The sequence below is a fragment of the Diabrotica virgifera genome, chromosome 7 (assembly GCF_917563875.1).
Source record: "Diabrotica virgifera virgifera chromosome 7, PGI_DIABVI_V3a".
NCBI lineage: Eukaryota > Metazoa > Arthropoda > Insecta > Coleoptera > Chrysomelidae > Diabrotica > Diabrotica virgifera.
Window position 1 is genome coordinate 61,226,154 of NC_065449.1, and position 72,089 is coordinate 61,298,242.

Here is a 72,089-nt window from a genome sequence, read left to right on the forward strand (position 1 = left end):
GAAGTGGACGGACTTTCATTTTTATGGGTCGTAGAAAAAGTATTATGTTTACCCGAATTATTATTTGGTGCCAGAATGTGCAAATTTGTATTATGGCGCCTTTTACAAACGGTACATACATGTTTTGATGAACAATCTTTAGAATTATGCCTACCTAGGCAATTTACGCAGAGACCTTTTGAATTCACGAATTTTATTTTGTCATCATGCTGAATGTTTTTGAAAAAGAGACATTTGTAAATTTTATGACCTTGCTTTTTGCAGAAAATGCAATAAAAATCAGAAACTAAATTATTTGACGTATTATTTTTATCTGAATCCTCTGATGTGTTATTACTGGATGCATGATGTGAAACTTTTACGTTTTTGGCTTGCCTAGGATTTGTATTTTCCAGGCTTTCCAGAACAATGCACCTTTTTTCAAGAAATTTAAGAAGAACATCCAATTTTGGTACATCTGAATGATTTCGCTCAGTTTCAAAAAGTCTCCTTGTTGAAAAATCTAATTTGCTTTCTAGCAGGAAAACTAAAATTATATCAATGAGCTCTGTACTTGAAAATTGCAAATTTTTTAGCAATTGCATATTTTTTGTTACGGTAGTTAGAAAATTTCTGAGGGCTTGCGGTGAGCTGTTTCTCAGTGTAGGAATGTCTATAATTTCTGTTAAGTAAGAATTTATGATTGTGACCTTATTCTGATAGCGGTTCTTTAGAATATCTAAAGCAATCGAAAAATTTTCATTTGTGACTTTCAAAGAATCCACCTACTTAAGAGAATCACCCTGTAGGTAACTTTTTAAATAAAGAAACCTTTGGATGTCAGAAAGGGACTGATTTTGTATTATCAGTGTGTCGAAGAGCTCAAAAAAACTTTCGAAGTCCCCTATTTGCCCGGAATATTTGCATATGCTTATTTCCGGGAGCTTTACGGCCACTTGCTTAGCGGCAGCGACGCTCCCTGTATTGGTAATATCCAATGCTCTAATCGAACTTTGTATTTTTGACAGAACCGCAAAATAATTTTCTTCAAATATGGCACGATCACATTTTTGAGAATCGTCCAGGAATTCAATTTCATCCTGTACGTTATTGTAATCAGAGAACAGGTCTTGTAATCGAACTTCTCTTGTTTTGAATGGGAAAACATCTTTTTCCGAGTCATGGTTTGCTTCTAGCCACGTTTGAATTCTATTAACAGAATCTAGAATGGAATGCTTTTTGTTTACTAATTTATTTAAACCTTTTTTGCTCATTGTAATAACTTTAATTTGTTTATTTTTGAATGAAATTATTATTTATTTTTGAATTTTAATAAGCATGCAATATTAAACCAAAAATTCAACCCTGAATAGTTCTTTAAATAGTATTTAACTTTATTAGAGTATCATTTCGCAAGAGATCTTTGAAAATTAACTTTTTGAATTTACAATATATAGAAAAGTTTATTTTGTACGTCACCCCTGGGCTCTTGGTACTTGAATGTGGGCTGCTTTTCCTGGAATCAGCTAGTCCTTGAACACCACTTCTTGAAGTAAACTATTATCACTGTTTTGTTCACAGAATGTTTATTTGTCCGTAGAATAAATAACGCAATCACTTTGTCTCTTGGAATTATTGTCTATTCGACGAGAATATCCGAAAAACGCGACACTTTTAATGTCTTTTAGAAAGAGTTGGCATTAGCCAGAAATGTTTTTTAACAAATAATAGAATTAGATAGAAACTTGAATTGAGTGTTTTTAGGCCAGAAAAGTTCGGTCGATGGATCAAATGTGGCTCTAAGGGCCAAATTCGGCTCTTAGAAACAAAATCCGGTCTCGGAGGAACAAAATGGAGGGACGCCGGTGTTCAACATTCCTCCATGGAGAGTTTGGAGTAGTTCCAATGTCTCTTTCCAGCGTTTTGCACTTGCAGTAAGTTCAATGTGTCGCTAAGCCTTCGATAGCTAAGAGGAGAACTTTTAATGAACCGTAAGATGCTGTAATTCTGGCCTGTTGAATTGTTAATGTAAATAAAACACTTTCTATTTTGCTATGACTGTAATGAAGTTGAAAAGGGCAAGAAATAGAATTTTACATTTGAACAATTGAGTTAACAACTTATCCGTGAAAGACGCCACTACACATATATTTACACTTTGTACCGGCTTTTTGCTAATTGCGGCGTGAAGAATTCTCTTCGAAAAAGCGTAAATGAAAAGAGGTTTTTGCGTACGTTCTTAATGAGTGTTGATAGTTGACTGACGGTTGCACCCTTGCATCCCGTTAACAAAACTTTCCGTTGGGTGCTTTGGGTAAAAGAAGGCGGAGAGTAACATTCTTGGAAGATTCAGGCACTGCGTAATGGAATTATTTTATGGTTGTTACAGAGGCGGCGCGGAAATTTGTTGTTGGTGAAATAGAGTTTATTTTGGGTGGAGAATACAGTTCTCCAACACTAGTTAATCAAATATATTACATATTATTGCAGTATTTCTTTGCTTGGCGGTTAATGGGTTAACGGTATCTAGCCGGACAAATTTTGATGTATGGGAACACTGGAACAGAGGAAGTTTTAATTGTGGAACAGGTTACAGATTTCAAACGTCAGTGTACGAAAACGTCTCATGAATTTTGTCGGACAGAACTTCCAATTGATTTGTTACCCCTTCATTAAACTTTCATGCAAAAATCAGACTGCTATTTACCCACAATATAGTTCCTATCATTTGACATGTTCTACGTGTCGAAGAACACTTAAAATGCCAAACATATGCCCAAACAAATGCCCAACATATCTGTCGGATAAACATTTTTTCATATACATATTATATAAAGTTTGCTTTTAAATAAACTTAAAAACAGCCTGCTAGTTTTCACAATCATAACCTTGTTAGGACGACACGTTCAACGATTAAAATCACGTTCCACAATTAAAACTTCCCCTTTTCCAGTGTTCCCATACATCAAAATTTTTCCGACTAGACACCGTTAAGCTATTAACAAATTTTCAGCTTGCTAATGACAACTGCACGCGGAACCCAATTGACCACGTAATTGTCGATGCTAGACATGGAAGCAATATGCTGGACGTAAGAAGCCTCAGGGGAGTAGAGGCAGATATAGACCATTAGGTACTTAGACTTAGTAAGAGCAAAAATCAGGCTGAGAATATCTTCACAGAAGCCTAAATGAAACGAAGCATTGGGACAGTGGAACTACGAGAAAATCCAAAATGAGGAAGTCCTAGAAAATTACGAACAGGTAAATAAACAGCATCTAAATACAATAGACCAGAGCAATGATGTCGAAAGGATGTGGCAACAAATGGAAAATTCAATTACGGAGTCAGCAGAACTAATAATAGGGGAAAACAAGAAGAGTACAAGAAAAATGGTTTGATCGAGAATTCCAAGAGAAGCTACAAGACAGATAGAAAAAGTGAAACATTATGCTTCAAAAAGAAGAAACAAAAATTAAAGAGGCTTCAGACCTAGACAGTGGCGGCTCGTGGTAATTTAAGGAGGGTGTTCAATTAAAGAATGTAATTATATAAACGGTGAATAAGCGCCGCAGGTGAAAAATTTTTGGGGTCTCGCCCAAAGATGTTCTGTAAAATGAAACCTATCTTTGACCCGATTAGTCAGGATGTCACACACTTTTTTTGTTTTGTGCAGAATATGATACCTACTGAATGATGGCGCTTCTTTGGTGGTGAAGGTGGACGATGAAGTTACGAATATTGAAATGGCTTTGTCAAAACTGTTTAAAAATCCGTTTATTTTAACGGCATCCAAAGACCGAGATTGAAATTATAAGTTGTTTCATTCTTTGAAAACACTAAACATGGAAAACAAAACAAAGAATGTAGTTTACCACACCCGCATAACCACGAAGTTTTTCTATATTGTTCAACTTTAAAACAATGTTTAAACTTTTTATTTCTTATTGCACATTCTTTTACAAAGTTTATCTCCGGCCAAGTTAGTCCATTCTTTTTATAAGAAGTCGATTTTCAAAAATATTTGCATTTTCTTTTATAAACTTCACTGAATAAGGCTCCATCCTAAAAAACTACCAATATTGTATTTAGTAAATTCCCACAACAGAAAATGCCAAACTGTGAATCGAAACGCTTCGCTCCGGTCTCTGTGTGCAGTGCACAAATCCTCAATGTTTTAAGATAGGAGAATCGCTGGTTCACGGATTTAAGATCTCTCGTTCTTCTATACGTTTACTGTATAGTGGCTGGGTTCAATTTGAATTCTGCACTTGCCACGTGCATCTAGCGTAGCGGTGTAATTCAAATAAATTATATGATTAATGTAAACAGTTATATTTTAATGATACTATGATATTTATGAGATTTAAGAACAAATATTTTAATGATACTATAATATTTAGGAGATTTCTAAAAATCTGTATTTTAAGGAAATTTGATTGGGTGTTCACTGCACAAGTGAACCAATGGAGAAACCGCCCCTGGACCTAGATGCATATCTGTACTCAGAAAAAATGATGAATTAATAATAAACGAAGAGGAGCTGCTCCAAACATGGCAAGAATATTTCAACAATTTACTAAACATATGTACATCAAGATGGAGAGGTAAAGGAAGCATTAAGAAAATTAAAAAATAGAAAATCTCCAGGAGAGGACAGAATATCGAACGAACTCCTAAAGTATGGAGGACAAGATCTATCTAAACAACTATTAGTCCATTCTTTCACGGTTTTTGCTCTAAATTTTAAAGAACCGCTTGGATTGACATGAAATTTGGCATACGTATAGATTACATGTCAAAGAAAAAAAGTGATATTGTGCCGATGTGTGCTTTTGTCCTGAGGGTGACTTTCATCCCCTCTTGGGGGTGAAAAAATGTATGTCTAAAATAAGTCCGGAAATGGGTAAACTGACTAATTTTAAGTAACTTTTGTTCTAAAGAGCTTTTTCGCCAAGTCAACACTTTTCGAGTTATTTGCGAGTGAATATGTTCATTTTTCAACACAATAACCACATTTTTAGACGGTTTTTCGCAAATAACTCAAAAAGTAAGTATTTTGTCGAAAAAAACGTTCTTAGCAAAAATATAGCTTAAAAAAAGAAAAAAAAAATGTTGTACGCGTTAGGTCTCTGGATCTCGTAGAACCAGAGTTATAGCCAATGAAAAATAGATTCATATTCACCAAATTTCAAATAGAATATTTCGACGTGAAATATCCAAAAAATTAAGCACTTTTTGGGGAAAACCCATTATAACTTTTTTAAAGTGTTTAAAAAAAGCTGTATTTTTGTTTTTACAAAAAGTTTCTAGCATTAAATTTAAGCAAGTTACGCTCAAAATAAAGTTGGTCCCTTTTGTTTTTGCAAAATAAAATCGGGAAGACCACCCCCTAATTAGCAACTTAAATGAAATTAATCGTTACCGCTTCACAAATTATTTTACTTATGTTGTGTTTATATGATCTGTAAGTTTCATCAATTCAAAGTGCTTATTTTTGAAAAAATTTGGTTTCAAAGTAAAATTTTTAAAAATTTTAATTTTGAAAAATATCTTTTCTTTCAAAATAACTTAAAAATTGTTAGAGATACCTAAAATCTCGAAAAACAAAAAAAAAAGTCAGATTTGCTTTTCTGAATATCATGTATTTTTTTGTTTTTCTGTTAGATAAAAATTGATTAAGATTTGGTGTTTCTAAATTTGCATACATTCGTGACCAGTGACTCGTTCAACCCCTTTTAACTACAGCGCTTTCAATAATAAGGACTTTGAACCGATGAAACTTACAGATCATATAAACAATATATACAAGAGTCAAGAAACTTGTGAAGTCGTAACTGTTCATTTAAGATACTAATTAGGGGGTGATTTTCTCGATTTTTTTTACCAAAACCAAAAGGGACTAACTTTATTTTGAGCGTAACTTGTTTAATTTTAATTCTAAAAATTTTTTTTATAAAACAAAAATGAAGCTTTTGTTAAACACTTTAAATAAGTTGTAATGAGTTTTCCCCGAAATATGCTTCATTTTTGGTTATTTCACGTTAAAGTATTCCATTTGGAATTTGACTAATATGAACCTATTTTTCATTAGCTATAACTCTGCTTCTACTAGGTATAGAGACGTGATATATACACCATTTTTTAAAAATTTTTACTGGCTATATTTTTGTTAAGAATGTTTTTTCGACAAAATACTTACTATTTGAGTTATTTGCGAAAAACCGTCTAAAAGCGTGGTTATTTTGTTGAAAAATTGAACATATTCACTGCCAAATAACTCGAAAAAGTATTGACTTAGTGAAAAAACTCTATAGAACAAAAGTTACTTAAAATTAACCAGTTTATCCATTTCCTGACTTTCTTTGGACGAATATTTTTTCACCCACAAGAGGGGGTGAAAAGCACCCCCAGGGCAAAAGCACATATCGGCACAATATCACTTTTTTTCTTTGACTTGTTAGCTATGTGTATGCCAAATTTCATGTGAATCCAAGCGGTTCTTTAAAATTTAGAGATTTTGCAATATTTTACCGTTAAAGAACGGACTATATTAAAACTAATACAAAAAATAATAAAACAAAACAGAATACCACAGGAATGGAGATCAAGCATCCTAATACCTCTCTTCAAAAAAGGAGACAAATCAGACCCGGAGAATTACAGAGGGATTAACTTATTAAACACAACATTAAAATTAACAACAAAAGTGATAACAAACAAATTAAATGAAATTATGACATTAGCAGAACAACAACGTGGTTTTAGGTCGAGAAGGTCATGCACTGACGCTATATTTATAATGAGGCAAGTTCAACAGAAATCATTGGAATACAACGAACCGGCATATTTAAGTTTCGTGGACCTTAAGAAAGCATTTGACATGGTCACATTAAAGGACGTTATCAACTTGTTAAACTCGAGAGAGGTACCTCTGGGAATAATTAAAACGATAGAAAACATTTACCAGAACAACACAATAAAAGTTAAAGTGGAAGATGAACTAACTGACCCAATTGAAGCCGGCAATGGGATAAGACAGGGGGATTCCTTGAGTCCTTTATTGTTCGACATGATCATGGAAGAAATAATAAAAAAAAGTAAGAACTAAAAAAGGATACCAAATGGGAGAACAACAACTTAAAATAATCTGCTATGCGGACGATGCAATACTAATATCTCAAAGTGAAGATGATTAACAACGTATGCTGCACCAATTCAACATAATCGCCAGAAAATTTAACATGTTAATTTCCTCAAAAAAGACAAAATGCATGGTTATAACAGGAGATCCAATAAGATGTAAATTGGAGCTGGAAGGTCAGATAATAGAACAAGTGATAGAGTTTAAATATCTAGCTACTACACTATCTAGCTACGGAACGCTCGAAACAGAAGTGGAAGATCAAGTGAATAGAGCAAACTGAGCCGCAGGTTGCCTGAATGACACAATATGGAGAAATAAAATTATCGGAAAAGAAATAAAAGGCAGAATTTTCAAAACAGTCATCAGACCAATAATGACATATGCGGCAGAAACACGACCCGACACAGAGAGGACAAAAAGATTGCTCGAAATAGCGGAGATGAAAACCCTTCGAAAAATCGATGGGAAGACTCTATGGGACAGAGCTACAAGTACAGATATACGACGGAGATGCAAGGTGGATAACATTAATAACTGGGTAAGAAACAGAAGAATAGAATGGAATGACCACATAAGCCGAATGACAACAAATAGGGTAGTCAGGACAGCAAGAGACGGTTCCCCAATAGGAAGACGATCAGTGGGAAGACCACGAAAACGATGAAACGACAACTTACTAGAGGCACATTGAAAAAACAGACAGTCATGACTATACAAAAAGAAGAAGAAGAAGAAGATGTACATCAAGAGGAAGAACATAGAGAAGATATATATCTTGGGGTGGACCTACTGGAGAGGACCCACAGATAGACGAAACACTACAAGCTATTAACCAATTGAAGAACTCAAAAGCTCCAGGTTCCGACAATATACCTTAAGTACGGAATTCCTTAAGTACGGAAGAGAAACTTTACATAGACAATTACACAAGCTAATAAGATTTATATGCAACGAAGAGAAAATGCCAACAAAATCGCACGAAAGTGTAATAATCCCCATCCATAAAAATGGAGACAATACCAAGTGCTCTAATTATAAAAAACATAGGTATAAATATGAAATTAAACAATGGATTAGGAGCAAATCAACAAAATTCTGCGAAGAACTTATTAATGGACAATTCTAATAAATAAACTTAAATATGAAATAAAAAATTGTATCGAAAATAAAATTTATATCTAAATAGATTTTTATTATCAACTACAACATTCCTTGAATTGATGGACACATTTATATCACAAATTATATTAAAATTAGTATATTTTTATTTTTTCTTGGTTAATGTTAGAGTTTTTGAGTATTTTTATAAATTCCCATATAACTGTACACATTTATACATTTGTTAAATATTTTTTGTTTTTGTTTATATTTGTAAGTTATTATATTTTATTTTTAAGTCTCACGCACAAGGGGTGCTACTTTTGTATGTATATTAGTAATATAATATACAGAGTGTCCCAAAAGTAGTGGAACGGTCGAATATTTCGCGAACTAAACATCGGATCGAAAAACTGAAAAATACGTGTTCAATCATTTTCAAAAGCCTATCCAATGACATCAAACACCAATCCCCACTACACCCCCTGGAGGTGGGGTGGAGGGTAACTTTAAAATCTTAAATGGAAATCCCTAGTTTTTCTAGCAGATTTGGATTCGTTACGTAAAAGTAAACAACTTTTATTCAAGACATTTTTTCGAACTGTGGATAGATGGCGCTATAATTGAGAAAAACGATTTATCCTGATACCATAGGTAAATTATAGAAACGGTCTAATATCTCGAGAAATACACTTCCAAATGAGAAACCAAAAAAAGGTTTTTAATACTTTTCGAAAACCTATCGAATAACACTAAACATGACCCTCCAACCCACCCCCTGGAGGTGGGGTGGGGGGTAACTTTAAAATCTTAAATAGCAACCCCCACTTTTTATTACAGATTCGGATTCGTCATGAAAAATTAAGCAACATTTATTCGAAACATTTTTTAGAATTGTTGATAGATTGGAGAATTGTTTTAATTGGAAAAATATTATTTACTAGCGCCATCTATTAGCATTTTTAAAAAATGTTTCGAATAAATGTTGCTTAATTTTTCATGACGAATTCGAATCTGCAATAAAAAGTGGGGGTTGCTATTTAAGATTTTAAAGTTACCCCCATCCAACCTCCAGGGGGTGGGTTGGAGGGTCATGTTTAGTGTTTATCGATAGGTTTTCGAAAAATATTAAAAACGTGTTTTTTGGTTTCTCATTTGGAAGTGTATTTCTCGAGATATTAGACCGTTTCTATAATTTACCTATGGTATCAGGATAAATGGTTTTTCCCAATTATAGCGCCATCTATCCACAGTTCGAAAAAATGTCTTGAATAAAAGTTGCTTACTTTTACGCAACGAATCCAAATCTGCAAGAAAAACTAGGGGTTTCCATTTGAGATTTTAAAGTTACCCCCCACCCCACCTCCAGGGGGTGTAGTGGGGGTTGGTGTTTAATGTCATTGGATAGATTTTTGAAAATGATTGAACACGTATTTTTCAGTTTTTCTATCCGATGTTTAGTTCGCGAAATATGCGACCGTTCCACTACTTTTGGGACACCCTATATATACAAGGTAGCTCAACTTCAGTGAGTTATTTATGTTTATTTAGGTAATACTCATTATGCTTTTTATTTTTTTGTAAATCTTTATTGTTATTCCTAAATAAACATTATTATTATATTATTATTATATTATTATCTCCTTGCTTAATACGGCGTATAAAATCTTATCGAATATCTTATTAAATAGGCTAACACCGTTTGTAGAAAATTTCAAAGGGGAACACCAAGCCGGCTTCAGAAAAAATAGATCTACGATGGATCAAATTATTACTCTAAGGCAGCTGCTTGAAAAAGTATGGGAATACAATAGAACTATCCATAATTTCTTCATAGATTTTCGACAGCATTGAAAGGGATCAGATGTAAAATGCAATGGCAGAACTTTCAGTTCCAACAAAACTTATCCAGCTAGTTAAAATATGTGTAAATTAATGTAGAACCAGAGTGCGGATAGGTAACAAACTCTCAGAACAGTTCTAAATAAGCAGTGGCCCGAAACAAGGAGATGCGCTGTCACCTCTCGTTTTTAATATAATCTAATTTTAATATAATAAAAAATTACTACTAGCATACGCGGAAGACATTGACATTGTGGGAAACACAGCCACCAATGTGAAGAAAACTTTCAATAGATTGGGGGTAAAGAAAACTGGTTTAAGGGTAAATGAAGAGAAAACCAAATACACGTGCATCAACAGATAAAAGGGACGAGATATAATAGGGTAAAATGTTACGATAGACCCATATAACTTTGAAAGAGTGGAGAGATTTAAATATCTCGGAGCAACAATCACTACAGATAACGATATCACGAAAGAGACTAAAGGGATAATTCAGGCAGCAAAGGGGTGTATGTACGTATAGCATCCACAATACTATTAAATCTAAGAGCCTAACACGAGCATCAAAGATCAGAATATATAAAACAGTGATTAGACCGGTGTTCATGTATGGGTGTGAGAGGTGGACTCTGACCAAAGCAATTGAAAGAAAACTGAGATGTTTTGAAACAAAAAATCCTCTCAGAGAGATTAACAATTTTCAGTGTTTAATTGTACCTAATGCACATTGGTAGCATAATTTACCACCCTTTAAAATAGAGCGTAATTGTTTTTCGAGCCTTAAATCGCACAAACATTTTCGCTTAATCCACAAACATCGGTTCATGGATTATTTTAGAATTGTAGTAAACACTGGTCACAAAAAATAAACTGCAAATTCAATATTTCAGTAACCCGTCCTATAAAAGATTAAATTCTTTGAACTATTTGGTACTGTTAATCCTGATGAAAATATATTAAATTATATTAAAACAACGAGATTTAAATCTCATTCACCACAAAGAAACTAGCACTGTTTACAAGACTTTAATATTGATTTACAGAGGTATATTGTGTATGTGTATATCACCGTAAAAATATATAAATTTACTTGTATAATATAAAAGCGAGAACAACACAAAACTCAGCCAATAAGAGTATTAGAAACGCCATTTGTAATTCACGTATTACCAGAATATAAGGGAAGTAAATATCTAAGAAACTGGACAAAAGAATTCCCATTACTACCAGCAACGTGATTTTCTTTATGTTGACTTTCTTTGAAATCCTATATATTACTGCTATTGTAAATCCACTCACTTGTGAGGTATTTTTATACAGCTTTTTTAAATTACTTGAAATATGTAGTGTAAACGGTTTTTGTTTTTTACTGCGAAAATATTGCGACTCAACGTTATTATACTTTGAAAATTAATTTTTCCAATATATCAAAAACAGTTAGAAATTTTACATTGAAAATAAACATGTGCACCTAATACAATTTTTATCGTGGTTTTGTTCCCTTAAACCCCCCAAATGTTTGTGTACGTTCCAATTAAATTATTATTGTGGCACCATTGGTTAAACATAATGTATTTAAAACTCTTTTGCTTCTTAGCACTTTTTCGATAAGCAAGTTTTTATCGAGATATTTTGAACATTTGTAAAATCCACCACATATTTGTAAAGAGCTAAGTAAGATTATAGAGACCTGGTATTAAGAGTATAGGCGCAAAATTTTGCCTATCAGAATGTTCAATGTGTTTTAAATGTATAATTTTTTTTGAATCCTGAGAAAACTAATAAATATTTTTGAAAAATTTAAACGCAGAATGAAAGATTGCATTATTATCGAGGACAGAAAGTGCCTTAGAATAACCAAAAAGTTTCTTTTGAATGAGATATTTAAAATTAAAAGTCACAATAATTTTTTCTCTTCTTTACCCCTGTAACTAACTAAAATAAATAATGAATTTGATTTGAAAAAAAAATGAATACATTTAAAACACATTGACACTAAGTGACTTGCTGTTGCGTTTAGCAAATTTCAATTTCCGACTTATCATCAACTTACTTCTTATACTTTAAATGATGACGCACGGGTAAAGATTCCCGGACTCAACTGTAGATATTTAATATTATCAAAATTTATATACGTTTTTTATTTAAAATTATAATTAACAGTTATTTTTAAACAGTTTTAAAAGATAATTCCTGGTAAGTTTTGCTTCAACACATTTTGGTTGACAACATTAATTGTGTTTGTATTGTGCATGTTACCATGGAAACGGCGATTATATAATGTAAAACCGTAGGAGAACCCGTGAGACAAAATATTTCTCACTACAATAGCCGACTTTTCTCACTGCGTAAGGAACTGTTTGTTTTGAATGTATGTAAGTAGTGAGAGAAGTTGCACATTGTATAGCATCCATAGAAAAAAAATATTTATTCACAAGTAGGTATGTAATAAACATTTGGAGCCAAATAAATGTAAAATGGCAGAGGACTGACATATTTAACAAAATAAATTCAATATATTGGAAAAGAGGGGTTGATATTTACGCATACCCTGAGAAAACATTACGGTGTTATTTACGGACTCTTATTACGTTTGGGATACTTACCTAATCCAGTTCTTATCGAGATATTTTGAATATTTGTAAAATCCACCACATATTTTTACCTACCTAACAAAATGTAAATTATAGGTATACAAAAAGGTAGTATAGGTATAAAAGGTGATTGATTAGTGGGGTAAAGCTCAATAGATCCGCTGTAGTAATAGATAGCAATAAAAGTTAATAACACAAATTTTAGCCACCTTTGAGCTTCACATTACAAAATTAGTTAGAGTGTTACAGGGTGTTCGATAACACATTGGCAGACCAAAATTATGTTTTTTTAAATGGAACATTTGTTAACATGAAAGAAGAGAGGAAAAGAATATTTAAAAAAACAACGCGAATAGATGCCTTTAAAGTAAAAACAAATGAAGAGCAATTCCGAGAGGTCTTAGCGGATAAGTTCAAATATGATCCTTCACATAATCAAGATGAAATTGACGAAATTAACAAAAACATCAATAAGAACCTTCTCGAAGCCGGACTACAGGTCGCAAAGAAAACAAGTACTAAAGAAGACAAAATAAGCAACGAAACTAAACAACTAATGACGGAAAGACGACAACTACTAACGCAAAACAAACGCCATACTCAAGAATACATAGAACTTAATAAAACAATTAGAAAAGAACTAAAACGCGACTTACAAAAATGGAACGAGATCTTAATAGAGCGAGTCATTGAAAACAACAGAGGCTTAAAATGTCTAAGACCCGCATTGGGTGTTCAAAAAATCATTAAAATTAAAGACGCCAATAGTAAGGAAGAGAAGGACAAATATAAAATAACAAAAATAGTCGAAGACTTCTACAAAAGCTTGTACAGCTCGCAAAGCCAGCCTAATGAATCAACAAAGGAGAACGTCAAAAGAAAAATAAAAAACGTGGGATCAGAAGTACTACCAAATATAAAGGGATTCGAAATAGAAAGAGCTTTAAAAGAACTAAAAAATAATAAAGCTCCAGGACAGGACGGTATAATTGCCGAGCTCTTGAAAACAAGCAAGACAGTAACAATCCCTATACTAACAGAGCTATTTAATAAATGTCTCCATAATAGCAAGATCCCTAAAGACTGGAACGAAAGTCTAGTAATACTTTTACACAAAAAAGGGGACAAATGTGACCTACAGAATTATAGACCGATATCGTTGCTCAGTCAAGTATACAAACTATTCATGAGAATTATTAGCAACCGGTTGACCTACAAAATGGACAATTACCAACCAGTGGAACAGGCTAGGCTGGCTTCCGCAAAGGATATAGTACATCAGACCATCTGCTGACAATGAGAACATTGATAGAGAAGGCAAATGAATACCAACTACCCGTATTTCTTGCCTTCGTAGACTATGAAAAGGCGTTTGATAGTATCGAGATGTGGGCCATAGAACAAGCTATTAATAATTGTAGAATAGATTCGAGATATAGACAACTAATACATAATATATATGAAAATGCAACTATGATAGTACAACTAGACGAAAATACAAATCTCATCCCTATTAAGAGAGGCGTGAGACAAGGAGACGTAATATCGCCAAAGCTTTTCAACCTAGCACTAGAAGACGTCTTCAAAACGACAAATTGGTCAACCTATGGCATTAACGTTAATGGCAAGAAGCTAAATCACCTCAGATTCGCTGACGACATTGTGATTATAGCGAGCTCATTCGAGGAACTGCAAATTATGATAGAGGAACTCGCAGGCAGCTCCCAATACGTCGGTCTAAAAATGAACATGAAGAAAACAAAAATAATGACAAACACAGATGACCCCAGACGCATAACTATAAATGGCAGTGAGATGGAAAAAGTCCAGGAATATATCTACCTAGGCCAAATCCTGAAACTTGACAAAGAAAACCAAAGTGCGGAAATTAATAGGAGAGCAAGGCTAGCATGGGCAGGATTTGGAAAACTTGGTTGGATACTTAAGAACCGCAAAATACCTCAATATTTGAGGACCAAAGTGTTCAACCAGTGCATCCTTCCTATCATGACATATGGCTGTCAAACCTGGACCCTAACCAAGGCAAATATGAATAAACTAGCTACAACAGAAAGAGCTATGAAAAGAGCAATGTTAGGTATACGACTGTCAGATAAAAAGAGGAGCGACTGGGTAAGATCAAAAACAAAAGTCGAGGACATAACAACAAAAGTTGCCAAACTTAAATGGAGCTTTGCAGGCGACACTGTTAGACAAAAAGACCAACGTTGGAATGCCACGATACAACATTGGAGACCTTACCAAAGTAAACGACCGAGAGGAAGACCACAGATGAGATGGGTTGATGATATTAAAAGAGTAGCCGGAACGAATTGGAAATATGTTGCTCAGGATAGAGACCGATGGAAGGAGTTGGGAGAGGCCTATGTCCAAACGTGGACGATAGAAGGCTAAGAAGAAATGGAACACCCAATATTTTATTTTAAATTCGAAATCCTGTTAACTTCTCCATCACAAAAATATAAAGGTTTGTTATGTTATAAGGGTATTTACAAAGTTATATCCCTGCCATTTCGTTCGTTGCAATCCGTGACTGCACGCCGGGGTTTGTCCTAGCTGGACCAGAAAGTGCAGCATAATATGTGCCTCATGATGAGAGACTAATAAGTTTCGAAACCGATAGAGGTGCTTGCTGCACTCTCTGATTGAACTGGAATAATGATGCGGCTGTAGTTTCGTGTTGCAACGAAATTGAAAATGGTTATTCATTTTTGATTTACATGTTTACTCTGATTGGAGTACGAAGGCAACCATTCTCGTTCGAACATTACCGCGCTGAGCAGATGGGACGTGAATTATAAATTGTAAAATTCCCTCATCTTCCTTAGTCTTAGCATCCGTTATAGCTTGCAAATTGTAGAAGCTTCGGAGGTATTACCAGAGAAGTTTCCCATTATTTTCAGTCTGCTAGGATGTGGAACAGCATTTTTTGGTGTTGTTTTATGTGCTAAGAGATTGAAAACTTAGTTTTTTGGTAGCAGTTGCCGCTAGGGCATCCCTGCCATTTCGTTCGTTGCAATCCGTGCCTGCACGCCGGGGTTTGTCCTAGTTGGGTCAGAGAGAGCAGCATATGTGCCTCCTGATGAGAGACTAATAAGTTTCGAAACCGGTAGAGGTGCTTGCTGCACTCTCTGATTGAACTGGAATAATGATGCGGCTGTAGTTTCGTGTTGCAACGAAATTGAAAATGGTTATTAATTTTTGATAAAAGTTTTGAATTTATTTCGGTCAAATTGGATCCCCCATTTTTTTTTAAATGTTAGATTTCTAAGCAGTGACCTTAAACTACCAAAATTGACAAAAAAATTTGCGTTTTGATTGATATTTTCAGTTTGTTTCCGCCATGTTGGATACGTCATTTTGTTTTTCAAAAAAAAAAAATGTCAGATTCGTAATCAGCGATGCCAAGAATTCTTAAGTACGAAAGTAATTCCGAAGTGTATGAATAATGTATGGTTTTAAAGGTTCATGAGCACCTTTTCGGCATTTGGAACCACAGTGCGATGTGCGGTGCATGGTATGCGCAACATTCTACGGTATAACCACATTTTAAATGCCATTACACGCTTTACACGCGGGACAAAAGTACACATTTCTACAAAATAAAATGCAAGGAAAAATCCAAGGACGAACAAATCCAGGCCGTAGAAGAATGTCCTGGATGAGAAATTTGAGAGAGTGGTTTGGCTGTACCACTAACGAATTGTTCAAAACAGCAGTAAATAAAATTAGAATCGCCCTAATGATATCCAATCTCCGATAGGATAGGCACTCAAAGAAGAAAAAGACACGCTTTGAATCAGCTTTCTTGATGGTCCATGTTTCTGAAGCGTAGATGGCGATAGAAAATATTAATGCTCGAACAAGTCGTAATTATGAGTTTTTTGTAATTTCGGCATTCTTCCATATTTTTGTGAATTTGATAGTTGCCGATCTGGTTATTATGATGCGCTGACTGATCTCGTCTTCGGATCCTCCACTGTTATTGATGAAGGAGCCTGAGTAATTAAATTGTCTGTCCACTTCGTAACTTGCAATATTTCTTATCTCTGCTTGGTTGTTTATGATTCTGTCGATGATCATTACTTTGGTTTTCTGTATATTTATTTTCAAACCATATTCCGTACTCACCGTGCCTAGCATTCATAATTTGTTCCAGTTCTTCTGGTGAAGACGCCAATATATCAGTGTTATTAGCTAAATGTAGGTTTTTGATTTTTCTTCCTCCTAAAGTTGACCCACCTTGCCATTACTTAAAAATTTGACGCAAAATGTGTTCACTGTATACAGTGATGAGCTCGCTAATAACCGGCAAAATAACACAGAAGATGGAAAACACATTAAGTTGTGAGATAAAAAGAAATGAAACTAGTGAAGATGGAATATTTAGCGATAAAAACTTATAAATTTACATTCTTCTTATATTATTTTACTTATTACTGTTTCCCACATTTAGACGTATCGGACGAGTTTGGCAACTGCCACTGTGACAGCGACAGTTTTAGTTTTTTTATAATCATTTACTAACAATCAGAATTACACATTATACGCTGTGAGCTCGTACGTAGAGGGGATATTTACAAATTCGCGAGCGACAGTAGTGGCAAGTCTGTAAACGTTTACCGGAAATTTGACATAAATGTCAAAGTGATTAATTTAAAATTAAAATTAAAAACATTAATTATAAAAAATATTGGTTGATCAAGGTTGTGGTATATATTTTTACCTTAAATATACTTACGTTTTAAATACCGGATTTTAATTTTTTTTTAATGTTCTGTAATACGTAATTATAATTTAATCTAAAAATCTTAGCGCCGTCTACACGATAATTGTGAAAGCATTCGAAGTAAGAAATTCATATTTTATCAATAGAACGTCAAAATGATTAGCAAAATCTTAAAAAAATCAATTAAAATTTAGTTAATTTTTTGCGTTGTAAATGTTAAGCGATAACAATTAAATACTAAATTTAAAAATTACCGGTGAAAGTTGAATTAGTAATCCGCTAGGAGCGCCACCAGCGAAGCTCAGAGCGTATATGAGTTTATTTGATAACAAGTATAATAACTTATACGCCAGTTAATGGGAGCAAGAATAGGATATTACCTCCGAATTCTATCCTACTGCATGGATTTTAATGAAATTTTGGGCCTAGCCTCTACTTATCTCTTAATTCAAAGTCTACCCTATGCCGTTGTGTGCTTTTATCTTGGGGTGGTTCCCACCCCTTCTTAGGGATGGAAAATTTTTTGGTTAAAATTACCACGGAACTCGCTAGAGAACGTAATTCTAAGCAAAAACTGTTCTATAATTTTTTTTTGAAAACTCAATACTTTTTGAGATATTCGTGGTTGAAAATTGGCCATTTTCATTGAAACATAATACCTGTTCGAACGATGTTTTGCGAATACCTTAAAAACTAGTTACTAAATAGTTATTTTCCTAACTAGTGCGGAAAGTGATATTTTCCTGCACGAGACTGCCGTTGACCCGAACGACGCTATAGTGGTGTTCGGGCAAGCAGTCGAGTGCGGGGAAGACACTTTCCGCATGAGTTAGGAACACTATTTTTTCTAGGACAGTACGTTTGGAAAAAGCCACAAAAAATAGAGTTATATCAATTTTTACTTAGAAGTGAAAATACACAAATTAATTCTTTGACAAGGTTGTCAAAACCAAACTTTCAATATAATGGGTTACCACGACGACGATATTGGTTTCCACGACGACGATTCAAAACCATGTAATTGTCTACTGATCTGACTTTTAAATATTATGTCAAAATAATTTTATTTCAAATTATAATATTATGTCAAAATAATTTATATATAAATATAAATTTGAAATAAATTAGTAAATAATATCTAAATATTATTTTATTGCATGTATGGGAATATATTATAATGCCATATTACAAAGTATTTTACTTTCCCGCACGCCGTCCGGAATAATTTACTTTCACGCACGCCGTGCGGGAAAGTGCAACTTTCGGAAACGAAATGCGTGCATAAAAGTGGCTCTTTTAGCACGGCCGTAGAAAAAACTATATTAAACATTTTTGTACGTTATAAAAAAATAAACAGACACTTTTAGTCTAAGAGCTGGGAGCGGATTTTGTGCGTGATAAGTAATATGGAAAAACTATACGGGGATATGTTGAATTAGTTGTGGACATGACTTTCACCAACGGCCGGAAACCAGAGTTGGGGCCGAGGACAGTTATAAGGGGTCAAAGTCGCAGTTTTTATTATTTTTTTTATGACGCTCATGATCGAGATAGTTCACCAAAATTTGGGAATAAGTAGGTCATGACGTACCTAAGTAAAATCTCCAGGGGCTCAACGCTGCGTGGCCGACAAAGGGGTGGGCGTAGAGGTGAATATAAAAAATATAAGGGGTTTTTGCGACGTTCGTGATTGAGATAGTGCACCAAAATTTGGTTATAAGTAGACCATGACATAAATAATTAAAATCCTCAGAGCCGGAAACCAGAGTCGGGAAGGAAGGTAGTTATAAGGGATCAAAGTTCCGTTTTTTTTATTTTTTTTTGTGACGATCATGATCGAGATAGCGCGCCAAAATTTGGGAATAAGTAGGTCATGACGTAACTAAGTAAAATATCCAGGAGTGGAACGCTGCGTGGCCGAGAAAGGGGTGGGGCAGGGGTGAATATAAAAAAATGTAAGGGGTTTTTTGCGACGTTCGTGATTGAGATAGTGCACCAAAATTTGGGAATAAGTAGACCATGACATAGCTAAGTAACATCCCCAGAGGCGGAAACCAGTGTGGCGGACGAGGGTAGTTATAAGGGGTAAATTCGCGGTTTTTATTATTTTTTTTTGTGGCGCTCATGATGGAGATGGTGCACCAAAATTTGGGAGTAAGTAGGTTATGACGTAACTAAGTAAAATCTTCAGGGGCGGAACGCTGCTTGGGGTACAAAGGGGTGGTAGGCAGGGGTGAGTATAAAAATATATGGGGTTTTTTGCCGTCCATAATCGAGATAGTGCACCAAAATTTGGGAATAATAGATCATGACATTACTAAGTAAAATCTCCAGGGGCGGAACGCCGCGTGGGGGACAAATGTTGTACCGGGTCACAAAAAAAATAATACACACTGCGATTTTGAACCCTTAAAACTACCCTCATCCCCAACTCTGGTTTCCGGCTCTGGGGATTTTACTTAGCTAAGTCATGGTCTACTTATTCCCAAATTTTGATGCACTATCTCAATCTAGCACGTCGCAGAAAACCCCTTATATTTTTTATATTCACACCTACCCCCAACCCTTTATCGGCCACGCAGCGTTCCACCCCTGGAGATTGTACTTAGTTACCTCATGACCTACTTATTCCCAAATTTTGGTGCACTATCTCGATCATGAGCGTCACAAAAAAAAAATAATTATATCGGCGAATCTGACCCCTTATAACTACACTCATGCGCAACTCTGGTTTCCGGCTCTGAGGATTTTACTTAGTTATGTCATGGTCTACTTATTCCCAAATTTTGGTGCAGTCTCTCAATCACGAACGTCGCAAAAAAACCCCTTATATTTTTTGTATTCACCCCTGCCCACCCCTTTGTCGGCCACGCAGCGTGCCACCCATGGAGATTTTACTTAGTTATGTCATGACCTACTTATTCCCAAATTTTGGAGCACTCTCTCGATCATGAGCGTCACAAAAAAAATAATAAAAACGTCGACTTTGACCCCTTATAACTACCCTCATCCCCAACTCTGGTTTCCGGCTCTGGGGATTTTACTTAGTAATGTCATGATCTACTTATTCCCAAATTTTGGTCCACTATCTCAATCAAGAACGTCGCAAAAAACCCTTTATATTTTTTATATTCACCCCTACCCCCACCCCTTTGTCGGCCACGCAGCGTTCCGCCCCTGGAGATTTTACTTAGTTATGTCATGACCTACTTATTCCCAAATTTTGGTGCACTATCTCGATCATGAGCGTCATAAAAAAAATAATAAAATCCGTGACTTTGACCCCTTATAACTACCCTCGGCCGCAACTCTGGGTTCCGGTCGTTGGTGAAAGTCATGTACACAACTAATTCAACATATCCCCGTATAGTTTTTCCATATTACTTATCATGCACAAAATCCGCTTCTATCTCTCCGACTATTTCCTTCAAAAATCTTCTAGTTATAATACAAAAAGAGATATGGTAGGTGAAAATAGTTTGTTTTTTGGTACATTCTCCAATTGGTGTATTCCACTTGAAATAACAGAGAAACGATCGATTTTAGGTGTATAATGCTTCCAATATCTTTTGTAGTGCTTGAAAATACCTTTAAAATGAGCTATATTACAGGTCCATTACATTAAAACTAAGCGAGATATGCTGCAAACAAAATTGATAACTAATGTATTTTAAGAAAAAATGAGAAGTAATTTTAACCCCTCCATCCACCAAAATGTAAATGCATCGTTTTCCTTCCACAAGACCTTTTATTATAGTGTTATTTCTATGTTCAAAAAGTTGTACGGGCTTAAAATGAATGGTTTTTGAAAAAAAAAAGATCCAATTAAAGAGAGTATTTTTAAATTTTCTTAAAAATCTTAATTTCTGTCCATGTAACTTGAAAATGATAAGAGATACAGTAGTCCTGTCGCCAGGGGGGGTACAACGGCCTCGTTAATTCAGATGGACTTACCCAAATTTTTTTTATGTATTTTGACCCGTAGAACACGAATTTTTTGGGTAACAGTTGATCCGGATGTCGATAAGATTGTTATAGACCAAGAACTTGAGGAATCAAATAACAGCGATTTTTGGCAAAACAAAACAATATTTTGTATTTTTTGGGTCATTTTAAGCAAAAAATATTTCTACAAGTTTTTTAGTAGGATGCACAGTTTTCGAGATAAACGCGGTTGAACTTTCAAAAAATCGAAAAACTGCAATTTTTAAACCCGAATAACTTTTGATTAAAAAATAAAATAGCAATTCTGCTTAGCGCCTTTGAAAGTTCAAGTCAAATTATGTCGGTTTTGATTATTTGCATTGCTAAAAATTATAATTATAAAGCTAATTATACCTTAATGGACTTGAAATATTAAAAATAAATCTGGTGTAGTGATACAAAACAGATTTTATATATTTAAATCAACCAAATTAATTATTTCAAAACAAATTAAATAATAAAAATAAAGTATATTAATATTAGTGCTGGCGATTGTGTCAAAAATGTGTTGTGAATTTTATTTTTGGAATCCACCAATCAAGGTAACACCTTATACTAATATTAATATTTAAATCAAAATGTCGAACGGATATAATCAGTATCCATTTCCATACTCTCAATGTCCAACATCTAGCCAAATGAACCTCAGCGACCAAAACTTAACAGTTCAACAACTAGGATATTTTCCACAACAAATGCAAATGGGACCGCATCCTGCATCACAAATTCAGCAAAATTTCGCTCCAAGCCAGCCAAACCAGCCAATGCAGTTATATCAACCTCAATATTCAGTCCAAAGTACATTACCACAATATCAACCCCCATCCACATCCAAAGCAAATGATGAAGAATGGCAAATAGTTCCAAATAAAAAACGTGGGAGAACCAGTCCGGAACAACATTCCAAACTTAAACAAACCAAAATAGATAACTACTGGCTCAACACACCAACAGCAAATAAATTTAATGTATTAATTAATGAAGAGACACAAGAAGCAGATACTGAAGAGGAAAAAAAACAGGAAGAGAAGCCCCCACCAATATTTATTGCCGGTGTTAAAAACATCCAACCATTAAACGAACTACTAAACACTATAGCCAAAGATAAACATTTAATCAGAGTGTTGAATGAAGAACAAGTCAAGGTACAGGCCCAAACAATTGAAATATACGACAGTATAATAAAAGCACTTGATGAGAAAAAAACCGAATATCATACATATCGTAAGAAGCAAGATAAACCCTTTAGAGTAGTGATTCGCCATCTTCATCCTACAGTGAATATACAAGAAATCAAAAAAGAAATAGAGACCCAAGGACATATAGTTCTACAAATAACGAATATACTACAAAGAATTACAAAAAAACCCCTACCACTATTTTTTGTGGACTTAAAAATGCAAGATAATAATAAAGAAATTTATAAGATGGAATATTTACTCAACGCAAAAATTGATGTCGAAGCCCCAAGGCTAAAAAGAGAATTAGTACAATGTACCAGATGTCAAAGATATGGTCACACAAAAAATTTCTGCTATCATCAATACAGGTGTGTAAAATGTGCTCTAAATCACAAAACAGCTGATTGCCCTAACAAAATTAGATCTGATCTAGTAAAGTGTGTACTTTGCGGTAATAACCACCCAGCGAATTACAGAGGATGCACTGTACATAAACAACTGCAAGAAGCAAGATTTCCAACCTTAAGAAAGAAAGAGTCACCGAATCAACTACAAAACCAACAGCTACCAGTGGCTACAACAAATATAAGTACAACACAAAGACCTACATATGCTCAAATGGTAAATACCAACCAACAAGATATTACAATGGTCACTCAGGCAAATGACATGCAGGAGTTAAAGAATATGATGAAAGGGCTTATGGAACAAATGAGCACCATGCTAAACTTATTAACAACACTTGTCTCAAAAATGAACTAATGGCTAATACACTAAAATTTGCCATATGGAATGCTAATGGCTTGACACAACACAAACATGAGTTGTATGCATTTATAGTTAATCACCAATTAGACATAATACTGATTTCAGAAACACACTTCACGAAAAAAAGTTTCATAAAATTTCACAACTATAAAATATATCACACAACACATCCAGATGGAACTGCACATGGTGGGACAGCAATCATTATAAGAAACAACATCAAACATTACCAGACAACTCACTATCAAAAAGCACATATTCAGGCCACAAATGTAGTTGTAGAAGACTGGACAGGACCTATAACTTTTTCAGCTATATATTGTCCACCAAAACATTCAATTAAACAACCAGAATTTAAAACCTTTTTTGATACACTTGGACCTAGGTTTATTTGTGGCGGAGACTACAATTCAAAACATCTAATGTGGGGATCTAGACTTATTAATACCAAAGGCCGTGAACTACAAAAAGAAATACTAATAGATAATCTGAACATAGTAACCACAAGGGGGCCAACATACTGGCCTACAGACCCTGCGAAAATTCCAGATCTCCTCGATTTTGCTATAGTGAGAGGAATAAATGAAAAATACTTTAAACCAAAGTCTTGTTACGATTTATCCTCTGACCATTCACCTGTTATCATAACTGTAAGCAAAAACATAACAAAAATAGAAAGGAGCTGTATATTACACAACAACAAAACAAATTGGAGTTATTTTAGATATCAAGTAAATAATCAAATCAATTTAGACATCCCACTAAAGACCGATAAACAAATCGAACAAGCAGTAGAACATTTTAACACAGTTTTACAGGAAGCAGCATGGAACTCAACACCATTACCTACAAATCGACATATGAACAAACACTGTTCCAATACAATACATGAAAAAATAATTGAGAAAAGAAGACTCAGAAAACAATGGCAATTATCAAGATCACCTCAAAGTAAAACAAACCTCAATAAAGCACAAAAAGACCTAAAAAAATTGATAGTAGCAGAAAAAAATGCAAGCTTTCAGGAATACCTACAAAAACTAGATGCAACTCAAGCTACTGACTACTCGTTATGGAAGGCTACAAGGACTCTACGAAGGCAGAACTATACAGTCCCACCACTAAGAACACAAACAGGACAATGGGCGAGAAGTCCTCTAGAAAAGGCCGAAACATTTGCGACACACCTTAAAAAAGTCTTTACACCAAATGAGGGAAATTACTCACTACAAACTGAAGAAGAAATTATTTCGATACTCACAAAACCTTATCAACTAGAACTTCCTGAAAAAAGATTCACAAAAAATGAGGTAAAAAATATTATACAACACAACATCGATCCAAAAAAGGCTCCAGGATACGACCTGATTACAGGAAAAACTCTTCAGCAACTCCCAGAGAAAGGCTTCCAATTTCTGACACAGTTATTTAACTCTATAATGAGACTAGGTCATTTCCCATCACAGTGGAAACTAGCACAAATAACAATGATACTAAAGCCAGGAAAAGAATCAGAAAATGTACAGTCCTACCGTCCTATTAGTCTTCTTTCCGTGGTATCCAAAGTTTTTGAAAAGCTGACACTTACTAAGCTAATGCCTATACTAGAAAACAAAAAACTAATACCACCACACCAATTTGGGTTTATAAAACAACATTCAACAATACAACAGGTACATAGAATTGTAGAGAGAATCAACGAGGACTTTGAAAATAATAGGTACTGCTCGGCGGTATTTCTGGACGTAAGTCAGGCATTTGATAAAGTCTGGCATAAAGGCCTATTATGTAAACTAAAACAGAATTTACCTACAAATTACTATACACTGTTAAAGTCATATATCACCAACAGAAACTTCCAGGTAAAGTATGAGAATGAATACACAAACATACAACAAATTCTCGCTGGGGTGCCCCAAGGAAGTGTACTAGGACCTATATTATACCTTATATTCACTGCTGACTTACCGACAGATACACATATCACTACAGCCACATTTGCGGATGATACGGCAATACTATCATCGAACAAAAATCCCAAAATAGCCTCAGAAATCTTACAAAATAATCTAAATAAAATTCAACAATGGATGACAAAATGGAGAGTCAAAATTAATGAAAACAAATCGCTACACCTAACATTTACCACGCGTAGGGAAACATGTCCGGCTGTATACTTAAACGGTAAAGGAATCCCACAAGGGGATGAAGTCAAATATCTAGGTATGTACTTGGACAGAAGATTAAACTGGAGGAAGCATATATTTACTAAGCGAAAACAACTGGGTCATAAGTTAAGAACCATATATTGGCTGTTGGGCAAAAAATCAAAACTATCAACTGAAAATAAAATATTAATCTACAAATCCATCCTAAAACCAGTGTGGACTTATGGGATAGAATTATGGGGAACCGCCGCACATTCCAACATTGAAATCATACAAAGATTTCAGTCCAAAATATTGAGATCAATACTAGGAGTTCCATGGTTCATAACCAATGAAGCCATTCATCGGGACGCCGGACTACCATACGTCAAAGATGACATCAAAAAGTGCGCGTGAACAATAGGTACTAAATTAATGTGTATAAGTTTATGTCAGAAATAGTCAGTGTCGTAGGCTAAGTTTTAAAAAAGGGGTGCATCACTGGATGCCTCCCTACATGTCATTCCTAATTATTGTCAGTCCTATTACTTATTGTCTGTTATCTACCTAAACATTTAGGTTTAGATTGTATAGATAGATTGTAATAAATGTGGGGTTAATAAAAAAAAAAAAAAAAATTATACACCTAAAATCGACAGTTTTTCTGTCATTTCTAGTTGAATACACCGACTTGAGCATGCAGCAAAAAAACAAACTGTTCTTACCTACCATATCCGTCTTTGTATTTTAACTAGAAGATTTATGAGGGAACGAATCTCTTTGTTTTTTTATAACCTACAGAAATACTTTATATAGTTTTTTTTAGATGCATAGTTTTTAAGATATTCGCAAAAATCCGTCCGGATAGGTGTCATTTTTCAATGAAAATGGACAATTTTCAACCACGAATAACTCAAAAATATTTTCAAAAAATAATTTTAGAAAATTTTTGTTTAAAATTAGGTTTTTTAGCCTCTTCCGTGGCTATTTTAACCAAAACATTTTGTTTCTTGAGCTATTCCCTACTTACTGTGAAAATATCAAGTAAATCGATGTAGTAGGATGGAATTCGGAGCCAAATACCCTCATTGACTGCCCTGACACTGATAAGGCGTTATGAGGTACATCACCCAGCGGTTTCACCTCAGTTTTAGCGAAGATCTATGGGCCATAATCTTCGCAATCTTCTGTAGTTTAGTGGCTACAGTAGTGGTAATAGCAACTGAATCTCTTTCTTGAATTACTGTGCTGATTAAAGGGATGTTTAGGTCTCTATAAAGTGTTTGGTTGCAAATGTACCAAGGGGCATTTCCGATGGTGCGTAGAATTTTTGATTGAGTTCTTTGGATTATTTTTGTATTTGATTTGCTGGCACAACTCCATAGTTCGATTCCGTACGTCCATATAGTAGGTTTGATGACTGTGTTATAAATGAGCAGTTTGCTCTCAATTGAGAGTCGAGATTTTCGACCTACAAGCAATTAATTTCTTTCACTTTCAACTCAATTTGTTTCTTCTTCTTTAAAATGTGTTGTTTCCAGTTCAATTTAAATCAAGATGAAGTCCCAGTTATTTGACGATATTCTGTTGGGGTATGTTGACTTGATTGAGGCTAATATTTGGGAATTGGTCTTTCCTTAGTGTGAAAGTTTTATGTGTTGATAGTTTCATTAGCTTTTATCTTCAATTTTTTTAACCAGTGTCCAATTTGGTCTAGGTGTCTTGAAGTTTTAATACTGCATCTGTTGGATCCTCTTCAGTTGCAAATATTGCTGTGTCATCAGCGAAAGTTCCAATGGTGGTTTGTGGAGAGGTTGGTAAATCGGATGTGTACAGTACATAAAGAAGTGAACCCAGTATACTACCTTGTGGGACTCCTGACTGAAATTGGTTATGGTTTGATAGTTCACTGTCCACTTTAGAATAGAATGTAAGTTTATAGGTTTTTATCGCTCAATCTCCCACCTCCACTAGCTTAATTCCTTTTTATCTTACAACTTAATATGTTTTCCATTTTTTGCGTTATTTTGCCGGTTATTAACGCGCTCATCACTGTATTTGTTCGTCCGCTATAACTTTTCCCATGCGTCACAATTCATTTTCAAACAAATTAAGTCAAAACATAAAGTGAAACGTACGCCGATGGCGTGTAATATATAGTATACTGTATACAAAATGTATATACACATCGACGTTCGTTTCACTTTATGTTTTGACTTAATTTGTTTGAAAATGAATCGTGACGCATGGGAAAAGTTATAGCGGACGAACACCCCTGCTGAACTCCAGATTTCAATTTGCAGTTTTTAGGAACCACATTATTAACTCTTACGTTAGCGATATTATTTACATACAGTTCTTGTAATAAATATTTTAGATGTCTTGGGGTGCCCATTTGTCTAAGTATATGCCACATTTTATCCCATTTTACGTTATCCAAAACCTTGGAGTAGTCAGCAAAGCACACATATGTTTTTATATTAATCTCTCGAGATTTTTCTATAATTTTACGAATATTGACAATGTGTCCTCTTGTTCCTCTACCTGGGACGAATCCGCATTTTTCTTGGCGAATTTTTGGTAGGAGAATTGATTTTAGTCTTTCATTGTTGATGGTCAGACGTACTTTGAGCATATGGGATATCCATGGTACTGTACGCTGATTGCTACAATCTGTCGATAAACATATTATATATGGGAATAAACTGGTACAAAACATATCAGTCTTTTTAATTTTTAGATCTAAAAGTCATCATTCCAGAAATATATATAAAACCAAAAATAAAATATTGTTACGGATGAGACGAAAACTAATAAAATAAACCCTATCTTTCGATTTGGCGTCAGAGCTGGCGAAATATGTGTGTTTTCAAAAGATAAAAGATACTTCTCTTAAGAAAAGTTCGAGTTCGTTTTTGTGCCAATTGTGGTTTTATTCAGTCCAATTATTTTCTATTCTTCAAACGTGATTTCGACTTCTGAACGCAGCAAAATATTCGGGTTTTATTAAGCTTTCAGAAATATTCCTTTGTCTGTGATGTAGTAAACGTAAGGAAAAGGAAACTTGAAACTTCGGCGTGGGACTAAATAACATTATTAGGTGTAATTAAATCAGAAACCGTACACTAAAAATATAACAGTAATACTGGGAATGCTTTAGCTTTAGATTTCTATACAGAGTCAGCCAAAAGTCTTCTTGCAGTACCGTCTCCTATCGGAGGTTGGCTAACATCACAGCAATCTTAACTTTGTTGGCTATAGCTCTGAACTATTGTGTTGAACTGCACCCGTAGCACTCCCGTAAATTTCGCAACCAGGAAATCCTCCTACGTCGCACATTTCTCTTTCCCGAGATTGTTCCTTGAATTGTGAGTCTTAGCAGGGAGTACTTTTCCCCTCTAATTATTTGTCCCAAATATTCCAGTTTTCTCGTTTATATGGTTTTTATGACTTCGAATTTCTTGCCCATCTTCAGTAAAACATCTTGATTTGTTACTCTCTCTGTCCATGGTATTTTTCACATTGTCCTGTAGCACCACACCTCGAATGCCTCAAGGATTTTAATGTTTATCTTTTTTAATGTTCAAGCTTCCATGCTGTACCTACGTCAGAACAGAGAAAATATAGCACCTTAACATTCTCGTTCTCAATTTCAGATTTATGTCTCGGCAACATAGAAACTTTTTAATTTTGATAAATGATTGTCTCGCTATTTCTATTTGCCTCTTAATTTCTCTTGTCTGGTCATTAGTATCAGTGAACCAAACCCCTAAATATTTGTAAGACGTAACTCTTTCAACTTGCTTATATCTATGGTTAAATTCACATTGATGTATAGCTTCTTTGTTACAATCATAAATTTAGTTTTTTTGATGTTCAGTTTTAGACCATACTTGTTGGTATGAGTGTTTATGTTTTCCAGCAAATACTGTGAATTAGAGAAATTTGCTGGGTTATCTGTTACTATTTGCGTGTCATCAGAGAACATCCAACATCACAAATTAATAATCTTAATACTAAATACCGAATTATCCATGCAAGTCGAGTTATCTCTTGTATTTATTTACTCTATATCAATTTTTAAAAATATCAAAGTAGAAGTACGTAAGCAAAAATCCTCAAAGTGGTCAAAATTGAAAAATACTATAAGAAAATTTGGTGGTATTAAAATGGAAAAAATGCATTGCTACACACATTATATTATTAACTGTTTTAGTACAGAAAGCCACTGCGCATCCGCTAGGCAAAATATTCTAATTCGGATTTTTTGCAAAATCTTACTCAAAAAGGACTCCTTTTAACAAATTTGCATGTTGCCAGGACCAAAAGGTGGTCAAAAATTTTTTAAACTTTTTTTTTTGTTTTTTTCCTAAAATTATTTTTTTTGCATGGAACAAAGTTTTTTTAGGTTTTTTGGATCATTTCAAACAGAAAAGGTCTTTGCCGACTTTTCTCTAAAGTTGATAGTTTTTGACATATAAGCGATTACAAATTGAAAAATTGCGAAATCGGCCATTTTTAACCCCCAAAAACTATGTGAAAAACTGAAAATTTGAATGTTGCCAAGGTAGGTAGATATTATTTAAACACCGATTGATGAAATCCCGAAGAGTTTTTTGCACCACAGTATTCAAAACTCCTTGGTTTTTTAATTGCTGATCAAGCGTGCGCGACACTATTTTCCACCGACAGTATGGTGCAAATGAAAGGAATAAATTCGTTATTTCGTAAACTGGCGACTTTAAGGAAAAATCCCGAAACAGCTCGATTTTCATTTTTAAGTTATGATATTGTGGCATATATGGTATACTAGTGACGTCATCCATCTGGGCGTGATGACGTAATCGATGATTTTTTTAAATAAGAATAGGGGTTGTGTGCTAGCTCATTTGAAAGGTTCTTCAATTCTCTATCAAGTAATATAAACATTTACATAAATATTTATACAGGGTGTCCAATAAATTTTTATTAAATTAAATTATTTGACAAAAAAAGAAGTAGAAGGACACCCTGTATAAATAATTATGTAAATGTTTACGTTACTGAATAGAGAATTGAAGAACTTTTTCAAATGAGCTACCACACGACCCCTATTCTTATTTAAAAAAATCATCGATTACGTCATCACGCCCAGACGGATGACGTCACTAGTATACCATATATGCCACAATATCATAACTTAAAAATAAAAATCGACCTGTTTCGGGATTTTTCCTTAAAGTCGCCGGTTTACGAAATAACGAATTTAATCCTTTCATTTGCACCATACTGTCGGTGGAAAATAGTGTCGTGCACGCTTGATTAGCAATTAAAAAACAAAGGAGTTTTGAATATTGTGTTGCAAAAAACTCTTCGGGATTTCATCAATCGATGTTTAAAGAATATCTACCTACCTTGGCAACATTCAAATTTTCAGTTTTCCACGTAGTTTTTGGGGGTTAAAAATGGCCGATTTCGCAATTTTTCAATTTGTAATCGCTTATATGTCAAAAACTATCAACTTAGAGAAAAGTCAGTAAAGACCTTTTCTGTTTGAAATGATCCAGCAAACCTAAAAAAACTTTGTTCCATGCAAAAAAAATAATTTTAGGAAAAAAACAAAAAAAAAACGTTTAAAAAATTTTTCACCACCTTTTGGTCCTGGCAACATGCAAATTTGTTAAAAGGAGTCCTTTTTGAGTAAGATTTTGAAAAAAATTTGAATTAGAATATTTTTCCTAGCGGATGCGCAGTGGCTTTCTGGGCTATTTAGACCAGGGCATTTAGAAAAAAAAACAGCACCTATCGAGTTACAACATTTTAGACGAAGCAACGAAGCACTAAAAAGCCCAAAACCTAGGAATTTTGTGCAGTAAGATGAATCGTCATGGAACTTTTTGCATTCGATTAGAGAGAGTGTCAGGCAACTTTGTGAACTAAATTGATCTAGGGCAAAAATTTTTGTGCATAAGAAAATGCATTTTAAAAGTGCATCTCGAAGAGGTGAAAATGAAAAATTTAGAACTTGGGAAATATTGATGGAAATGAGTTGAATTTTTATACTCGGGGGTTTTGGGAATCGCTGAACACGAATTTCATGTCGGCGATGGTCTCCAAGGTACCTGATGCCCACGGTGGACCTCGTCGGCTAGGCCTAGAGTTTTATGTTATAATCATTAAAAATCAGTCAATATCCATGTTGGCGATGGCATACAAGATACCTGGTGCCCAGAGTGGAACTCGTCGCCTAGAGTTTTTAGTTATAATTATCCAAAATCAGCCAAAACTATTAATCTGGGGGTTTTGGGGGTCGCTGAGTACGAATTTCATGTCGGCGATGGTCTCCAATGTACCTGGTGCCCAGTGTCGCCTGGAGTTTTATGTTATAATAATTAAAAATCAGTCAATATATATTACACTGCGGTTTTTGGGGTTGCTGACCACGAATTTAAAGACGATGGTCTCCAAGATACCTGGTGCCTAAAGTGTAACTCGTCGCCAGGCGTTTTTAGTTAAAATTATTCAAAATTAGTCAAAAACTATTACCCTGGTGGTTTTGAGGGTCCCTGAGTACGAATTTCATGTCGGCGATGGTGCCCAATGTACCTGGTGCCAAGGGTTGGAACTCGTTGCCTAGCGTTTTACGTTATACCCATTCAAAATCAGTAAATAACCATTACTCGGGGCGTTTTTGGAGTCGCTAAAAACAATTTGATGTTGGCGGTGGTCTCCAAGGTACCTGGTTCCCAGGGGACAACTCGTCGCCTGGAGTTTTATGTCATAATTATTCAAAATCAGTGAAAAACCATTAATCTGGGGGTTTTGGGGGTCGCTTATTACGAATTTCATATCGGCGATGGTCACTAAGTTACCTGGTGCCCAGGGTGAAACTCGTCGCCTGGAGTTTTATGTTGTAACCATTCAAAACCAGTCAATAACCATTACTCGGGGGGTTTTTGGGGTCTCTGAGTACGAATTTCATGTCGGCGATGGTCTCCAAAGTACCTGGTGCCTAGGGTGGAACCCTCGTCGCCTGCAGTTTTATGTTATATTCATTCAAAATCAGTCAATATCCATTACTTCGGTGTTTTGGGGGTCGCTAAATATATTTTTCATTAATAATTTTTCTTAAAACACTTTTATATTATATCCTAAAAAATTACCCATTTAAAAATTATTTTAAAATTTTGTCGCTTTTAAAGCAGTTGTCGTTAAATTTTGACACTAATGACATTTATGAAATTTTGACATAATTGGCATTTCAAAGTTATATCAGCGATTTTTTGTGTTTTCTGCGGTATTATTTTAATTTTTAGATTTCTAGTCTGCTTTTATATAAAAAACAGTGGTTTTTAGAACTCTTTAGCGACGTATTAGTATAATATAATGTTGATGGATTACCGTCGAAGGCCGATATGATCAACCAAAATAGACGATGTATATGGTGATTTTTCTATTGACTTTCTTGGGTGTGAATCTATCTTTTTATTTTACTGCTCCTGGTTTAAAAACAAAGCATAGTATATATGTGAATACCTACGAGTTACACTTTTATGTAGTTCTGTTCTTTTAAAAATTTTTAATTAATTATAAAAAAACATCTAAATAGTGATACCGTATTTAAAGCAAAGTAAGTTTTTAATGTTGGTGTTTTGAAAAAGTCTTATATTTTATACTTATTAGTTTTGATAATTACAGAATAAATAATAATATTATAATATCAAGCCGTTTAAGATTGGTATTAAAGGAATTTTCATTATCTACAGTCTATAGCTGCGCTGTTTTATAATTTTGGTTTTCAAAATTGCGGAAGAGAGAAATTTGTGTAACTTCAAGTAAGTAAATATATTTTTTTATTTTATTTTACTTTTTTATCAATTTTTTCATTATATTATACAAATAAATTGATTATGAATACGTGCACTAACATTTAATTTAACACGTATTTTTAGATTATTGTATACCTACCTTGAAGACTATTGCCAACATGGAATTGGTGCCCAGCGACCCCTAAAACCTTCATAGATAGTAATGGTTATTGACTGATTTTGTATGATTATACCATAAAACTCCAGGCGACGAGTTCCACCCTGGGCACCAGGTACCTTGGAGACGATCACCATCATGAAATTCATGTTCAGCGACCCCCAAAACTCCCCGAGTAATAGTATTAATGATTTGTAATAATTATAACATAAAACTCCAGACGACGAGTTCTACTTTGGGCACCAGGTACCTTGGTGACCATCGAACACATGAAATTATTTTTCATTGACCCCAAAATCCTCAGAGTAATGGGTATTGACTGATTTTGAATGATTATAATATAAAACTCCAGGCGACGAGTTCCACCGTGGGCACCAGGTACACAGGAGACCATCGCCGTCATGAAATTCGTGCTCAATGACCCCCAAAACCCCCGTGTAATGGTTTTAAATGATTTGTAATAATCATAACATAATACTCCAGACGATGAGCTCCACCATGGGCACCAGGTATCTTGGAGACCATCGACCACATGAAACTCTTGTTCAAATGCATATTTCAATTTAAAGTGCATAAAATACATCCAAAAGTTCACAAATGCTAAAATCAGTATATTGAGTGTCAGTTTTTGTTACTTAAGGGTTTTTGGGGTTACTGAACATCAATGCTCCGTCAGAACCGACCCTCGGAGCACTTGGAGCACTTGGTGGCCAGGGTTACTGGTAAGGTACATCATCGGGAGTTTCGAGGTATTTCGGCACTACATTGATACAAACAGATTATTCGGGGTTTTTAAGGTCCCTGAACATGAATACGCCATCGGAATGGATCCTCGGAGCACCTGGTACCCAGAGTCACTGCTAAGGCACGCTGTCTTCTAAAGTTTTGACGAGTTTCGGCGCTAAATTGATGCAAACACATTACTCAGGGATTTTTAGGTTCGCTGGAGATGAGTACTCTGTCAAAGCGAACACCCGGAGTACCCAGTGCTCATGGTTTCGGCACTAAATTAATGTAAACAGATTACTAGGGGGTTTTTGCTTTTTTTGTACCCCCGAATATCTCAAAACTCTACTTGCATCAATTTGTATCTGAAAGCCTCGAAATTCTAGAAGATTACGTGCATAGCAGTCACCCTGGCAACTAGTTACCCCGAAGGTCGGTTTCGATGTCATATTGGTATTCGGCAACCCCAATAACCCCCAATAAATCTATTTGCATCAATTTAGTGCCAAAAACCCTCGAAAATCCAGAAGATGACATGCCTCAGAAGTGGCCATGGGCGCCAGGTGCTCCGGGGGTTAGTTCTGATCGGCGTCGGAAAGTTGGTCGAGAACACTTCGTCGACGGAAAATTAGTCGACAACATTTGGTCGACAAACAGTTGGTCGAATGTACAATTTATCGAATGTACAATTCGTCGACTAACATTTGATCGAATGGAGTTTTCGTCGACAAAGACCCAAAGGGAAATAATACATGACGGAAACACGCCAATATATAAAGTTAGTTTCTTTGTACCATATAAAAAAATTAATTTATAGATTGCCAGTCCTAAGCCTTGGAAAAAGTGTGAAGGGAAGTTTATTCTCACGATTTCTTTACTTGTTTGATTGATATTGACTGATTATTGCAGTCGAAAATATTGTACGGAAATGCCTCGATTCCCTAACAATTTATTTACCTCAGCATCTCGCATACTTCGTCTTGTCCGCAAGTGCCACCAACTTTGACTTGTCCGGAAATGCTCCGTTCACAAGTGCGCCAACACCAAAAAAAAAAGGACGGTACAACATCAATAATTAAAATATCGGTATAAATTTGCTGTCTACTCTCCCACCGCAGCCAATTTTTTCATTAAATTTAAAAATAATTGAGATTTAGAAAAAAAATTAACAAAACCGATCGAGATTAACCGAAAAACCGATGAACAGAACCAAAATCCAGAACAAGTGCTCCCGACCAACTTTCCTAGACCCAGTTCTGATGACGCATTCGTGTTTAGTGATCCCAAAAACCCCCGAGCAATCTGTTTGCATCAATTTAGTGCCGAAAATCCTCGAAGCTCCAGATAACGTGCCTTAGCAGTAACCTTGAGGACCAAGTGCTCAGAGGGTCGGTTCTAACGGCGTATTTATGTTCAATGACCCCAAAAATTCCCAAGTAACAAAATATGTCTTTAAATACTGATTTTGATATGTTTAGGCACCCTTGGGTGCATTTAATGCACTGGAAATGCAATTCTGCGTCTCCACCCATTTTTCATCAATTTATTTTTGCCTAAATTCCCTATGGTAGGGGAGCAAAGTATGCTAAATTTGCAGTCACTCGAGCGCTTTGGGACCTATTTGGTTGTGATTATTAGGTCCTAAAACCAAAAAAAGTTAAGTAAATTCGAAAAAATATTTCGAATGAAAGTTGCTTATTTTTATGCAAAGAATCCAAACCTGCAATAAGAAATGGGGGCTCCCATTTAAGATTTTAAAGTAACCCCCCACCCCACCTTCGTGGGGGTCGTGTTTGGTACCATTCGATACATTTTTCAAAAATATTGAATAAGCGTATTCTGCAGTTTTTCGATCTGATGTTTACTTTGCGAAATATTGCGGGATTTGTATTTAAAATTTCAAATTTACCCCCCACCCTTCTCCGTGGGGGGTCATGTTTGGTATCTGTCGATAGATTTTTGGAAAATATTAAACACGTAGCTTTTAGTTTTTCGATCTGACGTTCCTTTCGAGAAATATTCGCTTTTTTTTGTGAAACTTTTTCACTCGCCCATTTCCATACGCCCCGCTCAAATCGTCAGATTTTTGAAATATACACTCTTTTGCATGTACTTAACTTACCTGATCTTAATCTGACAATTTCGAGTATTTTTAAAGAACGATTTTGTTTTTCATGCCCCCCTGAACGAACGCCCCTGTGTTAAGAGCTAATATGGTAGGGGTACATCTGCAGGGTACCACGTTTCTGCCCATATGCTAATCTGATGCGCTCGAGTAACTGCAAAAATCCCCGCTTGGGCTCCCCTACCACTAGTCTAGTTTATTTTTAACTGCTCTTTATTTGTTTTTATTCATTATTTGCTTTTTGTTTTCCACATTTAGTTTTTTTATTTATTATCATTTCACTGATCCCCACACCTTACGTTAGGAGGGATTATGATTATGATGATGATGATGATTTATCATTTTGTAAGTTAATTCTAATGCAGAATTATTGATGATTCCTATTTTTGTTATTTTATTATTTCAGCTGCTTGTAATTTTTTTTCCTTAGAACTAGGGAAAATTTATGATTTTTGGGGGTTGGGGAAAAACTTTTTGAAATGAGTGAGTAATATCTGGGGAAATCAAGGTGGTTAAAATAATACGTTCGGTTATTTTATAAAGTCCAGTAATTATGTAAATATTATTATGGTAGGGGAGCCCAAGCGGGGATTTTTGCAGTTACTCGAGCGCGTCAGATTAGCATATGGGAGAAACCTAGTACCCTGCAGATGTACCTCTAACATATATTGGCTCTTAACACAGGGGAGTTCGTTAAGGGGGGCCCGAAAAAAAAAATCTATCCTTAAAAAAACTCGAAATTGTCAGATTAAGATAAGGTAAGTTAAGTACATGCAAAAGAGTGTATATTTCAAAAATCTGACGATTTGAGCCTGGCGTAAGGAAATGGGTGAGTCCCAAAGTTTCACAAGAAAAAAGCGAGTATTTAGCGAAATGAATGACAGATCGAAAAACTAAAAAATATGTGCCCAATATTTTTTAAAAATCTATCGAATGATACCAAACACGTCTTCCCGCGGAGAGGGGTGGGGGGTAAATTTAATATTTTAAATACGAATCCCGCGATATTTCGCGAAATGAACATCAGATCGAAAAACTGTAAAATACACTTATTCAATATTTTTGAAAAATCTATCGAATGGTACCAAACACGACCCCCCATGGATGTGGGGTGGGGGGTTACTTTAAAATCTTAAATAGGAGCCCTCATTTTTTTTGCAGATTTGGATTCCTTACGTAAAAATAAGTAACTTTTATTCGAAACATTTTTTTGAATTATGGACAGATGGCGTTATAATCGGAAAAAACGATTGTTGGAAATGGAAAATTAAATTAAAAAATGGCAAGCGCCCACTAAAATGGAAAACTTTACTTAACTTTTTTTGGTTTTAGGACCTACTCTTCACAAACCAATAGGTCCCCAAAGCGCTCGAGTGACTGCACATTTAGCATACTTTGCTCCCCTACCATTAAATATATTGCAATGACAAGATCATAATGACTGATTCCACATAATATAGGACACACTCAATACAGTTTCGTGAATTGCCGCTACCGCGCATAATGACATTGCCTGGGCTTCCCTGATTCTGTCATCTGTGAATCACCTGTGATATAAGGTTTGTTCCAACACGACCGAGAACCGTCACGAAACGGTAACGCTTCTGCGCAGTAAACAAAATCCGTTCCAACAAAAATATGATCGTTATTGGATCGTCCTTCCCTCTGTTCCAACAAGAATTGTGATCTTTCAGTGACGGTTTCGTGATGATCATTTCAGTAATCGGGCCATAATCGGGCAAATGTATGTGCTAATTGGACTGACTTGCAAATTTTGAGCCTTTTTGCAAATCGAAAGCGGGAATCGTGATCGACTAAAAGCACACAAGCTGTCACCAACAAAAATGATAATGATAGATAAATCAGTTATCAGTCAGATAACCGTTCCAACGTCGGTTTCCAAATTACCGTCATAGTCCAAGTAATGAAGCTTGAAATAGGACAAAACCTCGCAATTTTTACAGAATGGATCGATTTGCTTGAAAATTTGAAAATAAGTAGTGGATAGTCCAAGGATCAAAATCTATATGATGCCGAAAGGCGCTTTTACCATGGTGGTGGTGGCCACCCCCTGTTGGGGGTGGAAATTTTTAATTATATTTTGACCGCAAAAGTTGGTAAAAACGTTCATTCTAAGCAAAACATGTTCTATACATTTTTTTGATAAAATTAATAGTTTTCGATTTATTTGCTATCGAAAGTGTTAGTATTATATCGAAAAATCAATGTTTTTAATAAGTTTTCTGCTAATAACCCCAAAAGTTTTCGTTTTATCAAAACAACCTTACTTAACAAAAATGTACTATTTTAAAAAATAAACAAAATCGTCTTTTTTAATTTTCTTCACGACCAACAGTAATCAAGGTATACTTTATTATATGTAAGCTCTCCTTTGTCAAATGTTAAATATTGTAGATTCAAAGTCAAAAGACGGGAAAAATATGCATTTTTCGAGAATAACTTGTAAAAACTAATTTAAAGAATTTAAAAATATCTATCTATAGAAATAAAAAAGAAGTCTCTAGCTCAAAAATTAAGTAACTTATAATGAAAAGAATGTCAGTCCCTATTTTTTTCAGCGCAAAAGTGGTCGGAAGCAACCCCGTAACCACCACCCTAATTAAAACTAGTCATTGACCTTACTTGGTCTTATTTATTTATGTATTATTAATAAGTTCGAGAAGTTTGACCGACTTAGAATGATTCGTTTTAAAAAAAAAATGAAGTTAACAGCGATTAACGAATTTTTGTAGTTTGGAAAAAATGGCCTTTCCTTCTGAATAGAAAGATTAGCATCAGAGATGTGAAAAAATGTGCAAATATTAAATTGTAGCTAATTTAGTTCCCAAGAATTTGGTATGAAAAACTTTTTCTTTGACAAAAATTAAGTGAGCTATTGACAATTAAAACTTGTAATAGCATGCAAAAGCCACCTTTACCAACCCTTTCAAAGTCACCTCTTTTTGTAACTAAGCATTTTAATAATATCTAATATTAATAGGCTTGTAGATCTTGTAAGAACCTACAAAATTCTTTTATAACAAACTTTTTGAGATTCAAAATAAAAAAGTTACGGTTAAAAATCAACATATTTTTTTGAGAAAAAAAAGGAGAAATTCAATTGTAAGCATAATAATGCAAGTTAGCGGTGTTTTTAGGCACTGGCCTTATTCATCCTTCTTTATTTGTGTATTATTAATAGATTTTAGAAGTTTGGCTGGCTTAGAATGATTAGTTTTAAAAAAACTGAAGTTTAAAGCGAATAACGAATGTTTGCAATTTGGTAAAAAATGCCATTTTCTTCAGAATAGAAAGATTAGCATCAAAGATAAGAAGAAATGTTTAAAAATTAAATTGTAGGTTATTTAATTCTTAAGAACTTGGTGTAAAAATTTTTTTTCTACGACAAACACTGAGTGAATAGTAAATGAGTATACTATAGAAGAACATTGATTTTCCATACAAAACTAATACTTTCGATAGCGAATAAATCGAAAACTATTAGTTTTATCAAAAAAATGTATACAACATTTTTTGCTTAGAATGAATGTTTTTATCAACTTTTGCTGTCAAAATATAATAAAAAATTTCCACCCCCGAGATGGGGTGGCAACCACCCCCATAATAAAAGCGCCTTTCGGCATCATATAGATTTTGATCCTTGGACTATCCACTACTTATTCTCAAATTTTCAAGCAAATCGATCCATTCTGTAAAAATTGCGGGGTGAAAAGCTTCGGTTCCTGGACTATCATGGGACGATAACTAGGCGATACAATTACGAACATGCGCACAATAAACGGTACAAGTAGTTTCGTGGCGATTTCTGGACCGTCCAAAACTTCATGTTGGAACAAACCTATAGATGATTCCAAACGTGAGGTTCCCCGACTTACATCTGTGAATTCCCTAAGGGGTATGTATACTTTTAAAATTAAATTGCAATACCAGATATCGATCAAAATAAATGACAACGGATCTAAAACTTTTAAGTTTTTCCTTTTAGTTAAATCTACATTAAATTTTCAAAATTCAAACATAACGAAAATGGGCACATTGTACGAAAATATAGATCCAAAAAAAGTATGTACCGGTACAGCACGACCAAATTCACTTTGTATTGAAGATTTGGATGCGAACTGGTGGCGACGTTCGGGTTTTCCAAATTTTATTTTGGTAACGTCTCGCCAAGTAAAATACCGGTACGATACCAAAATAAAATTCAGAAAATGTGGAAAAATCGAACGTCAACAACAGTGCGTACCCAAATCTCAAATACAAAGTGAATTTGGTCGTGCTGTAAAATATGCAGATTGTTATAATACTAATTCTGTAATAGTGCAAATTTAAAATTAATAGAAAATGTGTTATAAACTTACCATTTTTTTGTTTTCGATGACAACCTCCTCTGGGGTAGTTGGTATGAGGAATGCCTTACCCCCTTCCGCAACATATTGAACGCCTGGTCCAAGATATACCATATTGTCTCTTTTTACTTTATCACTTTCACACTAATTGATTGTCTCTTTACACCGTCACTTTCTAAGAATCCGTAAGTGTCTTTCAAAATTTTATTGCTAGTTTAATAATCTCGATTGTTTTCTATAAATGAAAAATTAGTTTCTTAATCTACTTTGTTGTAATTTACGGCGTATCCAAAAATTTTTTGAATGGTATTTTAAGTAGATTTTACGTCTTTTTATTCTCCTATGAAGTTGTAACTAACATAAGAAAGAAAGTTTTAAATTTATGAGGCTTTAAGGGGAAGATTTTGGTTGAAGTCCTGAAAATAGTCTTTCGATCACCAATACCTTCTGCTCGATTACATACACAGGCAAGATATTCTCGAAAATAGCCAAACACATAAAAAGAAAAGGAATAATACCAGCTTTAAGAACAAATAACAACTTAAGCCAACACATTAGGACAATAAGAGCCAAAAGAAAAAGCAATTAGACAGTGATGTATACAAAGTGACACGTGGTGACCGTCCAAAAACTTACATCGGTCAAACTTTAATAAACATATAGCAGAACATAAATGAGCTTACAATAATAGAAAAACAGATTCTTCTTACGCACTGCACCTTCTAGCTCATAGTCATTCTTTTAATAAACAGTTTCAAATTATCCATATTCAAAATAAAGGCCTTAAGCTATCTTTATAAGAATCTTTTAAAATCAATGTATTAAAAAATACAGATATAATAATTCTGTGTGGCCAACTTGAGAGAAATAGCTTCCTAATCCATAACCTCATTAGATCCTTAACAGACTCATTAGCCTGATGAGTCACACTTTAAAAATATTCTTGAAAACACTACATCAAAGATGATACAAAAAATGTGAATGGGACATCAGTGATTCTCAGTTTGGGTTTAGGCAAGGTTGGGGAACAAGAGAAGCAATAGTAGCAACACAGGTGTTGGTCCAAAATTGTTATGATCAGAGGAAGGACGTATTTCTGCGCTTTCTAGACTACGAGAAAGCGTTTGATCGTGTCCAACATCACAAGTTAATGCAGATCCTCAAGAAGCTTGATATAGACCAAAAAGACATAAGATGCATTGAAAACTTGTACTGGTATCAGGCAGCACAATTAAAAATAGACAATTCTATATCCAAATCCATACATATAAGAAGGGGTGTTCGGCAGGGATGTGTGCTTTCCCTTCTTTTATTTAACATTTATTCAGAAGCCATATTTCAAGAGTCTTTGGAAGATGCAGAGATGGGAATCAAAGTGAATGGAGTATTGATCAACAACATACGATATGCTGATGATGCTGTCTTAATTTGCGACAACATAGCAGATCTTCAACAACTTGTCACTATAATCGGAGAATACAGTAAGCGAATGGGATTAGAGATTAATACCAAAAAGACCAAATTCATGATCATCTCCAGAAACTTGGATGCATTTGAAAACTCCACCATAACAATGAATACTAAGTCCATTGAGAGAGTGAGCAAATTAAAATACCTAGGAACGTGGCTTTTTGAAGACTGGGCATCGGACAGGGAAGTAAAATGTCGCATTGAGCAAGCTCGACAAGCTTTCGTAAAATTCAGGAAGGTACTGACCTGCTCAGAGTTCGATCTTACACTGAGACTAAGGTTTACTAAATGCTACGTGTGGTCGGTGCTGCTATATGGCATAGAGGGCTGGACACTCAAAACGAGGGATATAAACAGATTAGAAGCCTTCGAAATGTGGCTTTATCGCCGTATCCTAAAGATACCATGGACGGCGAAAGTCACAAATGTGGATTCCTTAAAAGAATCAACCAAGAACATCAGCTTTTCGAAAACATCAAGAAAAGAAAAACGGCGTATTTGGGTCACATCATGCGAAACGAAAACTACCAGTTCCGTCAACTTACAATCCAGGGTAAAATTGAAGGCAAGAGAGGAATAGGACGCAAGAAAATGTCCTGGCTCCGAAACATAAGGCAATGGACAGGGATTACCGACATAAAATCACTGATACACATTGCAAGAAACAGAGAGTTAATGGAAAATATGATCGCCAACATCCATTAGTGGATTTGCATTTAAAGAAGAAGAAGAAATCCATAACCCCACCTTTAAAGACTTTAAACTGTAGACACACAGTAAAATAAATCACTTGAAAAAGGCACTCTGCCGAAACAGTTGTAGTGACATTAACCTACAGCTGTAATACATTTTGTGGAAATATTGAAAACACAAGTGTTTTAGTGGAATATAGTTAGATCAATAGAATAGTCTGACAATGAGTCACAACATTCTACTAAAGTAGACATGCCGAGTCAGATTTAATTACTTCTAAAATCATACCTTTCCAATAGACATTTCGATGTCAAAATGGAAAAATATATCAGAAGCTACCAGCTTATAAAGGCAGGAGTATCCCAAGGCAGTGTTTTGGGACCATTTTTGTACTTATTACACACTGCTGATATACCAACTACTAACTAAACAACTATCGCCACGTTTGCCGATGATACAGCAATAATTGCGCTTGACCATGATCTAGTAGTAACAAGCTACAAACACATTTAGATCGATTACAAAATTGGCTCTAAAAATGGAAAATTAAAGTAAACCACGAAAAATCGGCTTACATAACATTTACGAACAGGCATGTAAATTGTCCACATGTTACAATAAACCACCAAGTTATCCCAATGAAGACAGAAGTCAAATATTTAGGTATTCATCTTGATCAGACACTAACATGGAAAGCGCACATTAAAGCTAAAAAACAACAACTCCAATTAAAAACCAGACAAATGAATTGGCTTCTTGGTAGAAGATCACAATTATCCATAGAAAACAAACTGGCAATATACAAAATAATACTAAAACCTATATGGACCTACGGGATTGAACTAGGGGGATGTACGAAACCATCAAATACCAAAATTCTACAGACTTATTAATCAAAAACTTTAAGGATCATTGCAAATGCACCCTGGTATATTTCAAACTAAACATTACATGAGGACTTAAAAATACCATTCATAAAGGACGTAATAGGACTGCATGCGACTAAACATAGAAAAAGAAGTATTAATCACAACAACGAGCTGATTTCCACGCTTACCAATCGTCCATTACCAGTTCGGAGACTCAAAAGACAGTGGCCAGAAGATTTGAGTAAGTGACACTTGTGTTAGTGAATACAGTGGTGAATAAGGTGAACCGGCACTGGCCGGCAACACCTACAAAACATTACACAATTGATCAGTTTTACTTAATACTCCTTTGTTTAGAGTAGATTGTAAATTTACAAGTTTCAAATAAAAAAAAAACATAAAATAACTAAACAACGTAGCTAAGTTTTTTGTCAATGTCAAGTTGAACCTATGTATATAACACTTTTCAACAAAAAAAATTTTTCCGAGTCCGTTATTTAGTAAATATTTTCTGTTTGTATACATCGAAAATTATCACAGGCCTACAGAAAAAAAAATTGTTGTGGTGCCGTGAATACTTAAGCTGATTTTTACTATATTAGGGGCGATAAATCGAAATATGGATTTCGTTTTTTTGTATCAGCTCTAGTTTTATGGATATGACAAAATGCGAAATTGGAGCTTTAATATTTGAGATAATGAAGAATGTGCTATTCAAAGGAATGTACATTGTTAATTAAACTTATTCCTCAGTATATTTGTTGTCCTCACTGTATTATGCCTTATTTATGCAAGAAATAATACTTTAATATCGTTACATTACTATTTTATAAGGAAATAAAACAGCTTGGAGAGTATATTTGTAAACATTTAAAATGATACATTTACCACTTTTAAACCCATTCAGCCTCCACCTAATAATGGCTCATAGCCCATGGACCATGCTTCGCCTACATAGGAAAGAAGCTTCCCCAGATAAGTATAGAAAAACTTAAAGCTGGAATCTTTGATGGACTACAGATCAGACTTCTTACAGAGGATCCGGCTTTTGTGGGGTCAATGAATGAGGTAGAGAAACAAGCTCGGCTTTCATTTGTGGATATTATGAAAAATTTTCTGGGAAATCACAAAAGTGAAAACTATGCTGAGCTGGTAAACCGTTTGCTGAATAACTTCCAATCACTTGGATGGAATATGAGCATCAAAGTCAACTATCTTTACAGCCACCTGTACCGTTTCGCTGAAAACTTAGATGACACAAGTAATGAGCAAGGTGAGAGACTTCACCAAGAGATAAAAACCATTGAGGACCGCTACCAAGGAAGATGGGGCATGGGCAGCCTATGGAAAACTCAAAGACATCTTTAAAAGCGATATACCAATTTCTTTAAAACGTAAAACATGTGACCAATGTGTGTTGCCTGTGGTGACTTATGGTGCCGAAACTTTGACATTGATAGCTACAACGTCTAAAATGCTGCAAATAGCTCAGAGGAAGATGGAAAGGTCAATGCTGAGTATATCGCTTCGTGACCGAGTTGGAAATTAAGACTTCGACTAAGAACATGAGTTACCGATGTAATTTCCCGAATTGTCACCCTGAAATGGAACTGCGCAGGGCACGTCGCCCGAATCAGTGATTGGAGGTAGACGGAGAGATTACTTGAGTGGAGGCCGAGTTTAAAAAAAGAAGTAGAGGAAGACCACCTACTCGTTGGACTGACGATCTCAAGAAAATGTCAAGAAATTGGATGCAAAGTGCTCAAAATGGAGCACAATGGACAAAAATGAGGGAGGCCTATGTCAAGCAGTGGACGCAAAGGCCTGGAGGAGGATGATGATGATAAAATGACTTAAAATATACGTATTTTTTAATTGTTTGGTTTTTATTTTAATTTAGTATATCTATATCAGCATATTCGTATTTTAATGCATAAAAGCTGGCATGACCTACGTTATCTAGAAAACTATTTGAAATATTTATAATGGGAAATAAGCCACAATATTATTAAAAAATGATTTTTATTAACGTTTCGACGCCCAAATCGGGTGCCGTTGTCAAAATACAAAATACTATTTTTTTTAATAATATTGTGGCTTATTTCCCATTATAAATAGTTAAAATTGTAAAAATGTCACAAGAAAATAGCTTCAGAACAACATCTAGAAAACTAGAGCTGATAGAGCAAAACTAAGGCCATATTCGGAATCAGCACCCCAAATATACCCAAAATCAGCTCTAACCACTTCGGCACCAAAAACACTGTAGGCCTGTGTTATAGTCTAAGAGATAGTGAACCCTCCGACTAAGGTTCGTCCTGTAAGGCTGGAAATTTGTATAGTGATAATTTATAGCACACCAAGGCTAAAAACCATGACCTGGCAGGCATCAGCCGTGCACGTGTATCTACCAGGTGAATCGAAAAGTGCATAGTTTAGGGGAAAAATAAACTTTCTCCTGTAAAGTTTAAATTTAAGTATGTGTTTGAGTAAGTCATTTAGAAGAAATGTATACAATGATAGGCGATTCTGAAGAGCACAAGACCTTGCCAGGCGAGGGGAAAGATTAGGGGTTTTTCCTAAAATTATTTTTTTTGCATCGAAAAAAGTTTTTTAGGTTTTTTGAATCATTCTAAACAGAAAAGGTCTCTAGTGATTTTTCTCTTAGTTTAATAGTTTTTGTTATATAAGCGATTAAAAATTTTGAAAATTGCGAAATTGGCCATTTTTAACCCTAAATCGGACATTTAACTAAAAATTTCAATATTGCTAAAGTAAGTAGATATTCTTTAAACAATGATTGATGAAATCCCGATTAGTTTTTTGCAATACAATATCGATTTGTTTGTTTTTTAATTGCTAATCAAGCGGGCGCGACACTGTAGTATAAGTGAGGACGTTTGAGTTTGCATAAATTCATTATCTCAAGAAAGGGCAAATTTGAAGAGAAATCCTCAGACAGGTCGATTTTCATTCTTAAATTAGGACGTTTTGGCATATTTATAATAATACAAATGACGTCATCCATCTGGGCGTGATGACGTAATCGATGATTTTTTTCAATGGGAGTAGGGGTTGTGTGACAGCTCATTTGAAAGGTTATTTAATTCTCTATTCAGTAATATAAAAATTAACATAATTATTTATACAGGGTCCACAAAAAAATTTTTTTTATTAAATTAATTTAGACAAAAAGAAGAAAAAAAATTTTGTACACCCTGTATAAATAATTATGTTATTGTTTATATTACCGAATAGAGAATTAAATAACCTTTCAAATGAGCTATTACACAATCACTACCCTTATTTAAAAAAATCATCGATTACGTCATCACGCCCAGATGTATGACGTCACTAGTATTATCTGTATGCCAAAAAGGCCTAATTCAAAAACAAAAATCGACCTGTCTGAGGACTTCTCTTCAAATTTGCCCTTTCTCGAGATAACGAATTTATGCAAACTCAAACGTCCTCACTTATACTACAGTGTGATCGCCCCCTTGATTAGCACTTAAAAAACAAAGGGATTTTCGATATTGTATTGCAAAAAACTCTTCGGGATTTCATCAAACAATGTTTAAAGAATATCTACCTACCTCGGTAACATTGAAATTTTTAGTTAAATGCCCGATTTAGGGTTAAAATGGCCGATTTCGCAATTTTAAAAATTTTTAGTCGCTTATATTATAACAAAAACTATTAACCTAAGAGAAAAATAACTAGAGACTTCTTCTGTTTGGAATGATTCAAAAAACCTAAAAAAACTTTCTTTGATGCAAAAAAAAAAATTAGGAAAACCCCTAATCTTTCCCCTCGACGTGCACGGCTGATGCCTGCCAGGTCATGGTTTTTAGCCTTGGTATGATATGAATGATCACTGATCACTATACAAATTTCTAGCCTTACAGGACGACCGTTAGTCGAAGGGTTCACTAGCTCTTAGACTATTAAGCAGAAACTCAATAAATAATAAATAAAGTTTGCTTTTGTACGTTTAGATAATGAAAAATAAAGATACGGTGTTTTGGTAGTTTTTGTGAGCATCCGTTGTATTTAAGATGCCACAGAGGGATGAGGTGGAACCGTAGGTCTGAAGATGTGTGAAGCGAGAAATAGCACACTGATATGGTAGTGTACGGGTGAGCATTGCAATGGAATAGCGTATTTTATGTGTCGCAAGGCCTAGAGATGTCTTCCAAAAAGTGTAAAAATGACGTGGACTCTTTTTGCTATATTTGTGGCAAATTTATTAAAGTGGGAGCCAAAAATTTTGGTTTGACAGCTCGACAAGAAGCTTAAAACAGTTGTTTATCTTTACAATGGAAATAGATTTCCATCTCTTCCTCTGGGTCATTCTGTAATGCTGAAAGAAAATTACGAGAGCGTTAAAATGGTGCTTCAAGTTTTAAAATATGAAGAATACGTCTGGCCAGTGATAGAGGATTTCAACATGGTTGATTTTCCGGTGCGAATGCAAGGCGGATATACTAAATATCCATATTATGGTTCTTCTCAGAGGCTTTTTTCAGTGTGACGTAAGTGACAGAAAAAAAGGCACCTCCGTGATACATACACATTTACAGCAGTTATTCCAGTTGTTGATAGATGGCGCTATAATCGAAAAAAATTTAGGTTTACCGATCTACCGATTATTTACCTATTACATATCTATACGATCATAATTTAAATTTCTTCTCAGTCTTTCAGTGTGTCATTAATGATGTAATATATGATTTTAATCTCTAAGAAAAATCCTAAAAATATACTGGCTAAACAAAATAACTAATACAGAACTATAGGAAAGGATAAAGCAAACTAAGATATCTACTACAGTCAAGGAAAAAAATGGAAATGGATCGGCCACACCTTGAGGAAAGACCAAAGCATCATAGCAAGACAAGCACTTGAATATCAACCAGAGGGGAAAAGAAAGAGAGGCAGACCAGACAACAGCTGGAAAAGGACAACAACGAGAGAACACGAAAAAATTAGACTAAGATGGGGCGAAGTCAAAAAGAGAGCCAACAATAGAAGAGAGTGGAGGGAATTAGTTCACAATTTATCCAGAGAATAAAAACAAAAGAAGATGCGCTGTCCCGGCCAGACAGCAATCTTACACTTTTGGCCAAGAAACGAATAAGCGCCCAATACTCCACAAGGAGGGAGGGAACGAGAGAGAGAGAGAGAGAGAGAGAGAGAGAGAGAGAGAGAGAGAGAGAGAGAGAGAGAGAGAGAGAGAGAGAGAGAGAGATATGATTTTAAGCACGTAGAGAATCATATCATAGCATGACTTTTTAATTAAAACTGACAGTTAGTTGTCAGAATCGTAATCGTAATTTGGTAATAAAACAAAATCAATTGTGTTTATTTCATTTATAAAAAGGTATGTTCTTTGATTTGTATAGTTTTATAAATTGTACAGATTATAGTCGTATCGATAATACATACATAATTTTTTGTTCGATTATAGCGTCATCTGTCAACAACTAGAATAAATGTTATAAATGATTTTAATCACGGACGTACCTTTTTTCTGTCACTTCCAACTTATTGCATTAGAAAGAAATCGAAAAACTGTGACGCATGGTCTTATCGGAGCGAGTTTCAAATGTGGAGCCCCATCATGCTTTAATGCCTCCATTGCATATAAAATTAAGCCTCATGACGTAGTTCGTAAAGACTCTTCGTCAAGATTCTGACGTTTTTCAATTTTTAAATCAGTTTTTCCGAAACTATCAGAGACTGACAATTACAAAGAGCTTATTTCTAATATGCTTGCCAGCTTCAAAGTCATGGGTTGCAGGATGTCTTTAAAATACACATTTTACATGCTCACTTGGATCAGTTTAAAGACAACTTGGGTGCATATTTAGAAAAGCAGGGGGAATGCCTTTACCAAGATGTAATGAACTTCGACAAACAACGGTATCAAAGAGAATATAATGAGAACCTGATGGTAACTACGTTTGGGGGCTCCTACGAGACAGTCCTTGTTTACACAATAGAAATACCAAAACTGTTCATATTTTAAAGTTTTATTTGTATTGCTTTTTTGTATTTATGAGTTTTATCGGTGGCGCCCAAAATCCCGACAGCCAAAGTCCCGACTGCTAAAACACCGACACGCCAGAATCCCGACACGCCAGAATCCCGACAGGCCAAAATCTCGACATGCAACAATCCTCGCATAAGCAAAAATCCCGACCACTACATTTTAAATATTTATTGTTTCCTTTTCAAATGCTATATCAAACAATATTATAGAGTATTGAAATTGAAATAATAATTACTTACTAATAAGTACGGGTATACTTATTATGTATTTTAAAAGAAAAAATTATTAAACACTTCGTTTAAAATATAAAAGCTATACTTACTGAAATGGAAGGTTGTAAGTGACATGATAATATCTATTATATGAAAATAAACTTGAATTCAGGATTTGATTATACATATATTATTGGACTATACAGGGTGAGTCAAAACTAACGCGACGGAAGATTACAGCGAAATGGTAAAAGATTTGAAAAACATTTAAATTGAATAGTTTGTAAGTTGATAAAAGCTACATTTTAAAATTATCTTGAAATATGCAGGGTGTCCCAATAAATGGCGGCGTATCAAAGTTATATTTTTGCTTATGAAACACCCTGTATTTTATTGAATTTTTTAATTGTCCGCAAAAAATAAGGTATAGTTTCACAAGGCTTCCCTATACCTATATACAGAGTGTTCTGAGTTATGTTGCCTTTTCTTAAAATGTAAAGTTTTAAAAGAAGGCTTATTCTCAAGTTATTTACGAAATTATAAAAACATTACTTTTACATCCAAATAGTTGGATATTGGTTGAATGTATTCCATAATTAATTATTACACATTTGTCTATAGGGTGTTCAAAATTTACAGTTATATTAGTGAAGTATTCAATGTGTCATATGATGCTTATTTTAAATGGAACACCATGTATATTAATAAATAATTATACTAAATAAATTTACCTCTTTTGAATGGTATATCGATGTCCTATACCTAGGTGTCACATTTTTTGCGTAATTTACAATTATTTAAATTCTTAATCTGTAAATCGATTTTAAAACAAAATATTTAAGTAGTTAATTAATGTCATTGTATGACATTGTCAGTTTATGACAGTACAATCTGATAATTATCAAAACTATAAACATGGGTGTATGGCTGTATGGTATTCAAATTTTTTTTACTTAAAAATGACTTTGGCAGATCCAATTACATTCAAATTTAATTGTTACTAAAAATGAAAATGAAAGAGTAGATATGCTACTTTTCATTGGGGAATATTTTTAAAATTGTCTCTTCTAAAGTTTACACTTAAAGGTATCCCGATAGAATACACCCAAAAAGGACGTTTTTGAGAGATTTCTCGATAGATTCCGTGCTACTGGTAATGTTGCATAGGTACGAAAAGTTAAATAAAAATAAACCATTTAATTTTAATGACGTCAACGAACTTTATGTCCTGCTTTCTGTTACGGAAAACCCAAATACTAGTACGTGAAAAATTTAGAGTCAATTGGAAATCAGTCAAACGAGTGTATGTAGAATACATAAGAAAAACCACTATAATCCGTATAAAACTCAACTACACCAGCATTAGACAAAACAGGAACGTTTAACTTTTCGTTTATAGAATTAAGAATTTGGAGAAGATCCTGATTTTTTTTTAAGAATGTATTTTGTACAGACGAATCTACCTAATTTTCATAATAATCGTCTAGTTAATAGACATAGCTTTCATTTTATTATGATACAGTAAACAAACATTTTACTGTTTATGACCAACACCGATGAAGTGTTAATGTTTGGGGCAGTATTCTGAGCGAGTATGTTATCGATCCATATTTTTTTGACGAAAATCTGAATAGAGCAGCTTTTTTAAATTTCTTAAAACAAGTTTTTTGGATCCTTCTTAAAACCTTCCACTTAGAGTGCCTACAAACATGCGGCTCCAATTGGACGGAGCTCCTGCTTATTTTAGAAGTGATATTAAGAACAATCTCAACATAAAATTTAGAAATAAATGGATAGATACATTCGGTCCATATATTTGGCCACCTAGGTCACCAGGATTGACCAAGATGAATTTTTTTAAATGGCGTTCTATTAAAAATATTTTAAATGCTACACTTCCTACCCTACTACTTCAGATATTTTTATGAAATTAAGAATTTCGAACGCTTTTGCGTCTATAACACCAGCTATGTTAAATAATGTAAACAAATCATTTAAAATCGCTTTTTGTATAAACATTTTGAACATGTATTCATAACTGATAATTTTTTACTTATAGTAAGTTGTGGGTCATTTTGTATTTAGTTACTTTCTTAATATTATTACTTAATAACGAAAAAAATTATTTTACAAATCAGCAAATAAAAGTATATCTACATATTTATTTACAACTACACTCTATAACAACTATGCCAAGATGATGGGTTTAAAAATCGAGAGTGACTATAAATATTTTTAATATCGATATACCGTTTAAGAAAAGTGTAAATTACCCAAAAACTATGACTCCTATTTATAGAACATATACAATGTACCATTCGAAAGAGGAACAACCTGTGTTTAGTATAATCCTTGATTAATATACATAGTGTTCTAATAAAAAAACCATCATATTATGCTACATTGAATAATCCAATAATGAAACTGTAAATTTTGAACAGCCTGTAAATAAATGTGTAATAATCAAGTATGAAATTCATTCATTATAAGATAGTTACCAGACCGTATTGTCAATAACATTAATTAACTTCATGTTTTGTTTTAAAATAGATTTACAGATTAAGAATTTAAATAATTGTAAATTACGCAAAAACTGTGACATATAGGTATAGGACATCCATATACCAAGAGGTAAATTCGTTTAGTATAATTATTTATTAATATACATGGTGTTCCATTTAAAATAAGCATCATATGAGACATTGAATACTCCACTAATGAAACTGTAAATTTTGAACACCCTGTAGACAAATGTGTAATAATTATTCATGGAATACATTCAACCAATATTCAACTATTTAGATGTAAAAGTAATGTTTTTATAATTTTGTAAATAACTTGAGAATAAGCCTTCGTTTAAACTTTACATTTTAAGAAAAGTCAACATAACTCAGAACACTCTGTACATAGGTATAGGGAAGCCTTATGAAACTATACCTTATTTTTTGCGGACAATTAAAAAATTCAGTAAAATACGGGGCGTTCCATAAGAAAAAATATAACTTTGATACGCCGCCATTTATTGGGAAGCCCTGTATATTTCAAAATAATTTTAAAATGTAGCCTTTATTAACATACAAAATATTCAATTTAAATTTTTTATAAATCTTTTACTCGTGTAATCTTCCGTCGCGTTAGACTCACACTGTATATTGGAAAAAAAATAATTTAATTCATATAAGTACCCCTGTTAGAAATTTTATTTAGAAAATTATTTCATATTAAATGGTAAATACTTTTGTTTAGCAACAAAAATATAAAACAGATGGCCGTAAACAAAAAACCAGAAATAAATGTAATTATATGTTAACAAGGAACTTATCAAACCTGTCGGGATTCTGGCGTGTCGGGATTTTGGCCGTCGGGATTTTGGCTGTCGGGTTTTTGGCTGTCGGGATTTTGGGGTAGACCCGATTTTTATATATGCCATTTTTTATAATTAAAGTTAATAAAAATATATAATTCAAAATTTGTTTACTTTCAAAATAATTTAATTTAAAATATAGAGTTTTTTCATAAAATTTTAAATTTTGTTCTGGTAAGTATAAAAGCAAACTTTATTATATAAAAATATTTTTTCTTCCTTTAGTTAGGCATACTTAATCAAAATCAGAGGTATAAAACTCAAAATTCATGTTGACCAGTGTAATATACATGGGAATAAAAGGGACCAAAATCATGAAATCCTCAAAGGCAGTGGCTTAACGTAATTAAAGCTATAATGGGAAAATTTGCATTAAATTATACAGAACAAAAAAGTTCTTTAGTCCCGGGTGGCGGTGAATGCTTGTTACAAAAGTAATGAAATGTTTTTTTCGTACTTTCCATACTGTAATTCTTGTAAACCGGATGTAATTTAAAATTTTACAAAATGTGTCTTTTACATCAAATGTATTTTTTAGTAATGCTTTAAGTTTTTGTCATATATTTTAAGTACCAAAAGAACTAATGATTTTATATATTTCTTCAAAAACTCTGCATTCCCTAATTTACAGTATAATGGTAAATTATAATAATAACTTTGTTATATATTGGAAATTATGTCCGAACCTAATTAGAAATTATACAGTGTGTCTATTTGAAAACATAATACCCTCTATAATTCGGTCCCTACAGAAAATCTTAAAATATGCAAAACAAGATAAATTTATTTGTGAGGGAAACATTTTATAGACCACTCATTTTAAAAACGTTCAGCTACTGTTTCAATAATACCAGATACATCATTATACTTCTTTTCAGTACTTTTCGAAAAATCCTTTAAAATCTTAAAGATATTTAAATATAAAACGTATTGCAATAAAATATAAAAATTTATGAAAAGTAACTTATTAGTCTAAGAGCTGCGAGCGGATTTTGTGAGTGATAAGTAATATGAAAGAACTATACGGGGATATGTTGAATTAGATGAGTTAATTAGTTAGTTAGTTAGTTATCTTTATTCCAAAAAATCACAAATTTACAATAAATATAATTTTAACAAAAATATTTGTACAAGAACAATATGTGATTTTAGCCTAAGCGTTGGAACCGTCTAGATCATTAAAATTTATTAAAAAGAATTCATCCAGACTATAAAAAACATATTGACCTAACAATTTTTTCATTTTTTTAAACTTACATATTGAAACTGCTTTAATCCCAGTGGGCAAATGGTTGTTTACTTTAATACCGGAGTACAATGGACCATTTCGAGTACGTCTATAATTATAATTGGGAAGAATTATATCTTGCCTGCGTGTATTGTGACTGTGTATATCAGAAGGTTTTAACAATTCATGTCGTTTTCTATGTCTAAGTAGAGACATCTTATAAATATAAATATTAATGAGCGTCGTTATTCCATGATCTTTGAAGAGAGGTCTACATGAAGTTCTATTTGTTAAGTTGAATAGTGCTCGAATTGCTCGTTTTTGAGCCACAAATGTGGAGTGAGTACATGACTTTCCCCAACGGCCAGAAACCATAGTGAGGGACGAAGTTATTTATAAGGGGTCAAAGTCGCGGTTTTTATTAATTTTTTTGTGACGCTCATGATCGAGATAGTGCACCAAAATTTGGGAATAAGTAGGTTATGACGTAACTAAGTAAAATCTCTAGGGGCGGAACGCTGCGTAGCCGACAAAGGGGTGGGGGTAGGGATGAACATAAAAAACATAAAGGGTTTTTTGCGACGTTTGTGATTGAAATAGTGCACCAAAATTTGGAAATAAGTAGACCATGACATAGCTAAGTAAAATCCCTAGAGCCGGAAACCAGAGTGGGGGACGAGGGTAGTTATAAGGGGTCAAAGTCGCGGTTTTTATTAATTTTTTTGTGACGCTCATGATCGAGATAGTGCACCAAAATTTGGGAATAAGAAAGTCATGACGTAACTAAGTAAAATCTTCAGTGGTGGCACACTGCGTTGCCGACAAAGGGGTGGGGCAGGGGTGAATATAAAAAATATAAGTGGTTTTTTGCGACGTTCGTGATTGAGACAGTGCACCAAAATTTGGGAATAAGTAGACCATGACATAACTAAGTAAAATCCCCAGAGGCGGAAACCGGAGTGGGTGACGAGGGTAGTTATAAGGGGTAAAAGTCGCGGTTTTTATAATTTTTTTTTGTGACGCTTATGATGGAGATAGTGCACCAAAATTTGGGAATAAGAAGGTCATGTCGTAACTAAGTAAAATCTCCAGAGGTGGCACGCTGCGTGGCCGACAAAGGGGTGGGGCAGGGGTGAATATAAAAAATATAAGTGGTTTTTTGCGACGTTCGTGATTGAGATAGTGCACCAAAATTTGGGAATGAGTAGACCATGACATAACTAAGTAAAATCCTCAGAGGTGGAAACCAGAGTGAGTGACGAGGGTAGTTATAAGGAGTAAAATTCGCGGTTTTTTAATTTTTTTTGTGACGTTTATGATGGAGATAGTGCACCAAAATTTTGGAGTAAGTAGGTCATGACCTAATTAAGTAAAATCTCCAGGGGCGGAACGCTGCTTGGAGTACAAAGGGGTGGTAGGCGGGGCTGAGTATAAAAATATAAGCGGTTATTTTGCCGTTCGTAACCGAGATAGTGCACCAAAATTTGGGAATAAGTAGATCATGACATTACTAAGTAAAATATGCAGGGGCCGAACAATGCGTGGACAAATGTTGTGATGCGTCACAAAATAAATAATACAATTGCTGGAGATTTTGCTTAGTTACCTCATGATCTACTTACTCCCAAATTTTGGTCCACTATCTCGATTAAGAACGTCACAAATAATTCCTTATATTTTTTATATTCACCCCTGCCCCCACCGCTTTGTCGGCCACGCAGTGTTCCGCCCCTGGAGATTTTACTTAGGTGCGTCATAACCTACTTATTCCCAAATTTTGGTGCACTATCTCTATCATAAGCGTCACAAAAAAAATAATAAAAACCGCGATTTTGACCCCTTATAACTACCCTCGTCCCCCACTCTGGTTTCCGGCTCTGGGGATTTTACTAAGTTATGTCATGGTCTACTTATTCCCAAATTTTGGTGCACTTTCTCAATCACGAACGTCGCAAAAAACCCTTTATATTTTTTATATTCACCCCTACCCCACCCCTTTGTCAACCACGCAGCGTTCTGCCCCTAGAGATTTTACTTAGTTACGTCGTGACCTACTTATTTCCAAGTTTTGGTGAACTATCTCGATCATGAGCGCCACAAAAAATAATAAAAACCGCGACTTTGACCCCTTATAACTACCCTCGTCCCACACTCTGGTTTCCGGCCGTTGGGAAAAGTCATGTAAACAACGAATTCAACATACCCCCGTATACTTTTTTCATATTACTTATCACGCACAAAATTCGCTTATATCTCTCCGACTATATTTTATTAATTGTTAGAACTATTGTGCATATAGATGCATATATTGCATATTTTCAGACAACAAACACAAAATTGCATATTTAAGCTAAACACGATTTATTTTGCATATTTTAAAAATAAATTATATAAAAGTTTAAAATTTTCCTCTCTTAGTTGGAATTTTATAACTTCGATATGAACGAGCTCGTTATTTATCTATCTATCGCTCATCTGGACTTTCCCATTACTACCTGAATTTAACAATTATGGGTGTCCCCAGAAAAATATTATTTTATTAGCGTAGCAAGTCGTAGGTACCTACCTGCTTTTAAGGGTCTAATAATTATTTTGTCAGTTTTCGGCCAACATTTGTTTAAAGTAAACGTTGTATCGTATTTAGTGTTTTTGAAGTGATTGGTATATATTAAATTTAAATATGTCTACCGTTCAAAAAAGTGCTTGGATAAAGTGTTTTCCCGAGTTAAAGCTAAGTGGAGACAAAGTATTTTGCAAGGCCTGTTCCAAAATCGTAAGTTACATTCATTTTCACATTTCATTTTTTAAATGAGGAACTGACAAACAAAAGCATCATGTCCCGCAAAAGAAATTTTTCTGGAAAGAGTGTTTTTATTCGACAAATTCGCTTTTACTTCTATAAAGACGGACATAGAGAGAAGCATCGAAATACAAAAATCCATCAAATTGTAGACAATTCCGCTTTTGTTCTTCAGCTTAAGTAACGTACTTTGTTTTTTAAGTAACGTACAAATTGCTAAAGAACTTATGTTCATAAAAGTTAATTTTAGTTTTTTACTAGATCTAATAAAGTCATTAGAACAAAGGAATTTACAATTAAGTGATTCGGTTAATCTTGTTAACACTTTTTCTGCTCATTGTCAAAAAATTCCCGGAAATACAGGGATTACAATTAGAAATAAATTAAAAAATGTTTTAGAAAAAAATGAGGGCTTCGATTGTTTGAGGAAAGTTGTACGTATTTTTGAAGGCAACTTTTCTGAAGATCTTACGACTTAATATATTGTTTTATTTTTGAGTATTTTTAATATGCATTTGCATATTTAGACAAATTTAGAAAAAATACCTGCATATTTGTAGTAAAATTAATGCATATATATGCGCATATTTTGGTAATGTTTTGTTGCATATATTCCGCTCCCTAGTGATAAAGCTTGATCTCGAACTCCTATCTAATATTTCAAAAAACTACAGCCTTATGTTCTTTACACGCAGTTCTTTTCCGTTATTTTTTCCCTTAAATCTTCCAAATTTTGAGGTTTGGTTTTATAGACAATTGACTTAGGTATCCTCATAGGAAGAAATCTATAGGTGCTAGGTCGAGTCATCGTGGTAGCCATTCTATTATTCCTCTTTTACACAACTTCCAATATCTTTAATAAAAAGGGAAGTTGACTATTACCTCATCTTAAAGGCCGTTCAACTAACTTTTCAAAAATACCACATACATTATATTTCTTTTCAGTACTTTTGGAAAAATCAAGTAAAACCGTGACGATATTTAAACGATTTCAGAACACATCATGACTTCCGAATATTTGTTACTATTGGTAGCTACTATACAATACAAGCTATATTAACTACCATCTTAAATTTCTCCCTATAATAGTCAACATGATGACTGGTGCATTGGGAGATATTTAGGACAAATAGCGTCATTCTAAATATTTGTCATTTCTTTGTAACAATTCGTGAGAGATCTGGTGAAAATTATAATAAAGTTGCACCGTAGAAAGAGAAAGATCCGCGACATTTTAGGGAAGGTCATATACAGTATCCAAAAAACATTGAGGAAAATGTAACTGGAGATCTCTACTTAAATACGCTTAAAGAAAATAACATGATTTTGCAAGAAGATCTGATTCACCACATTACCACACATTACTTTCTTCCATTTAGACTTTAGACAGTGGGTACATTTCCTGGTAGATGGATTGATCAAAGAGTAGTAATAGATAGGCCACCAGGATGACCCTACCTAGCACCTCTATATTTCTTACTATGCGGACACCTAAAGTCAATATTCTATAAAACACAACTTCGAAATTTGGAAAATTTAAGGTGAAGAATAACAGCTGCATTTAGGGAACTTCAGGATGAAGTCTTTCGAAATGTTATAGAGGATTTTGAGAGCAGGCTTTATCACTGTTTTCAACATAACGGACAATAAGTTACTTTTCATTGAATTTTCAAAAAAATACATAATTTTACATAAAATATTTTATGCGTAAATATATGTACGGTTTTGCGTGTTATTTTTGAAAAGTAGTTGGGCGACTTTAAAGTGAGGTATCACTTTTCATTAATTATTTTGGGATCTGTATCCGCCCCCGCTAGGGGGTTGAGGTAATTTAGTTGAAAACTGGTCTATAAAATCACTCTTAAATAAATTTGACGTGTTTTTGCATATTTTTAGATTTTCTTCTTCTTATGGTGCCTATCCGTTACGGATGTTGGACACTAACATGGCTATTCTGACTTTGTTGACTGCTGCCCTGAAAAGTCCGGTAGTGGTTAAGTTAAACCATTTTGGCAGGTTATGCAGCCAGGATATTCTTCTTCGTCCTGGACCTCTTTTCTCATGCACTTTACCTTGAAGTATGGTCAGAAGTAGGTCATATCGTTGTTCATTGCGCATTATATGGCCCAGGTATTCCAGTTTGCGACGTTTTATGGTTACGACTAGTTCGCGCTCTTTACCCATTCTATGTAGAACTTCTTCGTTCATAACTTTGTCTATCCAGGAAATCCTCAACATGCGTCTATAGCATCACATCTCAAATGCTTCGAATCTCTTCAGTGATGCTTCAGTTAAGGTCCATGACTCCACGCCATATAAAAGAACGGAGAATACGTAGCATTTTAGTAAACAAACTTTTATTTCCAATTTTATATGGTGGCTCTTAAAGATTTTAAAGCTGATCTTGCCTTCTCGATCCTTATCTTAATTTCCGTCGATTGGTCCCACTGTTCATGTAAGTTTGCACCCAAATAACAACAGTTGGTGATTTGGGTTATAGGTTGTTGTTTAACTAGTAATTGACCAGGTGGTATCCTATTTTTGCTTATAACCATTTATTTGGTTTTTTTGATGTTAAAATCAAGCCCAAACCTGCTACTTACTTCTGCCACCCTGGAGACAAGTGTCTGCAGACCTTCAAGACTGTCTGCAAAAATGACAGTATCATCAGCGTATCTTATGTTGTTCAATCGTTCTCCGTTTATAAGAAGTATTCCCTCGTCTATGTCCGTTAGCGCTAGGTTCATAATGTGGTCTGAATATGTATTGAACAATAATGGGGACAATATATACATACCTGTCGCACACCTATTTTACCTTTATGTCGTCTGTTAACTGATCCCCCTTAGATTTTTTATATGGACCGAAATATGGAGGAAGGTACGTTTTTGAATTGACACACTGTATAAGTATTAATAAAATCCCAATATCCTTAAAACATAAAATTTTAAATATCGTAATTTCTGAAGCTTAAACAAGCTCTGGCTGCAATTTCGCCAGTTTAATATCAAATCGACTTTTGATTAATAACAGATCTAAATATAGACCTAGATAACTTCTGAGGATTGCATCGTTTTAGAATTGCTCCCTATTGGTATAATATTGTTAGAATCCAAATTTCATTAGACATTCTGTTTTGGCATACCTATTATTTATAATATTATGGTATAGTTTCGGTTAGTAAGAGATTAGTAAATAGTTTGTACATTTTAATTTAATTATTGGTCCTATAATATTGTGTATTTTCTATTCTCATACTATAACATATATCAATAATGATTTCAATACCTGTATCATCAGAGCCGTGCGGTACATCTTTTCAATATGATGCAAGTCTTTGAAATGCCGCCCCCTAAATATTATTGAAACTTAATACTAGTATTTATTTTTATTAAATGAAGTTACACAAAATGAACTAAAACTTTTATTTTAAAAACAAAACATACCTTAAATTAAATGAAATATGTATTAACATTAAATAACATCTATGAAAATTACAATGTTATCCTTTTGATTTTAATTTTGGAAAACTCGTCAATCAGATTGATGTAGTCTAAAGTAGCAGCCAGTGAGGACTCTATCCAAATAAATGCTAATTTTTTTACTATTGTTTGTCTATCTCGTAAATAGTTTTTAATCATTTTTAATTTTGAACTTCTTTCCCCAAACTACCGAGACAAAGAGTGTCAATAAAATTTTTAGGGCCGGTACTTTCTGCACCTCGCATGACAAAATTCCTCTAACCGGGGTTAATCGGGTCAGATAATACCGGCCCTTAGTGATACAACTATATTTGGGTATATAGAAATTAGGTTATTTTGGCACAAATAGTTCAAAACCTCTAAAGGATTCATGGAGTATGGTATCATTTGGGATAAATCATGCAATAATTTTTCTAGAAAATCATTTGACTCTATATCAGATTCTTTTTCTATGAAAAGTATTGAATGAAGATTTAATAGTATTTTTCTAGTATTTTATCATCTTTCCTTTTTCCCTTTTCTTAAATTTCCCTCAAGTTAAAAATCATATAAAAATTTAAAATTTTTATTACGAGTTTCTAAAAGCGAAAATCGATCAATCAAAGAATTAAAGTCAATATTTAAAATATAGATGAAAAAATTTACTTTAAATTTACCTTCCTCTGTTAAGGCTGATCTATAGATCAAATTTTTCGCCTCAGTTTCGATTCAACGCATTTTTCTCTTGCCTCAATATTCATTTTCAGCAGGAAATTAGGAACTTATTTACAAGATTTTCTGCAATTTCATTATCAGTAATTTTAAATTGGTCATAGCGAAATTGTCAGTAAATTTTCATTTTTTCCATAGTTTGACATTTTTACACTATCTGACAAATTTATAGTTACATGTTGCAACATCTTCGAGACTGAATTTATATGAAATAAAATATCATGCCAAAGAACTACACGGCATATTAATTTATAATTTTTAATATTTTTTACTAATCCTCGTGCTTTGACTTTAGTTTCTGAATCATTGTTGACGTCTTCTATTATTTCGAATAAAGCATTATATATCTCACGAAATCTTAGGGGTTTCAATGCATCTATTCGACTTAACCATCTAGTAGTCAACGGTTTTAGTGTTAGTGGTGAAACATGTTTTTTTTTTCGGAACTTCCCAACGCTTTGTAAAACCAGAAAAAAAGTGTACAGTTCTTGTATAATACAAAAAAAGGTTGCTGTTTCTGTAGAAGAAGACGCTGCGTCATTTATGACTAAGGTGGCATGCGCAGGGCACGTAAAATTCACCTTGGATATTTTTCAAATATTCTGTTTTGCACACCCTTTCTTATTCCTTTCATATTAACCCCGTTATCGTAGCCTTGTCCTCTGAGCCGTTTTAAATCAAGAACTAATTTTTCCAAATTTGTCAAAATAAGTTCTGTTAAACCTTCACCAGTTAAATATTTTTGGCTGACACTTGGTCCTATATATATTTTTAATTATTGAATGGCTCAATTTGTATTTTGATTTTACTAATTATGTCGCCCCCTTGTGATGCCGCCTGATGCGGCTGCCTCAGCGCATCATAGCACCGCACGGCCCTGTGTATCATAATGAACTTCATTATGATACAGATTTTGATTACGATACAGATTTTTAACCAATAGAATCGCGATATGGCATTTGCGATGAAGGTAGCACACGCGCAGTGACCAATGGCGAGTCAAATACATACGCTTTGACAGTTCTCAATATGTAAACAAACTGACAAACTACTTAATTTTTTTGCGTTACAAAATTAATAAATTTGAATATATTTTTTGTTGTGAATAATCATAGAAAAAATCGTGTATACAACTTGCATTTAATTATCATTATGAAGCTCATACTCTATACAATACTCGCCACTAGGCGGCTTGTTTTGTATGCCTCATACTCGCTTTATAATAACCATCATTAAAAGCTCGTTGCATAATATACTATTATAAGTTTTCCGTTTATTTGTCATTAACAACAATATAGAGAAGACAGTTATTCAAGTTTTACGAATAATTAATCAGAGCCTAGGTGCAAAATATCTGGCCAATGCTTTTTAAATGCCCTCATTTCTTTGAATCCTGAAAAAACTAATATGTATTTTTGAAACATTAAAGGCAGAATGAAAGACATTAATACCAAGGGCCGAAAGTCCATTAGAATAAACAAAAAGTTTCTTTTGAATGATATATTTGAAATTAAAATTGAAATTAAAAATCACACTCAATTTTTTCTTTTTTTCACCCCTGAACCTTATTAAAATAAACATTATACAGGATTTCAGAGACTTTTGGCCCTCGGAAATTGGTCCCAAATTCTGCGCCTATGCTCTACTTAAAAAACAAGTAAGGTTATTTACAAGAGCTGTTGGTAAAATGTAAGACAGCACGCATAATATTATTGTAGACAAAACCAATCAAATTAATATACTATAATATATAGTATTTTTACTACAAAAGCGATATACGTAAGTCACATTCTAATTTTTTGACAGTTCTCTTACGTCAAAAATTCTGACCTACGTAATATCGCTTTTGTAGTAAAAATACTATACACTACGCTATATGGTTAGGAATATGAGAAGTCCATTACAGAAGTGAATACTTACCCTGGACATTTATTTTTAACACAACCCAGTTCAGAGGAAATAAATAAGCTTACAAACTAGAAACAAAAGGAAAAGGAGAATCAAAATGCCAAAATGTTTTCTACTCATTTACAGCGGCAACGACAAAGGAGAGTGGATCTTTTACTACCCGGGCAATTTGAAGATAGTTAATAAGAACTCCGTACTACATAATATCAGTTTATGCTCCTGGCGTAAAGGTAAAACGAGATATAGAGAAATGAAACATTAATGATTCTTTTTAGTAATTCTAAAACGATTTAAATTAAATAGTAGTTGGTTGACTTTAATAAAGATATAATTATTAAACTATTCTGACATACGGATAATTTTCAATGGAGTGTATATTTCATGGAGGGCCAGTACCAGAAATAAGAACTACTAGAAAAAGAAACCTAAAATAGATAAACTTGAATATTTATACAGGGTTTTTGGTAACGAATGGACCGTATTGGACGATTTAAGCTAACTTACTTTAATACGAAAGTTGGCAATAACCGAAATACAGGGTGTCAAAGTTAAAAACTTTTATTTTATTTATTCTTGAATAATTCCCGACAGGCATGGGATAACAACACTAAATTTGGTAAACGGGGATTTATTGGGACGAGAAATTTAAATTCGTTACCAAAAATTATGTACCTATTAGCCAGATGGCGCCACATACGTCTTTCAGCGCTCTTTTAATAGGGCTTTTCATCGATTGCCATTTGTTTCGAGCTTCTGTCATGTATCACATAATATTAATATATCTACGTCATACGTCTGTGGTTTGTATCATTGGTATATATGTACCAGTAACGTACAAAGTAGATATATTAGTATTATGTGACACATGACAGAAGCTCGAAACAAATGACTGTGAGTGGAAAGCCCTATACGTTCAATTTTTTTATCCCGCACTCTACATACTTTTTGAATCAAAACTTTTATTCTTTTAATATATTTACTTAAAAAGGGTATATTACATTAGTCTCGCAAAACTCAACTGTTTTCGAAATAAACGCATTTTTTAAATCTGCGATGTAACATAATTTTTTGCATTCAATATAATTGTATAACCTCGTAACATCCGAACATTAACTGTATCATTGTTATACCTCGTAACATCCGAAAATAAACTTAAAACTATAGAAACTTCCAAAAATGTATCGCAAATTGCGTCATAAACATGAAAACTTGAACAATTGATATGGTTTAAGTTTATTTTTGGGTGCCACTACAATGATATTATGCAGAAAATTATGTTGCATCGAATATTTAATATACGTTTATTCCAAAAACGGTTGAATATAGCGAGATGAATGTACTGTATATTTTTTAAGTAAAAATATTACGAGAATAAAAGTTTTGACTCAAAAATATGTAGAGTACGGGATAAAAAAATTGAACGTATTAAATGAGCGCTGAAAGCCACGTATGTGGCGCCCTCTGGGAAATACATAATTTTTGGTGACGAATTTAGATTTCTCGTCCCAAAAAACCCCTGGTTAACAAATTCCTTGTAGTTATCCCATGACTGTCAGGCAATATTCAAGAATAAATAAAATACAAGTTTAACTATGACACTCTGTATTTAGGTTATTATCAATTTTCGTACTAAAGTAAATTAGCTTAAATCAATCTATTTTAAGCTCAGGAATCTAAGATTAAGCTATGGCTCATTCGTTACCAAACACCCTGTATATTTATAATCTAAACTTTACCGCACCGTGACACATTTCTAAAGTTTCACTCTACTAGGTCTGGATCCCGCGTATGAAAAAAAAGTTGATTAATAGCAAGCTGAAAATTTGTTAATAGCTTAAGAGTGTCTAGTCGCATAAACTTTGATATATGGGAACACTGGAACAGGGGCAGTTTTAATTGTGGAACAGGTTTAAAATTTGGAACGGTCAGACCACGAAAACGGCACATTTATTTTGTCCGACAGAACACACTTAAACTCTCCGAACAGAGATTAAACTCTAATGTAAAAATCAGACTGCTATTTATCACCAAATGGGCGTTTTAATGAGTGGAACATGTAGAATATGTCAAATTATGACAGGTGATAAATGGCACTCTGATTTTTGTATGGGAGTTTAATCTCGGTTCGGAGAGTTTAAGTCTGTTCTGTCGGACAAATTAAATGTGCCGTGTTCGGTGTCTGACCGTTCCAAATTTTTAACCTGTTCCACAATTAAAACTGCCCCTGTTTCAGTGTTCCCATATATCAAAGTTTATCCGACTAGACACCCTTAAGCTATTAACAAATTTTCAGCTTGCTATTAGTCAACTTTTTTTTCATACGCGGGATCCAGACCTATACGTGACAGAATAATATTTGCAAAATTACAATTTATTTTCCATTCCAAAGTAACCCGCTGTCTACTGGAAATTTGGATTTAACAACAATTTAGCTGACTTTTTTAATTCCGCACATCAGGCAGAGATTTTGTTTGAAATGTAAATTTCTCAATTTTCAGTTTTATTTGCATACTGTTTGGCGGAATGCTTTCACAAGTGGTGTTTTAATTTGAAGTTACAATGTATGAGTTTTCCAATTTTAAAATTTTTCACACAAGATATAAGTTTGTGTTAAAAATACATTGTTTATTCTCTATAAAAAAAACTTTTACAGTTTTCGTACTATGGCATATTTATTGTTGTAAGGTTATACAATTTTTTAAAGTATTTTAAATAAAATTGTTTCATAATAAAAAATCTTATATTTTTATGGCACACTTTTTTATATAAAGATTATTTGCTTTTGTGACGGTAGTCTACCGATTTTCTCCAAATTTTAGTATTTTGTTGTACTAAAAAAAGAACTCCCTGAATTTTTTCAGATTTTTTCAGGCCAATGGCCTTTCACAAGTGATGTTTTAATTTGAAGTTAAAATGTATGAGTTTTCCAATTCTAAAATTTTTCACACAAGATATAAGTTTGTGTTAAAAATAAATTGTTTATTCTCTGTAAAAAAACTGTTACAATTTTCGTACTATGGCATATTTGTTGTTGTAAGGTTATACAATTTTTTATGTATTTTAAATAAAATTGTTTAAAAATAAAAAATCTTATATTTTTATGGCACACTTTTTTATATAAAGATCATAATAATCGAAGTGTTGTTATAATATAAGAGCAATATTTTTACTTTTATTTACTTTTCTGAGGGTAGTCTATCGATTTTCCCCAAATTTTACTATTTTGTTGTACTAAAATAAAGAACTTCCAGAATTTTTCAGATTTTTTTAGCCCGGGGGCCTCTTTCTGTAAGCGGTAAAAGGCCCCAAAAAGCCCTTTCCAACGCTTTTGAAGAATGTTTTCTACTCAAGCGCGTCCACCCGAGTATTAAGTCGCCACACCGCGGCGGCAAAAAATTGGCTTATTCCCAACTAAAATAGTAGATTGATATGACAAAGTATTAATTTATAAAAGTAAAATAACGATTCTTTTGATTTATCCGTATTATTAACTTTGTAGGGAGCATTTTATTGCAGTGCCAGCAAATAGATATTCACGTTACAAGACCGGAAAGTGGTGTTTTCAGGTCGAGCACTGGAAGCTTGGGGAGACCTGAAAAACACTAATTTTCGGTCGCGTGACGTACAACATTTGTTTTAAGACCGACAAATTGATGTAAATTTAATTATTTATTTTATTTTACTTTATATAATAAAATGATTAACAAATACTAAAACTAGATACTGAATATAAATGCAAAAACTGAATGAATAGGCTATTGATTATGTATTTTAGAAAGGAACTACAACGTTAACGGGGTTTTATTGTTTCATATAGTCAACGGACCTCTAAATATGAAAAACCCGAGGAGTGCTACCATTTAAAAAGGTGCGTTTTTGAGAAAGGGGTGAATTAGTCCCTAGGCACAGGTCGAATTAGGGTGAGTTCTATGCACTTTTGGTACAAACAGGTCTACAGGAAAATTGTTCCAGGTTAAATTTACTCTTGTAACATCACATTTTAAAGTCAAAAATATTTTTCTACCTACCTCTACCGAAATTATACTTTTCCTGACCTGATTGTACTTGTCCTCCCTAGGGAGGGAAGTACTTTTCCTCCCTAGGGAGGAATATTCTATTATCTACTACGTAAGTATCTATACATTTTAACGTTTATTTATTGAGCACCCTGTATTTTGCAGAATGTTAAAAATAGTAAATTTTTACTTTGATTTAACAATGTTTACATTCATAATTTGACTTATATTTGACAGTTGACAGTTATACTGTACCTACTTGTTAGTTTTAGTGCTCTAATAAATTTTGTCGGTTAGTTACATAAATAAATTATTTAAAAATGAAAAAAATACTTGATATTTGAGGGAGGTGGAAAAATCATATGTATAACATGGGAGTAAAGTGCCTTTTCCTCCCTCGAATGATTACTGCCCTCCGCTACGCGTCGGGCAGTAAACTTCAAAGGAAAAGTAGCACTTTCCTCCCTTGTTATACAAATAGCTATTTCTTACAAACACCTATTCAAAAAAAGCAAGAAAAAACACGAAAGATAGCAATTTTGTTTTTGCCCCATAACTTTCTTCCACGGGGATATAGGTATAGGCATTTCATTACAGAAAAAAAACTTCCATCCTTTCTCTTTAAAATAGCGTTTGGTAAAGAACTTTAACGTCTTTAGAATTTATAGTTTCAAAAATATGATTTTTCAAAGTTCGCGAATCACAGCGATTTTGGCCCATTTTCCTTGTTACTTCTCAAACATTGTTCCGTAACTTTTTTCTACGTAGCTTTAGGTAATGTAATGTTGTATTTAAGAGGAAGAAAAGTCTTTAAAATAGTCTTTAATTATCTTTAAAATAGTCTATTGTAGAACGCTGAAGGACTATTTTTAAGTAATATACATATGCTAACTATGCATCTATTGCTATGCTATAATATATGCAATACATGATAAATTTCTCATTATAACGTTTTTTATTGTATATTTAGGTATACATTATATAATAAAAAAGAAATCTTATTTTGTTAGCTTTAAAATGGTGCATTGTAAAAAATTCTAGGACTATTTTTAAACAAGATATGCTCTTTCAAAATGTGACATATACACATGCAATAGGTCCCACTAAGTTGGAACCATATGGAAAACTTTTTTATTATTAACTTTATGAAAAAAATTTTTTTATAAAATGCGCTGCATAGTCTAAAACCTAAGATGCAATCATCAGATATAAAATTTTATCAATAGTGGACGAGGCATGTTAAAAAATATGAATTTCGCTCAAGAGTAAAGTACCTTTATATTTTACAATATCGAAAAGTATTATTAAGAAAAGTTATTCGAAATTAAAAATTATGTTATAATATGCAATTACATTCTTCTAATTGGAAAAATTTTTTTTAAATTTTTCTCAAAATACGGACACCCTTGAATTTCCTATGGATATCTTATTTAAAAATAGTCCTAGAATTTTTTGCAATACACCATTTTAAAGTAAAAAAGGCATTTTTTGTTCCACAATGTATATACCTAAATGTACAAGAAAAAAAGTCATAATGAGAAATTAAAAAACTACTCATTAAATATATCAAAAACCATTAAAAGTATAAAAGCTTGAAAAATCATAACTTGCTTAAAAAGAGCCATATATCCTTAAACAATAGACCACTTTAAAGGTAATTAACTTCTCTTCCTACTAAATTTACCATTGCATATACCTAGAGATGCGTAGAAAAAAGTTACAGAACAATGTTTGCGAAATAATGGGGAGAATGGCCCAAAAATGCTGTGAGTGGCGAAATTTGAAAAATCCTATTTCGGAAACTGTAGATCCTAGAGACTTTTAACAAACTTTATTTTAAAGAGAAAGGACGAAAATTATTTTTTGCTGAAGCAATGCATACCTATATCCGTGTGGAAAAAAGTTATGGGACAAAAGACAAAATTGATTTCCTTCGTGTTTTTTTCTTGCTTTTCTTTTGGATATATTTTTGTAAAAAAATATTTTTCACTTTAAAATGTGATTTTTGGATAGTAAGTTTAACCTGGAACAATTTTCTTGTAGATGTGTTTACGTGCAAAAGTGCATAGAACTTACCCTAATTCACCCTGTTCCTAGGGACTAATTCACCCTTTTCTCAAAAACCCACCAATTTAAAAGGAAGCACTCCGCGGTTTTTTCAAATTTAGAGGTCCATTGACCATATGAGGCAATAAAATCCCGTTGACGTTGTAGTTCCTTTTAGCCCTCTTATTTTGAACATAATCAATAACCTAAAAAGGTACATTACTTTTAAATATTTATGTCAAACGTACAAGTGTGACTTATATATCTGTAGGGAAGATGTGTCTGAAATGCTGGGAATTATTGTATTTTTTGTAGTGATATTAACAAAATTATGTATAAAAACGACCTTTTTCGGGATTTCTCTCTAAAATCGCCCATTCTTGAGAAAATGAATTTATTCCAACCTAAACGACCTCAGTGTATAAAAAAATCTAAACGTATCCTCACTTAAATATAATATAGTGTCCTAAGGTAGCGATCAAGACAGACGGTGCCTCTGCTTTTAGCGGAAAACTTCTCATATTATGTCGATTCGCTAATCTGAGACACAACTACTGTCGACACTACAATCACAATAAAGATGCACTATAAAAAATAAACAAGCACGAGGTGCACTCCCAAAACATTATTTCGAAGAGCTCCTAGAACATTCAACGCATGTTGGTTTGTTTATTTCTATATAGTGCATTTTTATTGTGATTGTAGTGTAGAAAGTTGTGTCCAGGAGATATGACACCAAAGTGTTTCAAATTCGTTCGGTTCTGCGCATGACGTCAATACGTGACTAGTTAGCGCGGCCAATTTGAAATAACCTATGGATAGCATGAAGAGTGGAAGCATTCTGGTAACAAAATTAGGGATTATTTATGTTAAATTTCGTTTTACGAAACGTAGTGATAAAGTAATGGATATAAACTTTTGTGAATTATGGATTTATTGAAGATAAAATAGGCAAATGTGCACTTAAAATAGTGACGATTTCATTAAAATTATTATCACACTAACGTAATTATGACATTCACTGAATACAATGAGAAAAACCTTATTAATACCTACTAAATTTTAATACTTTCCGTTATTAAAAAGGTTTTTCGCATCTACATCAGTCCCGCCTTTGAGATGATGTGGAATCTTATTTTCGTTAGAGGTTTGGTCATTACATCTGTAACTTGTTCTGCAGTGGAAATTTGTGTGAAGGTTTTTTAGTTTGGTCACAATTTCTTAGGTTATATCTTAATGTTTCCATATTTACCGATTTTTTTATGGTCATCTTCACCATTCTGTGAGATTATTTCAGTATCGATCTCATTTGGTTCTAATTCAGAAATAGCTATATAATCATGGTCATTTTTAGAATTATTTTCTATAAGGAGGTATTGTAGAGGCAATTGAACTCGTTTCTGACAACCAGTTTAACCTGTATATAAATAGCAGAAACAAATAACAACAAATGACAAAAATGTCGGGATCGCCACGTATTGACATCACTTGAAATTTGACAGAAGCAGCGTGGTGTCATATCTTCGGTTTCATTATATCATGGTTGTGTCTCAGATTAGCGAATCGACGATATGTAATTTTTATTTTTATTTACAAATCTCCTAATAATATTGTTACAACTCCTACTATATACTACAGTTATCACCAGATTGGATGCAACCTTAAAGTGCTCTTGTCCATGTGCACAATGCAGAATCCAGTCTATACTTCACCATAACACCTATAGTCGGGCGCATCTGTTTTGAGATGGACGTTGAGAGGTGACTCATATTTTTGTGCAGAAATTTCTTGGAATTAACTCCTATAATAATTGGGTTATCCTCCCACTCAAAACTGTCCAGAATATTGTTTAAATAATCAAAAGGTCAAAAAATGAAAGAAAAATTCGATTATTTTCTTCGTTTTTTGATTATAACTTTCAAAGTAATCACTTTCGAGAAAAGTTGCATAATTAAATTTCCCATAATATAAGATTGGTTACAAATTTTAAAAATTGTCACCCTTGTTGCAAAATAGCAATAATTCCGAAAAAACATAAAAACAAGTATTTGCATTTTACGTTTTTCAACCATTTATGCTACACTTAGAACCTTCATATTTTACCCAGAAAAACTATATAATATAGTAAAACAATACTGTAAATTTCATTAGTATCCGTGCAATAGATTTTGCAAAATAAATTTTGCAATCCAGCTTTCGCAAAAAAAACTCATTTTTTCAAAATGAATCGTTTATTTCAGAAAGGGGTCAAGTCACAAATATCTACTTTTGAGGAAATCAAGTTTACACACTGTTTATATTCAACAAAGAGTCACTTTATATAAAATAAAAATTCTACCTAACAACCTAGAGTATTTTTTAAAAATGTATCTTGTTAATTAGTTTAAGAAAAAAATTAATTTTTTGCACTCATTTTGTCAAGATTTGTCACTTGGTCCCTTTCTGAAATAAACGATTCAAATGATTAAAATCCATTAACTACCACGGCGTCAGGAATTTTTTTAAATAAACATTAATTTTTGGTGCTACGCGCAGGACAGCGGTGTTCGATTCACACAA